Genomic DNA, 71,552 nt, shown 5'->3' with positions numbered 1-71,552 from the left:
CGGCGTCTGCCACGGCAGCTGGAAGAGGTTCTTCCGCCGGCGCGGCGGCCGGGACCGGCCACGGGCTGACCTCCAACTTCTACGGCCTTCTGCCCGTCCTTGCCTCACGAGTTTTGGCATGGGCGGGGGCCTCCTGGCAGCGGCATCCACCCTGAGGTCAGCGTTGCCGCTGTTCGGCCCCCCGGAGCAGAAGTCGTCGTCGTCGCCACTGCTGGAGCAGGTGACGGCGCGCCGTTCGTCGGCCTTCCGTTGCTCCGCAGGCCTTCCCCCTCGGAGTGGGGTTGTTCGTACCTGCGGAGGGGGAACCGGAGTTCCGTTTGTAATGGCATCTCGTATGCCAGTGGGTTCGTTCATTGTGGTTGTCGAGGCCTGAACGTGTATGTAATTTTGGCACGGAGCCGTGTTTTTTCCTCATTTTCGAGCACTAAGTCTCGCCTGTTGATTATCTGAACCGCTTTACCAAGCATGAGTTGCCCCATGTCAAGGTGACGGGTGAGGTATCCGTATCCCGGAGGCGTAGGAATCCCTCGGCCCGTTCGGCCTTGTTGTCTGGGGCTCCTCTAGCTTAGTTGAAGAGACCCCTCGGCCGCCCTTCGGTGGACCGAGGCCAGGGGTAGCGATATCAGTATGAACAGAGGCGGAGTTGGCTCGAGAATGGGAACCTGGTTGGCCGGAGCCTAGCCGTGTTGTCCGTCAGCGGAGCCGACGCCAAAGTCGATCAGTCGAGGCCTCGGGTTGGGCTGGCGCCCTTGGAAGCCGGTTGACCGAGGCCCCAGGGGTAACCGGTTGAGCCGCCTGCTCGGGCCGGATTCCCGGAGGAGTCCCTGGACCGCGGCGCCGCCCGAGGCTGGGTCGGGCTTTGCTGAAGACGTCGTCGATGCCGAGGGTGCTACGGCTCCCTTCAGCGTGAAGACCCGAGCCTGCAGGATCAGATCATCTTGTAGCGTGTGCTTTCTGCGGCCGCCGAGGCCAGAAGAACACACCCTCGCCGCGCTTGCGAAGCTGCGTCTTTTTTCCTCCTGTTTCGAGCATCTGGACTCTGTCGGTAACAGGGATGTTTGTGTGAGCGAGAGTTGCTTTTCGCGGAAGGGACGAGTGAGGTATCCGTATCCCAGAGGCGTGGGAATCCCTCGGCTCGGTCGGCCTTGCCGCTTACGCGTACTTTCACCCGTCCATGAGGCCCTGTCCCCGACTTAGTCGAGAAAGCTTGAAGGACTGCTTCGGCAGGAGAGCTTCCGAACGTGATGACTCGTTCGGTCCACGGAGTCGCTTTATCCGAGCGCAAGTTACTTATCGCAGAAGGTGATGAGTGAGGTATCCGTATCCCGGAGGCGTAGGAGTCCCTCGGCTCGGTCAGCCTTGGCTGCTTACGTGTACCTCGTCGTTTCCAGGATCCGCTTTCCGAAGTAGCCAAGAAGCACAAAAGAAATCCTGCTAAAAAGAGATCCTTTTTCGAGGAAAAATTCGACGCAGAGGGGGTCTCCCCCCTTTTAGCCCCCGAGGGAGGGTCGGGCTTTGCCGAGGCTAGGCCGACCCTTCCTTGACGACTAAACTTTGCGTAGGTGCGAGGTATATGAACAACTTGAAAACATCTTAAGGGTAGAAGCGACGTAGCTGTTTGATGTTCCAAGCGTTGCCGTAGATCTCGCCTTGATTGTTGGCCAGCTTGTATGTTCCGGGCTTCAGAACTTTGGCGATGACGAATGGCCCTTCCCAGGGGGGCGTGAGCTTATGCCTCCCTCGGGCGTCTTGTCGCAGCCGAAGCACCAGGTCGCCCACCTGGAGTTCTCGGGACCGGACCCCTCGGGCGTGGTAGCGTCGCAGGGACTGTTGGTACCGTGCCGAGTGTAGCAAGGCCCTGTCCTGAGCCTCCTCCAGCTGGTCCAGCGATTCCTCTCGGCTAGCCTGGTTGCTTTGTTCGGTGTAGGCCCTCGCCCTCGGGGAGCCGTATTCCAGGTCAGTGGGCAAGATAGCTTCAGCCTCGTAGACCAGGAAAAACGGCGTGAAGCCCGTGGCACGACTCGGCGTCGTCCTTAGGCTCCAGACCACCGAGGGGAGTTCCTTCGTCCATCGCTTGCCGAACTTGTTGAGGCCGTTGTAGATCCGAGGCTTGAGCCCTTGTAGAATCATGCCGTTGGCACGCTCTACTTGCCCATTCGACATGGGATGAGCCACGGCGGCCCAGTCCACCCGGATATGGTGATCTTCGCAAAAATCCAAGAATTTTTTGCCGGTGAACTGGGTGCCGTTGTCGGTGATGATGGAGTTCGGGACCCCGAAGCGATGGATGATGTTGGTGAAGAATGCCACCGCCTGCTCGGACCTGATGCTGTTCAGAGGTCGGACCTCGATCCACTTGGAGAATTTGTCGATGGCGACCAGCAGGTGCGTGTAGCCCCCGGGCGCCTTCTGCAAGGGACCGACGAGGTCCAGACCCCATACAGCGAAGGGCCAGGTGATGGGTATTGTCTGCAGAGCCTGAGCGGGCAGGTGTGTCCGCTTCGCATAGAATTGGCACCCTTCGCAGGTGCGGACAATTCTAGCGGCGTCAGCCACCGCCGTTGGCCAGTAGAAGCCTTGCCGGAAAGCATTTCCGACAAGGGCTCGGGGCGCTGCGTGGTGGCCGCAAGCCCCCGAGTGTACTTCTTGCAGCAGTTCCCGACCTTCGGCGATGGAGATGCATCGCTGGAGGATGCCCGAGGGGCTGCGATGGTAGAGCTCCTCTTCGTCACCCAGCAAGACGAATGACTTGGCGCGTCGCGCTACCCGCCGAGCCTCGACTTGGTCGAGGGGTAGCTCTCCTCGACGGAGATATTGCAGGTACGGGGCCTGCCAATCTTGGTCTGGCGTGGCCCCGCTCTGCCCTTCCTCGACGTTCAGTGCCCCGCCCTCGGGGGCCGAGGGTACCTCGGGCTGGGCCGAGGGTGCCTCGGGCTGAGCCGAGGGTACCTCGGGCTCGGGCGCGTCGTCGAGCTTGACGGAGGGTTGATGCAGATCCCGGGAGAAGACGTCCGGGGGGACTGTCGTTCGCCCCGAGGCTATCTTAGCCAGCTCGTCTGCGGTTTCGTTGTAGCGCCGAGCGATGTGGTTGAGCTCGAGCCCGAAGAACTTGTCTTCCAGGCGCCGAACCTCGTCGCAGTAGGCCTCCATCTTCGGGTCGCGGCAGTGGGAGTTCTTCATGACTTGGTCGATGACGAGCTGCGAATCACCGCGAGCGTCGAGGCGTCTGACCCCTAGCTCGATGGCGATCCGCAATCCGTTGACCAGAGCTTCGTACTCGGCCACATTGTTGGACGTCGGGAAGTGGAGGCGCAGCACGTAGCGCAAGTGCTTTCCGAGGGGCGAGATGAAGAGCAGGCCCGCGCCGGCCCCCGTCTTCATCAGCGACCCGTCGAAAAACATGGTCCAGAGCTCCGGTTGGATCGGAGTCGTTGGCAGTTGGGTGTCGACCCATTCGGCCACGAAATCCGCCAACACTTGGGACTTGATGGCCTTCCGAGGGGCGAACGAGATCGTTTCGCCCATGATCTCCACCGCCCACTTCGCGATCCTGGCCGAGGCCTCTCGGCACTGGATGATCTCCCCCAGGGGGAAGGATGACACCACAGTTACCGGATGGGACTCGAAGTAGTGTCGCAGCTTCCGCCTTGTCAGGATCACAGCATACAGCAGCTTTTGAACTTGTGGGTAGCGGATCTTAGTCTCGGACAGCACTTCGCTGATGAAGTAGACCGGCCTCTGAACGGGCAATGTATGCCCTTCCTCCTGCCTTTCGACCACAATCGCGGCGCTGACCACCTGAGTGGTCGCGGCGACGTAGACCAAGAGGGCTTCTCCGTCCGCCGGCGGCACCAAGACAGGCGCCTTTGTAAGAAGCGCCTTCAGGTTGCCGAGGGCTTCCTCGGCCTCAGAGGTCCAAGCGAAACATTCGGCCTTCCTTAAGAGGCGGTACAGAGGCACACCTCTTTCGCCGAGGCGTGAGATGAAGCGGCTCAGGGCCGCGAGGCATCCCATGACCCTCTGTACCCCTTTTAAGTCCTTGATGGGTCCCATGCTGGTGATGGCCACAATCTTCTCCGGGTTGGCTTCGATGCCTCGCTCGGAGACGATGAATCCTAGGAGCATGCCTCGGGGCACCCCGAAGACACACTTCTCAGGATTAAGCTTGACTCCTTTCGCCTTGAGACACCGGAATGTCACTTCAAGGTCGAAGAGGAGGTCGGAAGCCTTCCGTGTCTTGACTACGATGTCATCGACGTAGGCCTCGACTGTGCGACCGATGTGTTCGCCGAACACATGGTTCATGCACCGCTGGTACGTCGCGCCTGCATTCCTCAAGCCGAACGGCATGGTGACATAGCAGTACATGCCGAACGGCGTGATGAAAGAAGTCGCGAACTGGTCGGACTCTTTCATCCGGATCTAGTGATACCCCGAGTAGGCATCGAGGAAGGACATGGTTTCGCACCCAGCAGTGGAATCCACGATTTGGTCGATGCGAGGCAGAGGGTAGGGAACCTTCGGACATGCTTTGTTGAGACCAGTGTAGTCTACACACATCCGCCATTTCCCCCCTTTCTTCCTCACAAGCACAGGGTTGGCAAGCCATTCGGGATGGAATACCTCTTTGATGAACCCTCCTGCCATTAGCTTGTGGATCTCTTCGCCAATCGCTCTGCGCTTCTCCTCGTCGAATCGGCGCAGAGGCTGCCTGACGGGTCGGGCTCCGGCCCGAATATCCAGCGAGTGCTCGGCGACATCCCTCGGTATGCCGGGCATGTCCGAGGGACTCCACGCAAAGACGTCGGCGTTTGCGCGGAGAAAGTCGACGAGCACTGCTTCCTATTTGGGGTCGAGCCCAGAACCGATCCGGATCTGCTTGGTGGTGTCGCCACTGGGGTCGAGGGGGACGGCCTTGACCGTCTCCGCTGGCTCGAAGTTGCCGGCATGGCGCTTCACGTCTGGAACCTCCTTGGAGAGGTTCTCCAGGTCGGCGATGAGGGCCTCGGACTCGGCGAGGGCCTCGGCGTACTCCACGCACTCCACGTCGCATTCGAACGCGTGTTTGTACGTGGGGCCGACGGTGATGACCCCGTTGGGGCCCGGCATCTTGAGCTTCAGGTAGGTGTAGTTGGGGACGGCCATGAACTTCGCGTAGCACGGCCTCCCTAGCACGGCGTGGTAGGTTCCTCGGAACCCGACCACTTCGAACGTCAGGGTCTCCCTTCGGAAGTTGGAGGGTGTCCCGAAGCAGACTGGGAGGTCGAGTCGCCCGAGGGGCTAGACGCGCTTCCCAGGGATGATCCCGTGGAAGGGCGCAGCGCCTGCTCGGACGGAGGACGGATCGACGCGCAGGAGCTTGAGGGTCTCGGCGTAGATGATGTTGAGGCAGCTGCCCCCGTCCATCAGGACCTTGGTGAGCCTGACATCGCCGATAACGGGGTCGACGACGAGCGGGTATTTCCCCGGGCTCGGCACATGGTCGGGGTGGTCGGCCCGGTCGAAAGTGATGGGCTTGTCGGACCAGTCTAGGTAGACTGGCGCCGCCACCTTCACCGAGCAGACCTCCCGGCGCTCTTGCTTGCGGTACCGAGCCGAGGTATTCGCCGCGTGCCCTCCATAGATCATGAAGCAGTCGCGGACCTCGGGGAACCCCCCTGCTGGGTGATCTTCGTTCTTGTCGTCGTCGTGGGCCCTGCCACCCTCGGCGGGTGGCCCGGCCCCGTGGAAATGACGCCGAAGCATAACGCACTCCTCGAGGGTGTGCTTGACGGGCCCCTGATGGTAGGGGCACGACTCCTTGAGCATCTTGTCGAAGAGGTTTGCACCTCCGGGGGGCTTCCGAGGGTTCTTATACTCGGCGGCGGCGACAAGGTCCGCGTCGGCGGCGTCGCGTTTCGATTGCGACTTCTTCTTGCCTTTCTTCTTGGCGCCGCGCGGAGCTGACGCTTCGGGAGCTTCTTCCGATGGGCGGCCCTGGGGCTGCTTGTCCTTTCGGAAGATAGCCTCGACCGCCTCCTGGCCAGAGGCGAACTTGGTGGCGATGTCCATCAGCTCGCTCGCCCTGGTGGGGGTTTTGCGACCCAGCTTGCTCACCAGGTCGCGGCAAGTGGTGCCGGCGAGGAACACGCCGATGACATCCGAGTCGGTGATGTTGGGCAGCTTGGTGCGCTGCTTCGAGAATCGCCGGATGTAGTCCCGGAGCGACTCCCCCGGCTGTTGCCGGCAGCTTCGAAGGTCCCAGGAATTCCCGGGGCGCACGTATGTGCCCTGGAAATTGCCAGCGAAGGCTTGGACCAAGTCGTCCCAGTTGGAAATCTGCCCCGAAGGCAGGTGCTCCAACCAGGCGCGAGCAGTGTCGGAGAGGAACAGGGGGAGGTTGCGGATGATGAGGTTGTCGTCGTCCGTTCCACCCAGTTGGCAGGCAAGGAGGTAGTCCGCGAGCCACAGTTCCGGTCTCGTTTCCCCCGAGTACTTTGTGATAGTAGTCGGGGGTCGGAACCGGGTCGGGAATGGCGCCCGTCGGATGGCCCGACTGAAGGCCTGCGGACCGGGTGGTTCGGGCGAGGGACTCCGATCCTCCCCGCTGTCGTAGCGCCCCCCACGCCTGGGGTGGTAGCCTCGGCGCACCCTTTCGTCGAGGTGAGCCCGACGGTCGCGTCGATGGTGCTCGTTGCCGAGGTGGCCCGGGGCCGCAGGCGCGGTGTTGCGCGTGCGCCCGGTGTAGACCGAGGCTTCCCGCATGAATCGGGAAGTCGCGGCATGAGGTTCCGAGGGATATCCTTGCCTCCGGGATGCAGTGCTCTCGGCCCGCCTGGCCGCAGCGCCTTCCAGGAGATTCTTGAGTTCTCCCTGGATTCGCCGACCCTCGGTGGTTGACGGCTCCGGCATCGCGCGGATGAGCATTGCTGCGGTTGCCAGGTTCTGACCGACCCCGCTGGATGCGGGCGGCGGCCTGATCCTGACATCGTTGGCGACGCGGTGCTGGAGACCTTGGGGCAGATGACGTATTTCTCCGGCCAGGGGTTGGCCCACCCATGCCTGTCCGACGTCCCGACGGATTGGCTCAAGCGCTCCTGTTCCCTCGTTGAGCCTGGCCTGCGCCTCGCGGACTTGCTCGAGTTGTGGGTCGTAACCCCCCGCCGGAGCGGGGACCACAGCTAGCTCCCGTGGGATGTCGGCGCGAGGCACCGGCCTAGGGAGATCACCATCCTCCGGCATGCCAAGATGGTTGCCTTCGGTGGGATCCCCTAGCTCGATGTGGAAACATTCGCGGCTTGGGCCGCAGCTCTCGTCGCCAAGGCTGCGGCTTCCGTCGGAACAGTCGGATAGGCAGTAGTCACATGCGGTCATGAAGTCCCGCACGGCACTGGGGTTGCCAAGTCCGGAGAAATCCCAACCGATGCCGGGATCGTCATCTTCCTCGGACCCAGAGGGCCCGTAGGTCGAGACGTCCGTCAGTCGGTCCCAAGGCGACCGCATACGGAACCTCAGTGGGGTTGCACTCGCCTCAATGAGAGCGCCCGCCAAAACGAGGTCGTTTGGCGGGTTGAGGCCGAGTCGAAATGACGCAAGATGGGAGTTAGTCGTTACCTTTTGGTCGACGAGGAGCGACGTAGTCACATCGGGGACTGGTTGCGCCGCCATCTCTGGTTCGAGGGCGACGTCCTGCAGGCTTTCCGCGAGCGCGCCGGCGTCGTCTTCTTGCTCGGGGTCAGCGTGCCGCGGGGGGACGGCGCTTGCCTCCGTCTCGAACGCGAGGTCGACGTCCGGCGTGCCTTCCGTCGGGGCGTCGGGGGCATCGATTCGCTCGACGGCCGACGAAGCGCGGCCTCCCGTCTGGCCTTGACGGCCCCGCCTCCTCCTTCGTTGGCGGGGGAGAGAACGGAGCGAGCCCGAATGTTGCTCTTCCACCACGCGGGGTAGACGTCGTCGATTCCGCCGCCGGCGGGCGGGTTGTCGGCCGCCATTGTCGTAGTCGCGCGGCGGTGGAAGAAGTGTCATGTCGTAGCTGCCGTCGAAGGACATGAACTCAAGAGTCCCGAAACGAAGCACCGTCCCGGGCCGGAGAGGTTGCTGGAGACTGCCCATCTGGAGCTTGACGGGGAGCTGTTCGTCAGCACGCAGCAGGCCCCTACCTGGCGCGCCAACTGTCGGCGTTTCGAGACAGGGGGGTCCCTAAGCCGACGAGTGAGTGTGCTGCGTGCCCCAGCCCAGATGGGTCGAGCGCGTGGGCGAGCGCGAAGGGGGGAGAGGCGAGGTGGCCGGAGTCGAGCGTGAGAGAGGTGGAAGTCCCGCGGCCTTCGTGTTCGTCCCGCGCCCAGGTCAGGTGCGCTTGCAGTAGGGGGGTTACAAGCGTCCACGCGGGTGAGGGAAGCGAGCGGCCCCAAGAGAGCGCCTGTCCCGTCCTCGGTCCCGCGCGGCCAACCTTTTCTGAGAAGGCCCTGGTCCTCCCTTTTATAGTCGTAAGGAGAGGATCCAGGTGTACAATGGGGATGTAGCAGAGTGCTACGTGTCTAGCGGAGGGAGAGCTAGCGCCCTAGGTACATGCCAATGTGGCAGCCGGAGAGATCTGGGCACCCTGCTGGCGTGATGTCGTGGCTGTCGGAGGTGCGGCGGAGCCTGATAGAGGGACAGCTGTTGGAGCGGTCGAGTCCCTGCTGACGTTGTCCTGCTTCCGTAAGAGAGCTGGGGGCCGCCGTCGTCATAGAGCTTGTGGAGCGCCATCATTGCCCCTCTGGCGGAGCTGGCCGGATGAGACGCCGGTCTTGTTCTCCGTGACCCGAGTCGATTCGGGGTGGGATGATGATGGCGCCTCCTGTTGACGTGGCGGTCTGTGCCCTAGGCAGGGCGACGTGTGGGTTCCTCCGAAGCCGAGGTTGAGTCTGCCTTCTGTTGCCGTGGCCGAGCCCGAGCCAAGGGGTCGGGCGAGGCGGAAGTCGTTCGGCCGAGGCCAGGGCGGAGTCCGAGCCCTGGGGTCGGGCGAGGCGGAGTTTCGTCGTCTTCCGGGTCTTAGCCCGAGTCCGAGCCCTGGGGTCGGGCGGAGCGGAGTTCGCCGTTTTCCGGGTCTTAGCCCGAGTCCGAGCCCTGGGGTCGGGCGGAGCGGAGTTCGTCGTCTTCCGGGTCTTAGCCCGAGTCCGAGCCCTGGGGTCGCGCGGAGCGGAGTTCGCCGTCTTCCGGGTCTTAGCCCGAGTCCGAGCCCTGGGGTCGGGCGGAGCGGAGTTCGCCGTGGCGCCTTTGGCAAGGCCTGACTGCCTGTCAGACTCACTCTGTCGAGTGGCACTGCAGTCGGAGTGGCGCAGGCGGCGCTGTCCTTCTGTCAGACTGGCCAGTGGAGCGGTGGAGTGACGGCGGTCACTTCGGCTCTGCCGGGGGCGCGTGTCAGGATAGAGGTGTCAGGCCACCTTTGCGTTAAATGCCCCTGCAATTTGGTCAGTCGGTGTGGTGATTTAGTCAAGGTTGCTTCTGAGCGAAGCCAAGGCCTTGGGCGAGCCGGTGATGTGTCCGCCATAAAAAGGGGGCCTCGGGCGAGACGGAAGTCTCTCGAGGTCGGCTGCCTTTGGCCGAGGCTAGGCTCGGGTGAAGCGTGATCGAGTCACTCGTGTGGACTGATCCCTGACTTAATCGTACCCATCAGGCCTTTGCAGCTTTATGCTGATGGGGGTTACCAGCTGAGAATTAGGCGTCTTGAGGGTACCCCTAATTATGGTCCCCGACAGAGGTATTCCATCCTGAATGGTTAGCCAACCCTGTGCTTGTGAAAAAGAAAGGTGAGAAGTGGAGGATGTGTGTAGACTACACCGGTCTAAACAAAACATGTCCGAAGGTTCCCTACCCTCTGCCTCGCATCGATCAAATCGTGGATTCCACTGCTGGGTGCGAAACCCTGTCATTCCTCGACGCCTACTTAGGGTATCACCAAATCAAGATGAAAGAGTTCCACCAGCTCACGACTTCTTTTATCACACCTTTTGGCATGTACTGCTATACTACTATGCCATTTGGTTTGAGGAATACAGGTGCAACATACCAAAGGTGCATGAACCACGTGTTCGGAGAGCACATCGGCCGAACGGTCGAGGCTTACGTCGATGACATCGTAGTCAAGACGAGGAAAGCCTCCGACCTCCTCTCTGACCTTGAAACGACATTCAAGTGTCTGAGAGCGAAGGGCGTGAAACTCAATCCCGAGAAGTGTGTCTTCGGAGTCCCCCGAGGCATGCTCCTGGGGTTCATCGTCTCCGAGCGGGGCATCGAGGCCAACCCGGAGAAAATCGCAGCCATCACCAACATGGGGCCTATCAAAGACTTGAAAGGAGTACAAAGGGTCATGGGATGCCTTGCGGCTCTGAGCCGCTTCATCTCGCGCCTCGGCGAAAGAGGCCTACCCTTGTATCGTCCCTTAAGGAAGACCGAGCGCTTCTCTTGGACCCCCGAGGCCGAGGAAGCCCTTGGAAACTCAAAGGCACTCCTTACAAGTGCGCCCATCTTGGTGCCCCCCGCTGCAGGAGAAGCCCTTCTGATATACGTAGCCGCGACCACTCAGGTGGTCAGCGCCGCGATCATAGTCGAGAGATGAGAAGAAGGGCACGCACTGCTCGTCCAGAGGCCGGTCTACTTCATCAGTGAAGTGCTGTCTGAGACTAAGATCCGCTACCCGCAAATTCAGAAGCTGCTATACGCAGTAATCCTGACGCGGCGAAAGTTACGACACTACTTTGAGTCTCATCCGGTGACTGTGGTGTCATCCTTCCCCTGGGGGAGATCATCCAGTGCCGAGAGGCCTCAGGTAGGATAGCAAAGTGGGCGGTGGAGATCATGGGCGAGACAATCTCGTTCGCTCCTCGGAAGGCCATCAAGTCCCAAGTCTTGGCGGACTTCGTGGCTGAATGGGTCGACACCCTGCTACCAACAGCTCCGATCCAACCGGAACTCTGGACCATGTACTTCGATGGGTCGCTGATGAAAACAGGAGCCAGCGCGGGCCTACTCTTCATCTCACCCCTCGGGAAGCACCTTCGCTACGTGCTGCGCCTCCATTTCCCGGCGTCAAACAACATGGTTGAGTACGAGGCTCTGGTTAACGGGTTGTGCATCGCCATCGAGCTAGGGGTTCGGTGCCTCGACGCTCGTGGCGACTCGTAGCTTGTCATTGATCAAGTCATGAAGAACTCCCACTGCAGCGACCGGAAGATGGAGGCCTATTGTGACGAAGTTCAGCGCCTGGAAGACAAGTTCTACGGGCTCGAGCTCAACCACATCGCTCGACGGTACAACGAGACTACGGATGAGCTAGCTAAAATAGCCTCGGGGCGGACAACGGTTCCCCCGAACGTCTTCTCCAGAGACATACATCAACCCTCTGTCAAGACCGACGACACGCCCGAGCCCGAGAAGGCCTCGGACCAGCTCGAGGCACCCTCGGCCGCTGAGGGTGAGGCACTGCGCGTCGAGGGAGAGCGGAATGGGGTCACGCCTAATCGAAACTGGCAGACCCCGTACCTGCAATATCTCCACCGAGGAGAGCTCCCCCTCGACAAAGCCGAAGCTCGGCGACTGGCGCGGCGCGCCAAGTCGTTCGTCTTACTGGGTGATGAAAAGGAGCTCTACCACCGCAGCCCCTCAGGCGTTCTCCAATGATGCATATCCATCGCCAAAGGACATGAGCTATTTCAGGAGATACACTCGGGGGCTTGCGGTCACCACGCGGCACCTTGAGCCCTCGTTGGGAACGCCTTCCGACAAGGCTTCTACTGGTCGACTGCGGTGTCCAACGCCACAAGAATTGTACGCTCCTGCCGAGGGTGTCAATTCTACACAAGACAGACGCACCTGCCCGCTCAGGCCCTGCAGACAATACCCATCACCTGGTTGTTTGCTGTGTGGGGTCAGGACCTCGTCGATCCCTTGCAGAAGGCACCCGGGGGCTTCTCGCACTTGCTGGTCGCCATCGACAAATTCTCCAAGTGGATCGAGGTCCGGCCCCTAACCAGCATCAGGTCCGAGCAGGCGGTGGCGTTCCTCACCAACATCATCCATCGCTTTGGGGTCCCGAACTCCATCATCACCGACAATGGCACCCAGTTCACTGGGAAGAAGTTCCTGGACTTCTGCGAGGACCACCACATCCGTGTGGACTGGGCCGTCGTGGCTCACCCCATGACGAATGGGCAGGTGGAGCGTGCCAATGGCATGATTCTGCAGGGACTTAAACCGAGGATCTACAACGACCTCAACAAGTTCGGCAAGCGGTGGATGAAGGAACTAACCTCGGTGGTCTGGAGTCTGAGGACGACGCTAAGCCAGGCCACGGGTTTCTCGCCGTTCTTTCTAGTCTATGGGGCCGAGGCTATCTTGCCCACAGACTTAGAATACGGTTCCCCGAGGACAAGGGCGTACGATGACCAAAGCAACCAGACCAGCCGAGAAGACTCACTGGACCAGCTGGAAGAGGCTCGGGACATGGCCTTACTACACTCGGCGCGGTATCAGCAGTCTTTGCGACGCTACCACACCCGAGGGGTTTGGCCCCGAGACTTCCAGGTGGGAGACTTGGTACTTCGGCTGCGGTAGGACGCCCGAGAGCGCCACAAGCTACCACGCCCGAAGGGTCGTTCATCATCGCCAAGATTTTGAAGCCCGGAACATACAAGCTGGCCAACGATCAAGGCGAGGTCTACGGCAACGCTTGGAACCTCCGACAGCTACGTCGCTTTTACCCTTAAGATGTTTTCAAGTCGTTCGTATGCCTCGTTTTCTTTACATACACAAATAAAGTCTAACCATCAAGGAAGGGTCAGCCTTGCCTCGACAAAGCCCAACCCTCCCTCGAGGGCTAGAAGGAGGGAACCCCCTCTGCGTCAAAATTTTCCTCGGAAAAGTTTTCTACCAAAACGACTTTCGTGCTTTCCGACTATATCGATAACAGAATCCCGCAAAACGAATAAGAGAGCACGTAAGCGGCAAGGCCGACCGAGCCGAGGGACTCCTACGCCCCCGGGATACGGATACCTCACTCGTCACCCTCCGTGAAAAGTAACTCTTACTCGGATAAGCGATTCTGCTATTGACGAACAAGTCCGGATACTCGAAACGAGAGGAAAAGAAACACAACTTTATAACACGACAACAAAGTGTTTAGGCCTCGGCGGCCGCGAAAGACACATGCATGCTCCAAACAGACTGCTCCGGCAGAATCAGGCATCGCCCGGGGGAGGAGCAGCACCATCGGCTTCGTCTCCACCCTCGGCACCGTCTCCACCCTCGGCGAGATCTGGCCCGGCCCCGGGCGGCGACGCGAGCGGAAGGATCTCCACCTCGAAGGAGGACACCAGCACCGCGCTTGGACCCGCGACGGCCACGTCAAGCCTCTAAACCTCGGCTAAGGCAACCTCGTCTTCGTCGGGTAGACAGTAACCCTCGCTGACCCGCTCCAGATCCACGTCGTAGTGGGAAGCGAGCACGGCGAAGGCCCGCCTAACGCCGTGATGCAGCGCCTCGCGGAGTCTGCTACGCACATGGCCATCCAAGGCCCGCAGGCGACTCTGGGGGGAGCTACCCGAGGGGACGTCATCAAGGCCAAAGACCTGGCACAAGGCCGAGATAGCTTCGGACATGGCCACGCGATCGGCCTCCTTCTACTCAGCCGCCTGGGCAAGTGCCTTGACGGACTCGTTGAGAGCTGTCTCGAACTCTGCAAACAGCCAAACAGAATTCTTCAGACACGAGTTGAAGAATGAAGCTGAATCGAAGTCACAAAGCGGCTGAAACATACCTTCATCCCGGGCACGCTGCTCCGAGGCTGCGGCTTGGCGGACTGGGCGGACCCGACGGCCACGGCCAGGTCCTCCGCAAGGGCTCCGGCCCGAGTAGACACCTCGGCTAGCTGGCCCCCAAGGGCCTCAGCCCGGCCTACAGCCTCGGCAGCCTGGTTCCGAGATTGGTCCCGCTCGCAGATGACCTGGCCAAGCTCCAGCTGCCGCTGTTGCGCCTCCGTCCGTGCCGACGCCGCCTCTGCCCGCGCCGCCGCTGCCTCCACCTCCAGCTCATCATAGAGCAACCGAAGGTCCGCCGCCTCGGTACTCCGTTGGGTGAGGCGTTCGGTAGCCTCGGTAAGCGTGGCCCTCAAGAACCGCAGCGAACCCCAGACGTCGGTCTCGCGGCGGATGAACAACGACTTGGCGGTGCTCAGATCCATCAGATCCTGAGGAAGGGAAGCAGGGTGTCACAAAGAATGCCCTGATCACGCGAAAGGTATGCCTGAAATCGTTACCTGGAGGACCCTAGGAACGTCCCTGGAAAGGATTTCCATGGTCGACCGAAGCGACCCCATCGCTGCCTCGGCATTCTCACGGAGCTCATCCCGAGACTGCTCCTCCCGCTCATCGTCAAGGACGAAGAGGGGTTTCGAGGCACCGCGGGTCTAGAACCGGAGCGCCTGTCCATGCCACTCATTGGGATCGCGCCGCGCGGGGATGAGGTCGTCGCTCCCCAAGACGGGCCGCGGTTCTGCGCACCCCTCCTCCAAGGCGTCGGGACCCCCTGCAGTCGACGCATCGGGTACCCCCTCGGCTAAGGAGGCGGGCTTCCGATCACCGACCTCGGCAACAGCGGCCGCCCCCTCCTTATGGCCGAGGCTGGGAAGGTCGGACACGACCTCGAGCAGCGGCACCTCAGCCATCCCAGCATCAGCGGCGCCGGGTGGCTCCACGGGCAAAACAGCAACGGTCTCGACAGGAGCTGGTGCCGGCGCCGGCAACACGTCAGGTGGGCTCAGGGCCGCGGCCACGCCAGCAGCCTCCCCCGGCACGATGGCCGCCCCGACGGAGGGGTCAGCCTAGGGAGCTTGCCCCATGGCAACTCGTGCCGCCTGGGCCCCCCGCTTGAGGGCGTCTTGTGCGGAGGCTAGCCAACTGGCGTGGCGCGGTGCGGCACTGGCTGCAGAAGCCAGCACCGTCTTAAGGGCCTTCCGGGGAGCCAGACCGGCCGAACCTTGCCTCTGTTTGCTGAGAGGAAAAGATAAAGCAGGATCAGGACACACGAAGAAGGAGCCAAAACAAAGGTATCCTTAGATACTTACCTGCTCCGGACCAAGGCCAATCGTGCCTGCGGGGAGGCCCCTCGGGCCTCGGTCCCCACAGGCGCTGCCGAGGTTTGCTCCGCTGCCTGCTTCGACGCCGTTCCCGCCTCGGGCGCTCGGGGCGCCGAAGTGACGGCCCGCCCAGGCGCAGTCACGACGGCCCGAGGATCAACCTCCTGTACAGACGACACGGGCGACTGCTCTTAGGGGACAGGCGGGTCGGCCTAACCCCCCGGAGTCACCTCAACTACCTCGGCCAAGGGGTCAAGTACCCCCTCGGCCTGCCCCCGCTCCTCGGACCGGGATCTTGACGTCCCGGCCCTAGATACCGATGGCGCCAACCCACTTGGAGGCTGGCTCAACGACCCCTAGCCCAGCCTCAGATCCGGGCTAAGGCCAAGACGGGCCGCCATGTCGTCGTCCTCATCGTCATCATCATCGTCATCGTCGTCAGGCGTCTCTGGCAACGGCTCTTTCGGGAGCCCGTCCCTCTCCTGCCTTCGACAGCGCTTCTCCAAGACGTCCCGAGCTCGCATCCGCTCGCGGGCCCGGGCCTTTTCTGCGTCCTTCTTCTCCTTTTTCTTCTCCGCGGCGACCCTCTGCGCGGCTCGGTCCACCATGTCTTCTGGGACCTGTGGCAGGGAGGGCTTGTGGGACCCCAACCCCTGGAGACGAACGGAAATCTCGACAGTGAGAATCAAATGCAACTCAGCGCAAAATAGGAGAAGGAGCGGACACTCACCAGGGACACGTACCCACGCTCGGGACGCATCACGGGCTGGGTAAGGGCACCGGCATCTAGCCTCCCTACCGTGCCCGCTATCCGCCTGCGGAGGTCGTCAGCGGAAAGGGGAGCCGAGGACATCTGCGAGCCCTCCAAATCAACCCCCGACTTCATCTCCAAGAGCGGCAACCGCCGCTCTGCCAAGGGGAGCACTCTCCGGCGATGGATGGCGGCGACCACCCCCGCAGCGGTGAGCCCCCCATCTCGTAACCTCTGCAAGGCCTCCAGAAGAGGCTGGAGATTCTCTTGTTTCTCGCGTGTGGCCCCCAACGCCAGTTGCTGCCGGCGGCGGTCACCACTCGTTGAGAAAACAACGGGAGCCTTCCGTCGTCGTTCTGGAGGTAAAACCGCCGGCGCTGCCACCCCTTGTTCGAAGACACAACGATGGCGGGGATGTACTGCTGCGCGCGCCCCTGCCTCAACTGGAGGGTGCAGCCACCGGCCCGCACCGCCATGCGGACCTTCTTTTCCCCCGTCGTCAAGGCAAAAAGCTCCATGGAGAAGAGATGGGTCCACAGATCCCAGTGGGGGTCAATCCCCAAAAAACCCTCGCAAACCGCCGCAAAGATGGCCGCTTGCGCAATGGAGTTGGGTTAAAGTTGTGCAGCTCCACCCCGTAGTAATGCAGGAGCGCCCACATGAAACGACTCGCTGGCACTCCGAACCCCCGCTCGTGGAAGGAGACGAAACTGACCACATACCCCGGCGGCGGGGCCGGGTCGGCCTCGCTCGCGGGGGCCATCCACTCTGGCTGCGGGTCACCGGAGAGGGGACAGAGCAAACCATCGGCGACGAGGGCCTCCAGATCATCCACCGTGACGGTGGAGAAAGGCCACGGATTGCGCGGCGGAACGACGGTCACCTTGTCCGCCATCGCCGAACGAAGAGGGTGGAGGCGGAGCAAAAAAGGTGCGCGATTTCCTTTTCTCCGGCTATTCTCTTAGGTTGCGGAAACCAAAGCAGAAGGCAAGCAGCAGAGTAAAGAACCACCGCCGGCCCCTCTTCTGGGTATATAAAGGCTCGGGCGAGATCCGTTCAACACTTCGCCCGAACCCGCCGTAAAATTCAAACTTGAAGGCGGAACGCCCGTTCCTCGAACGACTCGCGCACGCACAACGGCCGCCCCGCGAACCACCCGTCCCGTCGCATTAACTCCACGGCAGGGCAAGCGACACCTTTGGCAGGTGAAGCGGGCGTCGTTTCACCTCCGCCATGATGACCGCGTCAAAAAAGGTGTGCCACACCGTTTAAATTCATATCCTTTTCATCTTCCCCTTTCTCTCTCTCTTGCTACAGGGACCGGGAAAGGGGATATTTCGAAAGGGATCCTTCTTCGCGAAGGAAGCGGGCCCCGAGCCCTCCTACTGATCAGGGGTTCGAAGGCTGGCCCCTCAGAAGGGTTCGACAGTCGCCCCAGAGCACTCGGGCTTCAGGCTCATTACTGATCAAGGGTTCGAAGGCTGGCCCCTCGGAAGGGTTCGACAGCCGCCTCAGAGCACTCGGGCTCCGCGCCCACTACTGATCAGGGGTTCGAAGGCTGGCCCCTCGGAAGGGTTCGACAGTCGCCCTAGAGCACGCAGAGCGAGGGATGACTCTGGGTACGTCCGATACATGGCCGAGGCTCGGGCTACGCTCCTGAGGTACCCTAGGACATTTCCGAGACCAGCAGGAGCGATTTTGTAATGGAATCCCATCAGAGGGAGGCATCGAGCCCTCGGACCCTATCGAACAGGACTGGGTCCGGCAAATCACCTGCAGGTACTTTTGGAGCGCGCCTCCGGGCCACTAGCCGACCGTTATCGAACGGGGCACGGGCGTCCACTCGGATCACCAGTTAGCAACTCACTGGAGACACCATGTTCGGCGCCCTCCGAGGGCAACATGGCGCTTCCCCTCCTTCCTCCTTGCGGAAAGGCGACGAAGGGGCGTATGATAAAAGCCGAGACAGTCCTTGATCGTCCTCTCGCTCCGTGCAGAGGCTCGGGGGCTGCTCTCGCAAACCCGGTTACGGCCAAACCGTTGACAGCGTCAACAAACCAGCCTAAGAACTCGGAACCTGACCATGCACCCAGGCTACCATCAGATCGCATGAGGGAACAACCAGACCGGTCGAGGCATCGCGAAAGGCATTAAGACCTCAGAGGAGTCAAACCACTCCTCCGAGGCCTCGGGGGCTACACCCGACGGGTGCGCTCGCGCGCACCCACCGGAACAAAGTGTAACCGAGAAAGGTCGGTCCCCTCGCAAAAAAGTGCGGCAAAGCCTCCAAGCGAGTACCAACACTCCCTTTGAGGCTCGGGGGCTACTGTCGGGTACCATAATTAGGGGTACCCCCAACACTCCTAAACTCGGCTGGTAATCACCATCAGCACAAGCTGCAGAGACTGATGGGCGCAATTCAGGTCAAGCCTTCGTCTACTCAAGGGACGCGATCTCGCCTCGCCCGAGCCCAGCCTCGGGCGGGAACTATAGTCCCAGTCGAATTCACGCCTCGCTCGAGGGCCTCCTCAAGCAACGGGTGCACCCACGACTCGCCCGAAGCCCAGCTCGGGCAGGCTTCGTTGTGAAGCAACCTTGGCCAAATCGCCTCACCAACCGACCGTATCGCAGGCGCATTCAATGCGAGGATCGCCTGACACCTTATCCTGACACGCGTGCCTCAGTCGGCAAGATCGAAGTGACCGCAGTCACTTCGCCCTTCCACTGACCGACCTGACAGGAAAACAGCGCCGCTCGCCCCTCTCCGACTAATGTGCCACCCGCCAGGGTGAGGCTGACAGCAGCTGAGTCCAGCCTCAGGCGCAACAGGAAGCTCCGCCTCGCCCAACCTTGGGCCTCGGCCTCAGGAGGAGGTCTCCGCCTCGCCCGACCCCAGGGCTCGGCCCCCGCCTCAGCCTCGGAAGGTGGTCTCCGCCTCGCCCAACCCCAGGGCCCGGCCTCAACCTCGACCTCGGAAGGTGGTCTCCGCCTCGCCCGACCCCAGGGCTCGGCCTCAACCTCGACCTCGGGAGGATACGCGTCCTCGCCCGACCCCGGCCTCGGCCTCAGGAGGAGTCTCCGCCTCGCCCGACCTTGGGCTCTGACCGACCATGCCACAGGGGGTACATCATTACCCTATCCCTAGCTAGCTCAGGCTACGGGGGAACAAGACCGGCGTCCCATCCAGGCTCGCCCCGGTAACAAGTAATGATGGTTCCCTGCGTGCGTCCATGACGACGGCGGTTCTCAGTCCCCTATGGAAGCAAGGAGACGTCAGCAGGGTCCCGGCAGCCCCGACAGCTGTGCTTCTACAGGGCTCAAGCGCTCCTCCAACGGCCACGACACCGCGTACACAGGGCTCTAGCACCTCTCCGACTGCCATGATGGCATGTACACAGGGCTCTGGCATCTCTCTGTCGGACACGTTAGCGCATAGCTACACCCCCGTTGTACACCTGGACCCTCTCCTTGCATCTATAAAAGGAAGGTCCAGGGCCCTCATGCGAGAGGGTGGTCGCGAGGGAGGACGGGCCGACGAACCGGCTCACTCTCTCTCTCCCTCGCGAACACTTGTAACCCCTACTGCAAGCGCATCCCCCCTTTGGCGCAGGATAACACGAGTCGCGGTTTTTCCCCCCTTTGTGTTCCATCTCGCGCCAACCCATCTGGGCTGGGGCACGCAGCGACAATTTTACTCGTCGGTCCAGGGACCCCCCGGGGTCGAAACGCCGACAATTTGGTTGGGTTATGACTTGTGGAAAAGCTGATCTGGGCTGTGAGCTGCGGAAAAAATTGTTGTCCGCTGTAAGTTGTTAAAAAGCTAAAAACCGTTTAGTGGAAACCACTAAAAACCGTTAAAAGTTCTTCGATATATGTTTTCATAGTTCCATCTGAAAGCCACTAAAAGCAGGTCCAGGGGTGCTTTCAGTTTTGCACTGCGAGAAAGTTAGCTTTTAGAAAAAGATGCTTTCTAGATCCAATCCTTTGGTTTGGCTTCTGGCTTTTAGGGGGCAAAAGTCAAAGCCAAAAGCCAAACCAAACACACCCTATGTCTTCCCCCACGTGTTTGTGTGTTCATGGTCCCAAAACGGGGTGGGGCATTGCAGGTTTTATTCTACACCCTCGGATGTTATCGGGGCCCAAAAGTGTAGAGAAACAACCATCAAAATTGATAAAAAAAATGGCCCACCACTTTAGCTCATGACTTCGCCCAACTTATTTTTCTTTTCGGTCCATTAAAGCACGGGTCACGGGTCCTCCAATGGGTTTACCTTATTTTTTGTCGGGTCTCGGTTCCCATCGACTTCGGGGATAGATTTTAACCCAATACGGGGTTCGAGGGTGGGGCGAGTTATAACTTCAAGTTTTGGGTCTAGGTCCACGGAAGCTGCACCCTCCACCTCGACCACGTTGTCATTCCTAATCATGTGGCCTCCTTGCCTCCTAAAACAGCCCTCTAACTCATCTCGGTTACAACATGAGGAATTGAGGATATATTTACGGCCCTCTAGATACAGAGTTTTACTTTACTTTATCCTAGCACCTAATACAATATGAGTCCAACCTAACCAAAATTGTGGTATATTCGATGTGTATATGACGCTCTTGATGATCTAATTGATGAAAGCTCGACGTGCCCAGAATTCCTAGTTGTAGATTACTCCCTCTGGTTTGGTAGTTATACATGGCACAATCTTTAGATATAATTTAATTATATATTTGTTATGTATTGTATTTTTACGATTCCAAGATTATGTTTATTGGATGATATATTTCATTATAAATATAACAATATCAAGTTTATATTATAATAGTTAAAAATTATTAGCTAAATTTTTAGTCAAAGATTATAAAGTTTAAGTCTTAATTTGTGCACAAACATTATGAACTAAACTAGATGGAGTACTCCTATATTAAAGTGCTAATTACATTTATGGATAATCATCTATATTTATAAGTCGTTGGACAGGGAGACCGCTTTTAACTTAGAGAAAGTATATTAAGAGGTTATATGGAGGCTAAATGCTGAGATAGAGGAGAGAATAAGCGGGTTGTAAACTTACAGCCAACTTAGACATAAGAATCAAAAAAAATTATGAGCGTCAAGTGAGATCATACATTAATAGTGAAGAGATAACTGCTATATGGTTAAGCTAAGACGTAGGTGTTGGTCACTTGTTTTTTATTCCTTTAGAAGTCCAAAAACAAGGCAACACACTTAAATCAAGCTTCATCTTCATCTTTTACTCTATCTATCTATCTTAGAGGAAAGATAGAATAAAGTATGAAGATATTAAGAATCAGCAGAGAACAAACGAAGGGCATCAAAGATAGATGCTACATGATATAAAGATGAAGCACATAATTTAACATTATTGAATGTTACTTCCTTCCTTCTTTTATTATTTAACAAAATATTACAAGGATACCTTCGGTTCTTTGGAGTTACAATGCGAAGGTAAGAGATATACAACTTTGTAAGCAGAGCGAAATGACTTTTCCTAGCCCATAAAGTGTGCCTAATGCATGCCACTATTCCTCCATTTATAGGTGTAAAGTTAGGGGTGGTAATGGATCGTGATCCAAATAGTTCTTCACAAAATGTCAAGGCCCTAAATAAATTATAGTTCAAAAATGACTAGAAATAAAGCCCGATCCTAACCCGCTTCGATCCTTAAATCTTATAGTGCAAAAATTATAGCCCATTGTCAGCCCTATGTAAAGTACAACTTTGGCAAATTACATTTATGCCCTTAAGCCTATATATTTGTACTAGGGAGCAAGCTAATAGTAATGCTGTCTTTTCCTCTTGTATCCTTGGTGAAGATGTCATGAGGGCTTTGCTTTATTCCAGTCAGCTTCCCTTCCTCACGCATGATATCGATCCAAAGCTTCTGGCTTCGTCTTCTAGATCACGATATATGTATGTCTCATTCAACCGAAGGCATCCTTCATAGTTTCACCTTGTTAATCCTGAAACATGCTTACCAATAATTGACGAGATTACATTTTAAGAGCCTTTAGCTAATGAGGACCCCCAATACTAGGCTATAAAGATTCTTACAGCCACCGGCTAGCTATATTATTAAAACCTTGCTCTTAGAGTTGTAGTCGATCTTAGTAGATTAGAAAACAAGTGCACGCTGATTAGCGAACCTTAAATTTAGGTGTCTAGGAGAAGGTTAATGTTGGTGTGTGTTATAACCTCAATGATGTAAAAAAATCAGGTGCAAATTAAGCACTAATTAGGGCATTACAATCCTGACCACTTGTACGGTACTTCAAGCATAACACGCAACTAAGACATAGTGTGATATAGTGTGTATGTCTAAAGCATGTGTTTTGCTGTATTTATCGCACCAATAAAAATTTTCAATAAATTTAATGCACCAATTAGCTATATCTTTTATCTCAAGCATAGAGCCAAGTAATATGTCTTCATCAACTGACGTGTTTTGAGTTTTTTTTTTTTTTTACTTTCAGCTTAGGACACGTACAACCTATAGCCCTTGAAACGGTTTTCAAAAGAAGATGCTTGGCTTCAGAAATCCTATTACCTGCAGTTCGTAAAAGGGACTTCACCAATCGGCATATGGAATCTTATGTCTAATCAGATAAAGGGATACCGATCGTCCAAAGAACACTATGAACACAGATATATATACATTGCTATGAAGAGATAGATCTAACAGGTCTCTCCCTGCTTTGTCTTTTGCTGCCGACAATATCTCCTTTGCTCTTTGATCCGTCGATTTGATTCCGTCTCTCCAGCTGACGGCCGGGGCTCCTGGGACAGTGCTATCATCACTCACACAACGTTGGGTTCCTTGTCATCGTCCTCATCTATTCAGCATTCAGCACCCATCTATGCAGAAATTCTGGTTCCTGATTTTAAATGATTTTAGATAACGTTTGAAGTCGGCCAAGATCACTAGCTCGTATTCACTGAGCAAGGGCATCGTGGATCAGTTTTTCAAATACAAGACACAACTAAAAGATCGTATTGTATGAAATAATTTTGAGTCATTAGATCATAAATACAATTAAGAGAATATATATGAAAAATCGTGTAGTGACGGGTTTATCGTGAAAAATGTATCTCTTGTATTTTTTTTAATTAATCATCTAAAGACCACTTAAGGGAACCATATATTGAATAGGATTGTTAAGGGTATGTACAACCTAGATCCTCTTGCTCAATTTTCCATGTAAAAGAGATGGTTAAGAAACTGCACCATACAACCCTGAGCTTCTAAAACATTAATGCAGTTAAGAGACAGTGTGTATAAAAAGTCGTGAAGAGACGAAGAGCCCGTCTCTTTTTTTGCACTTAACACACTAGAGACTCCTCAAGAAACCCCTCAATTAATGGGTTGTACATGCCCTAAGGGCGTCTATAGTGGAGAGACACTAAAACGGTTCTCCAAGCATAAGAGACAACTAAGAGACTCTATTATACAATGAAGTGTCTATAAATATAGTCTATTAATAAATGCAGAAGTGAATGTGCATGCAGAGCATCGGATCGATGTAACAGACGACGTATTCGTACAAGGGAAGTGAAGACGTATATTATTACTTAGGTTACGAGCTAGAGATGTCTCTTCACGGAGAGACAGCTCCACGATGTTTTTGCAAATATTTCTTTAGACACCTCAAAAGCTTCTATATTAAACACCACTGTATATGTCCTAATGTCTAAAAACCAGCTTGCAGAGCCAACGAAAGTCTGTTTGAGAGCAAGTTTGCTAATATAGCCAATTGTTGGCTATAAAGATCTATGCAGCTTATTTTATAGCTGATAGGTTTTATAGTTAGTCTTTTATAATTAATACAAGGTCCACTTGTCTCTCACAAAATTTCTTGATTTATGTGTACAAGTTGGTTGTTAGTTTATAGTCCAGTTTTGCTATATCTCTCTAGTGTTAGCATTTAGCCTGATTTTTTTTTGTATTTTAGTCATTTTCTTAAAAAAAAATTATTCACATTTAGATTCTTAAATGACTTAATCATATTTTTGAACTCTTTGCTCGCGTTACAGGCTGTGGCGCTGAAGTAACACGGCTCAGCATCACACATCTTGGCGCTGAGGTGTATGCTCCGCTCATGACGAGAAGCTGACACGACGTCTACGTGGTTGAGCTCACGCCATGATCTCCCACGCTCCGCGGCCATCCCCCGCATCCTCGCCGCGCAGCTGCACCACCACCTCGGCGCCCTCGCTGCCGCAGATGGGTGCGGCGCCGTTCGGGGCGGGCTGCAGGCGGAGGCGGTTCTGGAGACGTCATCGACATTATGGGGCTCCTGCTACCTCCACCACACCTTCGTCTCCCCCTCGCTCCATATGCACCTCGCTCAAGATGCAGCACTTCAAGCTACCTAAATAGTACTAGCCTGGCGACGGCCTGGTCTCGTAACGTTTCTTAATTATGATGATAGCTAGTCCTTGCAGGTAGTACTGGTCGTGCGTGATGGGACTGTCCGTGTGCGTGGTTGGTGCATAGAGTTGTTAATGCAAAAGCAGTGAGAGCCATTTTGCTCTTGTGTTTTCGTGCATGCATGTACTACAGTGGCCAGGTCGTTCTAAGAGCTAGTACCAGAAGCACTCATGCATAAGGTGGTGAACGTGAACCAGTTGGCTACCTAGAACTAGACAGGAGCTGGACGCCAATAATTCATGGTGCCAAGCTCGGCCACGTCGGCGTCGTATCAGCCTCTCGTTGCCAGTGGAGCACGCACCTCGGCGCCAAGATTTGTGGCGCCGAGCGTGTTAACTCGGTGCCACAGTCTGTGGCGCCGAGTAAATAGTTCAAAAATGAGATTAAGTCATCTAAGGGTCTAAACGTGAACATTTTTCAAGAAAAGAGCTAAAATACAATAAAGTTTGGTCATTTAGCCTGCTTATAGTTAGTTATTATATATGAGAGATTGAGGAGTTTGCCTAGTATTATGCGCTTTTGTTGGAACTTGCTAACGAATCTAAGACTGGGATTGGGAATGACCTACCAACCAACAAGATATGCGTGTCCCTATATACTAGCTAGGCCTAAAACACACATAGAGGGTCCAGATGGACCATTCCAGCCTCTCTCTCTTTTTTTTTTTTTTGCACTTGCACTCTGTACTACTACTACTTTAACTAGAGCCTTTCCAAGTAAATATTCCAAGAAATGCTAGTAAAGTACCAAAAAGAAACTTTACTGGTAATTTAACAACTTTGCTTGGAAAGCAGAACTAAGAGGTTCATATATTCATCTTGGAATTGCTGTGCTTCAGCAAGGAATTTTAAAATCAGGTGAACTCGGAGCTGAGAAGGGTGTGGACGACAAGGGATAGTGCATGTAGGACGTAAGCCGTTGATAAAAAAAAAACTGTTCCCTTTCGCTTGCATTGGATTCGTATTTTCGGACAAATAAGAAAATGGTACCAAAAAACGGAATAAGAAAAACGAAAACGGTTTAGACCATATCCCGACCATTTTCGTTTACCCCGTATTAATATGGAATTATACCATATTCAAATACGGTACATCTGTTTTATGTTGTTAGTCAGTATGTCCACTTCCATGCTCACTCACATGGTGCGTTCCGTATTTCTATGTGTAAAATTATATCTCGTATTTATGTATGCAAAGTTATAGGATGACAAATACATAGAGGGGAATGACCAGGAGCAGGATGATGAAGTGAACAAATACATTGACCGTGATTCTAATGTTATTGATGACCATATTGAGCTTTGAGCTTTCAGTTTGAGTTATAGTGTTATACGTGGTTGACTTTTGTGAACTACTAGTATGTTTGGGCAATTGTGTGTGTCTGTTTAATGAATTACACATCGATACTAGCTTGTTACATGTTTTTATAGACCAATTATCAATCTATAGGTATGTACTTATGTTACCCATATTAAATATTATTGTCATATATTTGTTGTCCATTGATGAGACTATGTATGATGACGGTGTTTTCGTTTTATAATTCCGATTGTTATTACCGATGCATTTCTGTTTGGATTAGTTCGTTTCGTCATCCACACATCCCATATCCGATCCCGTTTTAGATAATTTCGATCCTGAATCCGTTTTCGAATTAAAGAAATAAAAACGAGAAAGTATTTATCCCGACTGATTCCGTCCGTTCACAACCCTAGTTGTGCATGTGCAGGCACACAGTCCTGCTTGAACGCCCATGCAACTTCATTTATCTTCGTTGATGTCTCCCGATTGAAGCGGAAACAAAACCTTGTTGTCAACTAATAGGTTTTCCCACAAAAATTAGCAGGATATCATTGGGCCTGATCAGTAGCCATTTTCCCCTGGTGCTATATGGCTGTGGCTTCAACTACCTTTCACACATGTCACTATGCTAACAGCAACAGCAGCCAACTGGAGTGTGTAACTTGGTTAGTTCTCTTTATTGAAACACCAGCTGCTTATCTAGGTTTAAATGCTTCGGCTTGACAATTGTGCTCTCATGCATGTATGGCGTCTATTTTTCATGGCAGATCATATGTCCCTCGATGACGAGGCATACATTTTTTTAAATGCAGCAGTTCAAGTACTGTGAAGGTGCTAAAAAAGATAGAACTTTTAAACCCTTGTGTTGATATAGGAGTAACCTTAGCGTATGCATGTGTATATGAGTGTGCTTCAAAAAAAAAGTAACAAGAAAGTAAAGGCACTATATGATGCCAAATGAATTGTTTATATAATAAAAATTTAGTAAGTTTCTCCTGAATTGGCAGAAACATTATTCACCCAAACTCCAGTATCAAAAACTCATTCAATTATTTGTAGTATGACGAACATATTTTATCTTCATTATTCACGCCCAAGCAACAACATAAATGTACATGCATAGAGGTGGTCAGCAGCACATACTGTATGGGCTAGCTATAGAAATGATGTCAGTCCCTCCTCTTCAACTATTTAAGACCTTTGTTCCTCGCGTTTTGGATCCATGAGCCATTCCATAGCTAGCATTCTCCAGAAGGCCAACAGACGGCCTGTTCCTCTCCAGTCTCTTCCGGTTCCGGCCGGTGGTATCGTCTCAGCGTTTCTCTCCTCCGTCCATATTACTCGTCTGTTCTCGTTGACTCGTAAGCTCTTGAGTTGCTCCATTGCTTGTGTTCACCTCTGGGATGTTAAAAATCTGGTTCCTTTCACTGGCATGCATCCTGCAGACTGCAGTATCAAGGCGGCCGTGTGTTCAGGACAAGAACATGCAGATGCATGGCCTGTTGATTTCTCTTGTGCTGCTGTGGTGGTGTTTGTTCATCTGGTTTGGCCTTTTGGGTTTATGGCTTCTGTGGAAGAGAGCTCTCTTCAGTCCACTCTAAAATGGCTGTAGGGTTTCATTAGCTGCCGACTCATCCATTCACCTGCCAAGAACCATGGGCAAGCGGTAGGTCTGGTCTTGGTAGCCGAGTGGGTGGCGCGGGAGCTAAAATCAAACTCTACGCTGTTTACGGTTGGACTGAAGGGTGCTCCCTTCAATTTGCCCAAACACTCCTCGTGCATGAAATCATCTACCTCAGCACCAATAATAATCTTGATTAGATGCCCCGTCGCAATTAATTGCCGTATGCTCATCAGTTCTTTCTAAGCAGAAACAAATTAATTAAGCTTGATTCGTACAATGCCCTTCTCGTCCTCCTTTTTTTTTTGCTAAATTTAGTTTGTTATTGTTTGAAAATAGTTCTACAAGTATTTCTGGTTCATTTTTGTGGTATTACATGCGCAGCGTAGTACTTGCAGGCACAGTGTACGTACTTTCTTTCTTGTCCAGGACAGTACTGAGATCTTCGTCTTCTCCGCTTCTCAAATGATGGGCGCATTGGCTTTACCACATCTCAAATGTGTCATGGATTTGTCTGTAAAACATAATGTATTGTTGCTTAGATCATGTCCAGTACTTCAAAAAAACACTGATTGTATACTGTATACTGCACTGTTTTGAGTTTGAATATGTGTATGCAGCATCGGTAAGCTGCTAGATTATACCACAATAAAAATTGCTCTGGGACTTAAAAAAAGCTAGCTTTACTGGTATAGCTCATATGCTATAGTGTTGTTGATGTGACAGGAGTCTCACAGGGAGCCGTCGCAATTTTTCACATTCTCTAAAGCGAAGGACAACTGAAGAGTGAAGAGGCATTATGTTATTTGTGATTTTGTGTTTAAGATATACTTTATTTCTCTTTGCAATCCATGTTTCAGGATACACCAACACTACTTGACATGAAATTGTTTTTACGTATTTGGATACAATACAATGTATTAGTTCTGTAAACTTCTTTTTAAATATAATTACCTTTTACTTCACCAGCGGAAAATATAAAAAAAAAATACATTGCATGGGCCTCGAGCAGGACTTGGTTAAGACAAAAGGACTAATTTTATCAATCACTAGTCTATTTTAAGCTATGGTAGTACACTTTAGAGTGCAAAACATGATCCTCTTGCGATAGCCTAAAACTATCTCTATATTTTAAACTTCTCTACATCTACAGTACAAATGTACAATATACGGCGTTGCTGGAGTTGCCGGGTCAAAATGGCATTGGGGCTCAATGTTTTCGTCACTGATGTGTCGATATGACATAAAGGACGCCAAACATGTTGGCTATGTTGCTTTGCGTGCACGCGCACATTGCTCAGTATAAGGGGGTGTTTGGTTGTAGGGACTAAAGTTTAGTCCGGGTCACATCAAGCATTTGACTTTCAAATAGGAGTATGAAATATAAACTCAACCAACTGGACTAAATTCGTCTCGTCTTTTAATCTTCGGCTGAGAAATTAGTTTTATAATCCGACTATATTTAATACCCGGAACGGAGGTTCAAACATTCGATATGACAGAGGCTAAATTTTAGTTTGGGTTAACCAAACACCCCCTAAATAGTGTGTAGCTGTTGCTTGCTTGTACCACTTGGCAAACGAGTGATTTTTTACATGTCTCTTGTTGGAGTACCGCAGGACTCTAGGGTTGAACGTGCACGCACAGTGGTACTTGCTTCAGAATAATGTGTACGGCTTGTCGTGCATGCTGCTTCATAGAACAGTGTGGCCTTGATGGGTCATCACGAGCCCATAGTCCTCATGCATGCATGCTCGAGCTCGACTTAACAGCACGCTAGTAGTTAGGTAATTTGCGTCCTTTTGCTGTGATCTCTACTAGTAGCTGATAGTTAGTAGTTTTCTTGGTAAAATTAGCTCACTGACTATTAACTAGCTAAAAGTTATATTCGCTACGTACTAGATTCTAACTAAAAATTTACACAATATGCCGGTATCCGTGGACCGTGGGCATTTTACCTATTGCCATCTATAAATAGAACATGTAGCTCCTGCTTAGATGTAATTTCCACATTATATATATAACAGTTGGACCTACCTTTACAAAGCCATTCATTTGTCCTTGAGATTTGCTTATTGTGATTTGTTTGAGTTTTTTTTAAAAAAAGTTTAAGCACAACTAAATCTGATAACTTGTGACATCTTCAACATTGATGTAGTGATTGCCAATGCAATGCAAATGAGAGGCCAATAAAGTAACAAGACTTCATTTATTTGGAATCCAGACATATAAACCTCAGTGGAACTAGTCGATGGACTAAAGTTTAGTCGAGGGACTAAAGTTGAGTCTCTACCCTGTTTAGTTTTCAGGGACTAAAAATATTATAAAACATTAAATGACTCATATGAAGACCAAAATGCAGTTAATATTCTTCCATCATTAATGCAACTGAAGTAAACGAGGGGTAAAGGTGGAATTAGTATGGTTTAATTCTTTTTAGCCACCTATTGGGGACTAAAAATTAAAACAGTTTAGTCCATGTTTTATTCCCATCGTTTTAGTAATTTAGAGACTAAACGAAACTAAAATAGGGAACTAACTTTTAGTCCCTCAAACCAAACAGGCCCTAAGGGTGGTCGCTGACTGAGAAAATTGGTTTGGAGTATTAAAATACACCTCCGTATATAGTAAGAATTGAAAAGTGATAAGGTCTACAAAGTAATGATATGACCATCTCTACTTATATATAAATGGATATTGCATGTGACACAGCAAAATACTCTGAGGGCCCGTTTGTTTCGTTGGAATTGAATTCCATTTTAATAATTATAATTTAAACAAATTTAATTAAGTTTATATATTTATATATGTAATATATTTGTATATTATCCAAAATCATATGAGAGAGATAGTTATATAGTACATTTATATTATATAGACGCAAGTAGAAGAGTGTGCTATAAGTTGTACATCGGAAAATTAGCATGCAAATCTATAGAATTAATTTCCATCCCTCACCACATGAATTTGAGATAGGCTTATATGATAACTTTGGAAAGTGGTGGAATCTCATATTCTAAAAAAATAGCCTATTCCATTAGTAAGATTCCAATTCCTCGAAATGAAAGAAAACAAACGGGGCCTGAGAGAGAACTTTGGAGCACATAAAAGGCTCTAGTATCTAACTTTATTTCTAGACTAGAAATTCAAATGACTTAAATAGACCGTAGAACTGTTTTCTGAAACAATGACGAAAGTGGCATGGAACCAGCAGCCGTAGCCGCCGCCCACCCGCCCGCCTCCGAGCTGGTGGAGGAGCAGAGAGTTGACAACTGCCGAGGATCGGCTGGAGCACGGCCGGTTCTGTAACACGTGCCGAGCGCGGCCGTCGCCGCGGCGATCCCGACGGCAGCCACGCAGAGAGAGGCATGCAGCAGATGCAGAGGCCGAGAGGCGGGCAGGGCCGGGCGAAAGGAGAGAATCTCGCGCGCTGGCGGAGGCTTCACGAGGCCTTCCGGTGGTCTTTTCCTATGCTCTGCCACCTCCTTGTTTACTCCTCTGCCGTCGCCTCTTGGGTAACCTCCACCCTCTCCCTCTCCCGAGGCGACGAAATTATTAGCAAGTGCTTCAAAACTATATTAAACGTGTGGAGCGTATGCTAATGCGGCTGTCTTTGTCCTGTGATCTTGTCTCAGCCAACTGGTGCCCAGCAATGTGCAAGGGGAAGTGGTCTAAATTCTAAAATACTCTGGGCGGTGACATGGCATGCTTGCAAGCACGAGAACGCATAGGGCTGGGGGCGCGCGGCAGGCCTGGGACACGCTATCATCACATCCATTCGTCGTCCACACAGTCATCCAACACAGCAGATCTCTGCTGCTGGTACCTTTGATCTCGAGGCAGATGGTCAAGCACAATCTGCGTCAAACTGAGAGCTGTTTCCGCAGGTTCAGTGTGAGGAGGAAAAACTGTCGACTGAGAGACGTGGTAGCGACGTTGTGTCGCGCTTTTTATGCCGGAACACATTTTCTGTCACCATTATGCAGCGTAGGTAGTATATACTCTACAGAAAGTACTCCACAGAGCAAGCCCCGCGGGGGACACAGCTATGCGCAAAGCGCAAAACGTGGAAAAGAAAGCTGCAACATTTGCTCCATCTACAAAATCCAGTACCTGTGCTCAAAAGCGACATTCTTCAAATAAACGGACAAGCATGACAGGAGGCGAACTGACAGCCCAAACAAACTATTTTCCATAAGAACCACATCCGACATTAACTAAATATACACATGGAGAAACCATAAACGGAATGTTCAGCGCAACAAATGCATTTACAACGTTTATTCAGCTTCGCGATGGAAAGTCTGGCGGTGCTTTATTCTTATTCCTCGGAGCAAACAGAGTACAAACAGTCGGTGCTCTCGGCGACAATAATGAACCAATAGGTAGTTTGTACATAGGGGATGAATACCTTAAACAATCAATTTGACAAAAACAGGCGGAGTTCCTTATGGCTGCAGTGCAGGCGTGCAGCCGGCAACCATTACATAGAAGCAGCCGTACCATCGGCAGATGAGTCGATTAGGCTGCAGTCTGGCCAAAAAGAAGCTTCCGGATCTGCAAGGGCAGGGGGACTGTGTTAACTTGGTTCTGGCAAGATTTTCATCGTAAAAGTAACAACTAATTGCTGACAAAACTGAAGAATGGTTCTTTGGTTGTGTTTTCTCCTATAAACAAATGATCTTCCTGTTTTACAGTAACTAAATGTCAAAAAGGCCATGCTAAGATATTTTCATGCAGGCAGATGAAAAATGGAGTGCTGTTTTTGCAGCCATAATGCAGTTTTTGCCACTCAGAATGCTTGCACAAACGAGAAGATGTATATAGTTGTAAATTTATTGGTTTTTCTTTCAAAAAAAAAAAGGCAGCTGGACATGATGTGAACTCAAAAGCGTTTGGTGCGACATGGTATATTGAGAAAATGAGATGGCCAAAGGTACCTCTGGCAATTTCTTGCGGAAAACAACTTCTAGTCTTGCGTCAAGTGTACTCTCAAACACAATCTTTCCATCTCGAGAAGCCAATACAATACCTCCAGAGCTGAACAAACAGATACTTTTAGAATAGAACATTGGAACTATGGCCAAGATTGAGTTGAAAAGCTAGCCACATGCTATTGGAAATAGACTCTGTGTTCAAAATTATAGCTGCAATACAGATCTCATGAAGATACATAGACGAGACTTTTTAATGCAGTAAAGAGATCTATTATTATCATGTCACTGGGAAGTGGGAATAGGAAAAATTACACTTTTCCATGCTCCATCACTACACAAAGATAGATCTCTTAATGCATGACATGTCAGCATACTTGCAATACCATGGTATTGCCCATATAGTTTCCTTTGCTAAAGAAATAAACATTTCTGTTGGAACTAGGAGATATCACAGTACGCCTAGCAACAATACCAGATTTAGTAATATGTCAATTCAAATGGTATATAAAGAACTATTTGCTAATTCTACCATGAACTGATATGGAAAATACTATTGTAGCATGCCAACCAGTAGCAGAGAGGCATAGAAAATAATAGTCCAATCTCCAAACAAATAGCCAGTGGCATAGAAAATATTACCAAAACTGGCCATGAGCATCATGATGGCTTGGGGCAGGTGGCAGGTATACATCATGATCAACAAATATCTCTGGTTCATGGACATCTGCTTTTGATGCATACTCATGCTTTGCTGAATGCAGCACTGATTCCACATGATGGTGATCATCCTTGCGGCAACGGAGCAATACTGCTGGCTCTTTCAAACGGAGCAAACCCTGGATTTGATCAAACAAAGTGACTAACTGATGTGCGCAGAAAGTTCTGAAATGGCACATAGCATATTTGGCCCTACTGAACATTTGACATCAAAAAAAAAAGGGCGTACCCAGTGCCGTAGGCTTCCCGCACTGTGCGGGGTCTGGGGAAGGGTATCTTTAAGCGCCAAGCCTTACCCGCATAATATGCAGAGGCTGGGGCTCGAACCCGGGACCTTCCGGTTACAGACGGTAGGCTCTACCGCTGCACCAGACCCGCCCTTCTTAACATGCTATAGTTTGCCTTCATAAATTTCATTTGTTTAGGCCCTGTTTGGTTTCCTTAGTCACTAGACTAAATTTTAGTGACTAAAGTTTAGTCGCTAAAGTATCCCGTTTGGTTCCAGTGACTAAACCGGACTAAAGGGCATTAATTGCTGTGAATAATGACTATTTTACCCCTATTAATTAATAGATGTTTGCTATAAGAAGAAAGTGGAGAGGACAAATAAGGTAAAAATACTACTTTAGTCTCTTTTAGTCACCCTCTTAGTGACAAAAGAACTAAAATTTAGTCACCCCACTTTAGTCACCATGTTTGCTTCTTTAGAGACTAAAAGTGACTAAACATTAGTCACTAAACTTTAGTCACCCCAAACCAAACGGGGCCTTAGTAACTTGAGACATTGACTTGTAGAAACTTTTAAGAAAAAGAACATTGAAATTTGTGTATGCTGTATTTGGCCAAACCTGAATGATTAGGTCTTTCAAAAGGTTCTTGTATTCATGGTGGTTGTGGCTGACAAGGAGAAGTTCCTTCATGGCATCGTCTTTCATTTTGTTAACTAGATCATCCTGAGCTTGAAGAACTTTGATGCGAGAAGCATTCAACTGCATAGAGTACTCACTGTTAACAAGCAAACAGAAACTTGTCAGATAACAGGTTTGAAAATTCATGAACATTGATACAAAATGACATGTCTCAAAGCTAAAGCAAACCATGATGGCATATTTTGGATGTCAAAAGTTGCAGTGGTATACTGGCATATATTTCATTATAGTGGCATGGATCTGATTAAACCTAAAGACTACAGCTAAACTAAAATGCCATTATAAATCAATATTCAGTTACTTTTGTGTTGTATTTACTAAGGCCAAAGACATTCAGTTTCCTGTAACCTATTGTGTATGTTTTACAGTGTCAAGATCTGTCTTAGTGTCTTTCATCCTCAGCATATTCATAACATCTACTAGCTATTAAAATTCCAAAATAAAACGTTCAGCCAACAAATCTACTTCTTCTGATCACAATCATATGTTTGTCTAGGTTTATCCTAATTCAACTCCTTTTACCATTGACTAATAATATCCAAAATTTTAATTGTAGTTGCAGCAACGATATTTAAAATTCTATATAGATTTCTTACTAAGACAACTTATGGAGAGATTCAGAGAACAAAAGAAAGACCTGCATATGGTCTTCATAGACTTGGAGAAGACTTATGACAAAGTACCTAGGAGTGTAATGTGGTGGGCCTTGGAAAAACACAAAAGTATCAACAAAGTACATTAATCTTATATTCTTACTAAAGATATGTATACTAATGTTGTGACAAGTGTCCGAACAAGTGATGGAGACACCGATGACTTTCCAATTAACATAGGACTACATCAAGGGTCGGCTTTGAGCCCTTATCTTTTCGCTTTGGTGATAGATGAGGTCACAAGGGACATACAAGGAGATATACCATGGTGTATGCTTTTTGCCGATGATGTGGTACTTATTGAGAAAAGTAGGAGTGGTGTTTCGCAAAAGTTGGAATTGTGGAGGCAGACGCTGGAAGCAAAAGGTTTTAGGCTTAGTAGGTCTAAAACAAAGTATATGAAGTGTGATTTCAATGTCATGGGGTATGAGGATGACAATGTTAGTCTTGATGGGCAAGTGGTACCCAAGAAAGACACTTTTCGTTACTTAGGATCAATGCTTCAGAAGGAGGGAGACAACGATGAGGATGTCAGTCATAGAATTAAAGCTAGATGGTTGAAGTGGCGGCAAGCTGCGGGTGTCTTATGCGACCCCCGAGTGCCACACAAACTAAAAGGCAAATTCTACAGGACAGCAATTCGGACGGCTATGTTGTATGGAGCAGAATGTTGGCCCACTAAAAGACGACATGTCCAACAACTAAGTGTGGCAGAGATGCGTATGTTGCGCTGGATATGTGGCCACACAAGGAGAGATCGAGTCCGGAATGATGATATACGAGAGAGAGTAGGAGTGGCGCCAATTGAAGAGAAGCTTATGCAACATCGTTTGAGATGGTTTGGACATATCCAACGAAGACCTGAAGAGGCACCAGTGCATATCGGAATAATTAGGTGTCCCGAGAATGTGAAGAGAGGTAGAGGTCGACCAACCTTGACGTGGACAGAGGTTGTGAAGAGGGACCTGAAGGAGTGGAATATTGATAAAGAGCTCGCCGTGGATAGGAAGGGGTGGAAGTGTGCAATTCACGTGCCAAAACCCTGATTTGTAATTTCGCTTTTCCTCCTTAATCGTTTGACCATTTCTTGTGCCCCTTTAGATCTTGCTGGTTCTTGTGGGTTTTATCTCTTTTTATGTGTTTCCCTGTTTCGTCGTTTTTCGGTTCTCCTTTGCCTTTGTCTCCCTTTTCTTTTCTTTGGGGGTTGAGCTCTGAGGTTTTCATATGGGGTTTCATCTCTAGCCTACCCCAACATGCTTGGGACAAAAAGGCTTTGTTGTTGTTGTTGTATTGGCATTACTAGATTCGTTATGAACAAAAAAATCACAATATATAACGCCTTCCATTTAAAACAATCTATTTCTAAAGACATTCCTTCCAAAGTGTCATATTGGATAACATATTTATGTCCTACACTCCTAATGGGCTTATATTTGTGATTGGAGGAAGTATTAAATATTTTGCATCAAAGCTGTGAATCAGCATAGAAGTCTGGAAGAGCTTCAATCTGACCACAAAATGCACTGTCTCAGAATTCTTATGCAGTCAGTACGTGATGGCTGCCAACATAACTGTAAAGTTGCAGCAGTCTGCAGTTACTTCTATTACATTTTGTTTAAGAATCAAACAAGGTTTGGGATTCGTATCGTAGTATCACACTATAGTATGATGCTACCCAGGCCGAATGATAATGTTCCTTTAAGATCGTACTAAGATTGTAGTATCTTTTTTGGGTAGTAGCATTGACCTGGGATCTTAATACATATCGCAGTATTTTTTTTTTTAGAATCACACCAAATACGATCTCAAGTGACTCTACGGACAGGTCAGAAATCAACCTCTGGATTTGACACCGACTGCAGGGACTGGATGCACCTGGTACAAATCATAAAAGAGAAAAAATCTGTATGGTGGTGGCGCCATTATGCAGAGACGGTCACTGTCATAGTCTCTTCCCCTTCTCTTTAGATTTGAGTGTCTCCATTGTTCCTTTATGTGGCTAACTAAATGCTTCATCTACAAAACAGGATGGGAAGTGCCAGATGTGTCCATGTCTTGGTGATGGGGGTTTGGATGCCAACCGTTGGGCCGCCAGCAGCAAACCGGGGAGCATGAAGCCAGGCACTTGTGCCACATGAAGCTGTAATGATTCGTGCATATCTCTAGGAACTGAGTGCTAGTTGTAGCAACATTGTAGCACTAGCGAAGTTAGTGTTAGTACCCATGTGCTTTATGTTCTACCTGATGCCTTAACCACTCATGATATGGATGGTGTATCTTCCTATGATGAATTGATTATTGAAAGGATGGTCCTGCTCTTCTGATGGCGTAGCTGTAGATACTGATAGTTTATGGTCTTGTGATGCATAATTATTTAGCTGTTCCCCGGTGCAATGTGACTCCAACTATGTGTCATGGTACACAATGTTAGCATGAAGGAATAAATATAACTATCTGAAGTTTTGTGTTCATGTATGAGGACAAACTCATCACTTAATCTTCAGAAGTCAGAACCTAAGTTAAATGGAACTATTAGCTCTAACTGTGCTTTTCTTTTGACAAATATATGTGTTTGTGTGTCATGAACTCATGATATTTTTAACAAATAAATTTCATAGTATCCTGATGGTACAATACAATCCTATGATTTGATACTTGACAGATCCAGTGTTGGCGGCTCCCACATGAGTGTGATCTAGGGAAGGAATAACCGAAGCAAGCCTTACCCCTGCAATTTTGCAGAGAGGCTGTGTAACCTTGGAAGCAATATAATGCTGTTCTGGTGTGCAACCTAGCTGAATGACGTATTTGTGATGTTAATGTAGTATGTTACATGTCGTGAACATTCTCGACATGAAATGCATTTCATGGCAAGAACATCATATTTGATAGCAACTAACAGACTACTATTTATCCTTGAGGTGAACGAATTCGGAGAATTGAAGTCTTACATTTTCTTGCGTACTTCAACCTGCTTCTCTTTGCGTTCATACTCTTGCCTGATCTTCTTTTTCTCAGCTTCAACAAGCTGCAACTTCTCAATGTTGAATTCCTGCAAGTTTTTAAACAAGTAAAAGTTGAGGACGCATAGAAAAAAGGGCATTGACAAGTACACACATAAAAAGAGATATGAAACTGTCTGATCAAATCACATTTGAATCTAGCTATTAAGCTAGATACAGACATGATTCTGTATGCTATTCATTTATGAATATGATGTTTTTATCAATCACTAAATCAGATAAAATAAAAGGGAGGCAATAAATAAACATCCTGCATAAAAAGAGAACAGAAATACTAAAACTGTCAATTGAATCAAATGTTTAGTCAGAAGTCAAACCACATTACATCCATCAGAGGCTAGATAAAAACATGAATCTATGTGCACTATCCAAACATGAATCAAGTGTTTCGGTTGTATACTGACTTATTTTGATCAATTTCAGACACTGCCTGCACAACAATAACCGTATACATTCACATGAAACATTTTAGAGGTATATTTAAATAAAGTAGACCTGATCATGCACCACATGAAACATTTTAGAGGTATGTTTAAATAAAGTAGACATGATCGTGCACCACCTAACCTGACGAACATGATCCCACCTGCACAAAAGAAACCGACCCAACCCAACCCAATCAATATGGCGGGCAAGCGCAGACCATCATTATTAAGCCAAAGAAAATGTTAGGTCAGGCTGAGAGACCTGATTTTCAACGGGCCGACCGGACAGCCAGAATAGGAAAACTTAATTGAAAAATACCACTGGCTTACCATCCCACATGTGGCCCAGCAGTAGCCCAACAACAGAAACCCATCGTTATCACATATATGCCACCCACACCGTGCCCAACCCTATGGCCCACGTTAGCCTCTTATAAGCTTTCTGCTCCCTTGCCTCTCCACAGGCTGCCTCCGACTCCTGTCTCTTACTCTTGTAGTCGCGTTCAATCTATCCTCAAGCCACTAGCCGTGAAGCACCTCCAGCGCTAGACAAGCTTGAACTGACAAAAGATGGCAGGAGCTCTGTGTCTGCCACCAGGAGAAAATCTACATCAACTGCTCCAGATCCTGTTGTCCCTGGGCACACAGGGCCGACAAGAGGCAGAGGCACGTCACCATGGAGCACAAGACGTGCCGGATCCAGCCGTCTGCCACAGGGCGCCACTATGCCCTCGCCAAGTCTTCTTCAGTTCATTGGGCCATGCAGCAGGTGGGCTCGGGTCATAGCAAAAGTGGACCTTTTTTGGCCTGGTCCGGCCTGAGGATGTGGGCACAGAGGATGCTACTGTTCTAATGATAAACCTAAATCTCTGACACAATTTACTGGCAGTATAGTTAATAATTAACTCACATTCGACTTCCATCCAAATGCATAAACATGAATAATCAGGCAAAAGTTGGGTGTGGAAATAGCAACGAAAAGAGGTGTATATATTGTGCAAAGACTTCAATACATGACTATTTTCATGAAATCAAACATTAAGGCAGCACATGTATATCCAGGCCCCAGGGAACACACTACTATTTCCTCAACCCAAATATAGCACACAAAGTGAATGTTTTCTTGTATTGTTTAGTTTTTTATGATCTTCATTCTTCAAGACTAAACTGTGCATGCTACTTTTTTCATGCCGATCTACAATAACAAATGTACTTTTATGGAAGCATTTTTTAAAAGATAGGTCTAGCAATGTGTTTTTCACACAAGTAAATAGGTAATCTTTATAGTTTATACATATTATTAGTCAAGATTTTGAATGTTTGGCAGGTGTATTCTACCAATGGAGGTTGAACATAATGGTCCATCATATTCTACTACACTGTAGCAGAATCAGTATATTAATCATACACGCATGTGATCTCATACATTGAATTTAATTGGTACACTGTGTTCATAAGTTGGCAGCAAAGACAAAAAGGAAAATACATGAATATGCATGATTGTAGAAGCCCTCCAACAAGTAAATTTGTCGTCCAGTGTCTAGCACACTAGCAATTCATCAAGCAACCAACCAAAATTGGTATCGATCAGATCGCATCTTCCAGTACAGTTACTTCAATGTCTACACTACAACGAGAAAATAGAAGACACCTTAAAAAGTGATACATGGTTAATGGCTTAGGTAATTAGGTACCGGACATACAGAAGTTGTGATTAGTTGTTTGAACTTTTGATATCAGGGGTTACACTCTTATTTTCAGAAAGCTATTTGAACTTTTGAAGCATAACTCCTAGAACCAAGCCAGAAGACAAATTGGGCATCCAAGCATGAGACGTTCCCTTTGAAGGGAATGACATAGAATTAATCAAGAGGAGAAATGGAGTGATTCAGCTTAAGATCATTTAGCTTCTAGATGAAGGATGAGAATCACGTCTTAGGAGTTCCCAATTCAGCTTAAGCTCCAATTTTGTTTCCAGAACATTCAGGAAGCATGTGAACCATTTGTGAGCTCCGAAAACATACCTCGTCTGACTACAGTTATACAGGAGCCCTAGAATTATGCCAGTCGGTAGAGAATGGCGTGAATACCAACTCAAAAGCGTGGAGGGTTGGAGGCACAAAACCTCCGCGATCTAGAACTCTCTACAATGTTCACCACCCACCATGAGCGTAACAAGCCCAAAGCCCTAGAGCCGCTAACCCAACTCCAAACTCTCCTCGATCTGCCTCGGAACTGGGGGCCTTTGTCGCTTGGGACTACGGATCTCGTACACAATAAGCGAAGCACCAAGCGTTAAAACAATCGAGCAGCTAAAGCCGGCTCTCCCAGATGCTTCGGGATCATGGAGCGCGTCAGCCAGATCGGGCAGCTGAGAGTACAGAGACAAGCATCTAGAAGCTTCTGGAAGCTTCTAGGAGGGTGAGGAAGCGGCAGGCAGGGTAAACTGACCTCCTCGGCGGAGACGGAGATCTCGTTGGCCTTCTCGTCGGCCTCCTGGCGGATGAACCGCACCATCTGCTGGATCTGCTTGGATACATCGGCGTCATTCATCTTGACGGCGGCGGATCCGACAGGCCCTCCGGCTGCTCTGCTCGCTCCGGCACCGCCGCGCTGGGGGTATGGAAGTTGCTGAGGAGGCAATCGGGAGTCCACGGGATCGAGACTGGTCGAGGTGGAGGTCGTGGGGCTAGTCTAGGCGTCTAGCCGCGCGGGGGCAACGTGATCGGGTTGGTTGCCGCTGCCTGTCTGTATGTGATACCATTATTTCGTGAACCCGGTCCATGGTTCCGTGATCTTTATCATTGCTTCCGGTCATTGTCTGACCAGTTTTTTACATCAGAGTATCTCCAACAATATCTCAAGCTAATGTCTTAAATTAAAATATAGAGTTTTACACTGAAAAAATAACTACAACAGTGCCTCATTTCATAAAATTTGATCAAAAAACTATAAGATACATTCTCAAGTGCCTCAAATACACTATAGTGGGCTGTCATATAATCTATATTTGAGGCTTTACTGTTAGAGCGGTGTGTTTTGTTGATGCCCTAAATTATATAAATTATACTCATTTTTAAATTATAGAGTTTTTTTATAGGTCGTTGTTGTAGATGCTCTTAGGGTATCTCCAAGAAATCACCTAAACCAACCCAAAAACGTTTTAAGGAAAAAACACATTTTGAGCCCTCCAACCATTCCCTCTTCTCCCCATATTTATATTTATAGATGGCCAAATGGGTCGTGTTTAACGGACCGGCCCAAAGCACAACTCATTTAATAGTTCCAGACCGGGCCCGGCACGCCATTGCATCGGCCCGCAGTGCCAGTCCGGTCCGACACGATTATATTTTTTATTTTATAAAACATAGTATATATATTTAGATTTTATAATTGCTATTTTTACAACAAATGCACTAGATGTAAGTTTTACATGTTAGTCTCCTTCATGTAGCGTTTTCAGCCTTGTAGAGAGGTCGTGGGTTTAAAACCTCACTTGTGTATAGTTTTTTTTACTATTTTTCCTGATTTAACAACACAACATGAACAAGTTAACGGATCGGCCCAGCATAGCTACTAGGCCGGTATGCCGTGATTGGACCGTAGCTGCGACACGCGGGCCGATCGGGCATGGCCTGATTATCCGTCGGGCCGGCCCGTGCCGTGCGGAACCGGGCCGACCGTTTGTGCAACAACTATACCCATTTTTTTTGCTTCCCTCATCCATTTCCTGCCCTCCCGCAAATTTGAGCGTCACAGATCCTCCCCAATCGCCCCTACTCGCCTTCGCTTTTTACACGGCCTGCCGCGCCGCCGGCTCCTCCGCAAAGTAGTCCTCGACGTTGCCTCCTCTAGCCCCGCGGTCGTCTTGCAACCCCTGGGGTCCTGGCCGTGCAAATGAGCACGCTGACCTGGCCATGGTCGATCCACATGGGGACAAATGAGCACGCTGACCGGCCGGCGAGGCACAGGAAGAAATAAATACGTGTTCTTATTGCTTGTACTGTTAGCTTTCTACCGCATGTAGTTTACATGTTCGACGAAATGCCAACTAAAGACAGGATACTAGTTGTTTCAAAAGTATTTGGGATTATGTATTAGCCGTCTGCTGTGGGTTTAGCTTTTTTTAAGAAATATTTTTTAGCAACAACCCCAATAAAACGTTTTGGAGAACATTTTTTTTAGAGTTGCTTCTAGTCTCGTCCCTAAAAAAAGAGCCACACGCGGATCCACCTGTTTTGTTGGGGCCCGATAAAATCCATAAACTCTTTAGCAAAATATTATATTGTCGCGACTCAAGTATATCTACACCACATAATAAAGCTAGCCTAGATTATGTTTTAAACTTGAGCTAGCTCAGCCCTTGTGGGATGGAACAATCATTATTAAAGGATTATTATGCCCTCCCACACAATCAGAAACATGTGCTTTCAGTAACCACTGTACATCCGATCAATACAGTCACTCAGTTCCAACACGTTGTACTCGTTGAATGGGGATATTGTTTTTTTTTGGTATGTAATAAAATGACACGCGTTGAAAGGTGTTTTTTTCGCGCTCTCGCAGCGTGCCCTTTTCGCATCTGAACAATTTCTACCTTACGATATTGCCTGGCGCATTCATGCCAGGCGCGCCCAAGTCCCTCTCCCTAGGGTCGCGTCACGCGCGTTCCCGGTCCGTCGTGGCCACCTCGCCAGTCGCCACCTCGGAACCGATAAGAATGCAACAACAGCTAGCACGGTGGAGCTCGAGCGCAAAAGCTGTCAAAGAGGCTGAAAGGGTTGCAAGCACGCACAACACATTACTACACACAGGGGCTCGGATGCGCGCGCGTTGACAGCAACTAGCATATATGGCTAGAGCTAGATCCATCCGTTCTCTTCAGCTAGGCGCCTAGGCCGCTTCTCATCACTCCTCTAGTCCTCTTGCTTTGCCGGCGGCGACGGCGGAGGAGGCGGGTGCCAGCGCGCTAGAGCTATAGCTACTCGCGACGTACCACGCGAAGTACGTCCGGCGCGGCGATGTGGTGGATGATGATGAGCGGCGAGGAGCTGGTGGTGACGCTGGCGCCGGTGGCCGTGTACTGGGTGTACGCGGGGATCTACGAGGCGCTGCTGGCGCGTACCGCGGTGCTGGACAGGTACAGGCTGCACTCGAGGCGGGACGAGGAGACCAAGAACGTCGCCTCCAGGAAGGACGTCGTCAAAGGGGTGCTCCTGCAGCAGGGCATCCAGGTCTCCATTTCCGTTGCCATCCTCAAGGTCTACAACTCTCCGCTTCTCATCAGTGTCCATATTATGCATCGCTGCCTAGTACTGTAGGAGTAGTGTTAATATAACCAAGCAGAAAAGAACTTGCTGTCCTCGCCCTGCTGTGTTGTCATGCATGCTGTTGGACGACCACTCTAAATTGTTTTTCATAGCGTAGATATGTAGGTAGATAGATAGACAGACAGATGGGATGTGGCTTTTCTATCCCACCTTCAATTCCACTACTCCATAAAACATTACACTCTACAGTACAGTGAAACAATATTTTACGTGATCACACGGTCCGCCGGAGACGGTCGGAAGCCGATTAAACTCCCGTGGAGGAAAGGAGTGTGCGATCGTGCGACTGCCTGAAAGCTCCAGCTTGATCTGCCGTCGTGCAGGCAACCAGGATTGGCCAAAAACCAGGGTCAAGTGTGTGTTTCCACGACATTCAAGGCAACCTGTGACAAACAATGCACAGTTTGAAACGGCTGCCAAGCTACCATCAGGCTCGATCGAGCTCATACTACACACCCGGTGTTGTTTTGTGGATCACAAATTAATCCGTTCAGAAGGAAGCGTTTTGGATTATTGGTCATCCAAAGAATTTAGGTGTTGTTTCCTTGGCTTTAATCTGAAATGTTTTGTCTGACTTTAATCCATAAAAACGAACGGCATGAATAAATTTGAATAGGCCGGATGACCAAACGGCTCCTCCAGTGTAGCCTGAAGCCTCTGCCACTCCACTCCATGTATGGGTGACGACCGGCTCGCCTGCTTGTGAATGGCTTAAGCAGTTAAGCCTGACAAGCATTGAAGACCAGTCAGCACTCTGCACCGCGGCTCAGTGCTGGCCGTGTCCACGCAGCGCACCGCACCAGCCCGTGGCCATGCGCAGGGCAGCCGCCTGCTGTACAGTGCACACGCGTACGTGCACTCCATATGCATGCATTTGCTGCGCGCGCGTCTTGTTTCATCTATCACGGGGCCGCCGGGCGGGCGTCCTTTGTTGGGAATCTATGCATTTCTGACCGTCATTTATTATGCCGGATGCCTTCGGTTCACACACCTAATAATCTTTTAGTACGTCCGTCATTGTTTGTGCAGATGAAGGGACACGGTGCCGCTGCTGCTGATGCCACCGCCACCAACGACGATCTCGCGGCGGCGGTGGCTGTGGCGGAACCGTTCCTGCTGGTGGCGGCGGCGCGGTTCGGCGTGGCGATGCTGGTGCTGGACGCGTGGCAGTACTTCACGCACAGGCTCATGCACTCCGTCCCGTACATGTACCGGCAGTTCCACTCGTGCCACCACCGCGTGGCGGCGCCCTACGCGTACGCGGCGCAGTACGGGCACCCTGTGGACGGCGTGCTCACGGAGACGATGTCGGGCGTTGCGGCGTACCTGGCCTCGGGCATGCCCCCGCGTGTGGCCACGGCCTTCTTCGTCTTCGCCACCGTCAAGGGCGTGGACGACCACTGCGGCGTGGCCGCGCCGTGGAACCCGTTCCACGTCGTGTTCCGGAACAACACCGTCTACCACGACGTGCACCACCAGCGCGGCGGCGGCCGGCACAACTTCTCCCAGCCCTTCTTCGTCATCTGGGACCGTCTGCTCGGCACGCACGCGTCGTACGTCCTGAGACATAGGAACGACGGCGGGCTCGAGGTCAAGGCCTTCGAGGATCGTCGGATGCGTTAAGTATCTTGTTGCTCGTTTACGTAGTGCCGCTAGGACCTAGGAGTAAAAAACGGAGGGATATGTACGGATAGTACGTTTTTATGTATTCTCTAATATATTTTAACCGATACAAATATATAAATTGGATATTATTTGGATGGATAAGTGACATATACGAACATTACTTGGCTGAATACATACCGTGAAGACCGGTGAGGTGATCAGAAGAGAGTGAATGAGAGCCACTATTTTTTTCTGCGAGAACACCAAAGTGACTTGGATCCCAACTTAACCTAAAACCTCTAGGGAATCACAAATTACCAGATCACTATGTAATTCAAACCAATGTCGTTTGAATACACCAAAAATTTGGAAGAAGAACAACCCTACTGTATGCAAAAAATTAGAGTCAAAAGCTCAAGACGGCTTGAAGTCCGACAGTGTCGCGCACTAAAACCCTGGCAGAATCGCCTCAAACTTTGCAAAAATTTTGTGCGGGGAGAAAGATGTCTACTGGTGAAGAATCAACCCGGGCAATACAGAAACCAAAGCATAGATCAGAAATCTCGTTTCGGTTGGGGTTTTGATGAAGTTTCCTAGAACGAACTCAAAACGAGATCGAAGAGGATCACGACCACAAATAGCACCATCAGGACGTAAGTAATGATACTAGGAGTATATATCGCCCACCAACAAACCCAAACAACACTGACACCAAAAGAACTCGATGGTTCTTCACAAATTCACAAGAAGAAGGAGGGGAAGAACACAAGAGCCAAAAAACTTCAAATATCCATCAAGATACAAACTGAGAGTGAAGCCAACCAAAACATGTGGGCGGTATCAGCTACCCTTCCTCGGATTAAACATTGCAGATTACAAGACACAATCACGAAGGTTCAAAGCGTAATGGATCTCCTGGCTAAACTAGTGACTACTAGAGAGGAAAACTAAGAGTACTAAAAGCGAGTCTAAAACAAATGGTAGCCAAAGGGATAGTTGTAGCAACAGCCTTAGGCTGGCCTATCGATCTCGACATGATCAATCCTCCCCGACAGGGTCCCTCCCGGGAGGCGAGATCTAGGTTCAACGTGAATCCCTCTACGCCAGCGCAGACGGTCCGCCACATACACACGAACGGTCCGCACCCCACAGAGAAGAGCGTAATTATCTGCTCGATGATGACCTACATGTGGACGGTCTGGTGACTTATCGCGTACCGTTTGGCGCTCGCACCTCGCAGAGAGGTCCCCGAGGTCTTCACTCCCTGTGAGTGGGATCTAGGAATCATTAGTGTTTGACCCCAAAGAGGTGGTGGATCTTTAAGTAGAAATAGATATGAAGTTTCCACATCGTAGAGTCGACCTCAAAGTTTTACACGTGGTGTGGAGGCCCTCGGGTCGTTGGTATTTGGCCGTCAAGAGGTGCCAACAACCAGTAACTAGTCCTCACTGGTTCAAAGAGACCATAAACTTCCTTTGCCCTTCCTTTCACTTCCATTATTATCCACTTTGATGCCAACTAGCTTCTTATTGTCTGCTTTGCTGGCAATTGGTGAGCACAGTAGAATTTGCAATTGCCCTTTCTTTATCATTCAAAAAGCGTGGAAACTTACATTGCAATGGTCCTGCACCAACAAGCCATCTAAAAGTTTGAAAACTTTATCTTCTCTATTCTCGTTAACACCTTTTCTCTTCTATTACTTGCTTTGTAGTCCAATAGGAGTCTGTTGGAGAGAAAACTCCAACGGGGTGGCGGAGTGCACCCGCCTAATCCTGTGAACTAAGAGTACCCTAGGGATTTGCTTGATTAGCTGGAAGAACACGAGAACACAAGGGTTAGAGTGGTTCAGGCCAATGGGACGTAATACCCTACATCCACTGTGAGTTGTGTTGCATGAGAGTCTCTATGTCCGAGGGTCTTCCAAGGAGTCTGTTCAGGGAGTCTGTCTACCAGTACCGTGTGTGTGTGCCCTCCCTTTTATAGCCCAAGGGAGGGACGTACATGGTGACCGAGCCCCGACAAGTGGGCCCAGTAATCTATTACTAGATATGGAGTAGGTGGAGCGACGGTTCGTGGAAAACGAATATTTTCTCTTGGTCTTCGTGTAGATCTCCTGGCTTGCCGCGCCCTTGCTTCGCCTAATCGGAGCTGGGCGCACGTGTAGGTTGCGGCGTACGCTGATGCGCTACCATAAGTAGGGGTGCTCAAGAGTCGTCGTTCTGTCTTCTTCGCATGTTTCCCTTCGCCTTGGTAACGTGCGAGCTAAAATGGAAGTCATAATTATAGTAGCCAAGCGGCACAAGAAGTCAATGGTCTCGCCTCGGTAACGCGCGAGTTACTGTGTGGCCTGCGTACCGCGGACGCATCGCCTACCACTAGGGTAGGTAGGTATATGTCTCATTCGCAGTTAATGCAAAGGTGCTTTACACCTAGAGATTGACGTTAGGCTTTCCTCGATGGCTTATGTCACGCGTCGTAGAACACGTGGCAGCATCGGGCCTCGCCTTGTGCGGGGAGTAGTGATTGGGACTGCCCTTCCTTGTGACAGCTCTGGATCACCCTTGGATGGGAGTCCGGATGGTGTTCGAGGGAGGTCCCACCTCCTCCGGTGTTGGCCAGCATGTGGCAGCATCAGACCCACTTAGGTCAAAGGTCTGGGTGGCCTGCCATGAGGGTTAGGGCCGTCCCCGAGGCTCCAGCCCCTGGGCGCAGGCGTGAAAGGGAAATGTGCCCTTGGGCCATTTCTAAGTATTTTGGTGATTAAGTGTCCAAGACAAGTGCCTAAGTGTTAAATTGTGCCAAGGACTCAAGAAGTGCAAATCAAGATCAAAGGTATGTTTCTAGACTTAGTACATTGTTTTGAAGACTAATGTATTGTGTCTAAGTGCTAGAAACAGGAGAAACAATTTTGGAGAAGTTGGCTGTGTACAGCCAAAAGGCTGCTCGGTCTGGGTGCACCGGACTGTCCGGTGGTGCACCGGACAGTGTCCGGTGCGCCAGGCTGGCGTCTGTCAACTGGCTGCTCTCGGGACTTCATCGGCGGCGTACGGCTAAAATTCACCGGACTGTCCGGTGAGCCAACAGTCGGCCGGGCCAACGGTCGGCCGCGTATTCCGCGCGCGACGCGTGGCAGAGCCAACGGTCAGAAGGGGGCACCGGACTGTCCGGTGTGCACCGGACAGTGTCCGGTGCGCCAACGGCTCTAAATCTCCAACGGTCGGCTTCGCCAAAGAAGGAAAGAAATCCGCACCGGACAGTATCCGGTGGTGCACCGGACTGTCTGGTGCGCCAGACGACAGAAGGCAGGAATTGCCTTCCTGGAATGCTCTCAACGGCTCCTAGCTGCCTTGGGGCTATAAAAGGGACCCCTAGGCGCATGGAGGAGGACACCAAGCATTCTCTAAGCATTCCTAAGCAACAAGACTTCAATTCCGCGCATTCGATTCTTTGTGATAGCAACTAGAGCTCCATTTGAGTAGAGAACTCTTTGGGTTGTGTTGTGAGCTCGAGTTGTGACCTGTGTGCGTATTTATGCTCTGATTTTGTGTCTTGTGTGCGTTGCTCATCCTAGCCTTACTTCCGTGCTTCTTTGTGAACATCATATTGTAAGGGCGAGAGGCTCCAAGTTGTGGAGATTCCTCGCAAGCGGGATATAGTAAACAAAGCAAAACACCGTGGTATTCAAGTGGGTCTTTGGACCGCTTGGGAGGGGTTGATTGCAACCCTCGGCCGTTGGGACGCCACAACGTGGAGTAGGCAAGTATTGAACTTGGCCGAACCACGGGATAAACCACTGTGTCTATCTGTGATTGATCTTCTTGTGGTTATCGTGTCTTGCAAGAACTCCTCTCTAGCCACTTGGCTTTATTGTGCTAACTCCTAATCAAGTTTTGTGGCATTAAGTTTCAAGTTTTACATGATCACCTATTCACCCCCCCTCTAGGTGCTCTCAAGGCGCCGAGGGCCCTCGTCTTTAAGACCCGTGGAAAACCCGGACCCCCCTCCGCTGGGGTTTTAGAGCGCTAATTATAGGCGTCGACCTTCACCCGAGGCCAGTGGCCTTATTGGGCAGACCCAGCCCTTAGGCTAGGACGGACCACCATTAGCATGGTGACTAAGGGTATTCTCGAAGGGTCCGCCTTGACCCAGCAGTACTGGGTACCCCAATTCTGAGGTACCGACAGAGTCATATTGGAATCATAACTGGAGAAGCATTAAGCAAACTAGATGTTCTCAAATAAGTCGCCTGTAGTGTTGCTAAACTTCATTTGCCTGTGTATATCTTTTCACTTCCATTGTTTGCTTTACTGCCAATTATAGATCTATGAAATACTCTCTTTGTCCCAAAATAAAATTCGTTTTAGCAAATTACTAGGTTCATACAACACTTAATATATATGTGTCTAGATTTATTATTATCCATTTGAATATAGATATGAAAATCAAGAGTTAAAATGACTACTATTTTGGGAGGAATGGAGTATAAGATTTGATAACCATCAGTGCATTCTCTAAAACGTCATCCACAACTACTTCATCTCTGAGTAAATTAATTTTTAGAGTTGTAGTAAGTCAAACTTTTTAAGTTCAACTAAATTTACACGGAAGAGTGCCAAGATTTATGAATAGGTACATCATAATTTATAAAATATACGTATTTGGTGTCATAAATATTTATTTATTTTATATAAATTCAATTAAACATAAAATGTTAATTTAAAACAACTTTAACCTCTAGAAAACGAGTTATTCAGGATGTTAGAAGGGAGTACAACTTTGCGAAACTTAATGATATTTTTATAAATATTTTTCTATCTTCTATTGTATTGAGCACCATATGTACCACCTAACGAGGCCGAACGGTCCGGCTCTGTGGCCGGACAGTCCAGGCCGCGGACAGTATGCACCTAGGCGCGGACGGTCAGTGATTAGATCACATCAGACAGTTTAATCCCTATTTCAGTGTGTGTTTATCCATCTAACCCGTGGATTTTGTTGGGGAACACCTAGTAATGGGTCTACACCTCTCCCTATAATATGAAGGGGTACGACCAATTACGCGCACCAACAATTGAACAAAATCAATCTATCTTTTGTTCCTTTACTTTTTCCCTAGGAGTAGTAGTAACATAGCCTTCTCTATCTCTATCTTGACGCCTCTTCGACTCTACATCGTTTGGCGACGTCTTGGTGACTTGTCGACCTCAAGACAACCCTAGGATCTCTCCTCTCTAACGGGGCCCCTCATGGGGGACAAGATCCAGGTGCTATTGGCGATCATCGTCGCCCCTGTGCATGTGTGGACCGTCTGGCTCAACATAGGGAAGTCTTATTTCTGTCGTAGGGTCGTCGACCGTCGCCCTAGGTCATAACTGTTCGTGCCACCACACTGAGCACCATCGCGGGTACATCTCGTTGGTGATTGGCACCATATTGGTGCCAACATATTGTTTTCTACATTGCTAGCGCATGTGCTCTTGAGTATGGGAACCACCACTGTATATAGCAAACATATGTATAGATAAATCACGACTATTATAAAAAAAGTTTACAAGACATGGACAAACTTTGATAGTGACCACCTCCATTAATAGTTAGGGGAGATATAGGAAAAATCCATATCTGAAAATCATTTATAGAGACAGATGTCTCAGAACAATTAAAAGGAAGACGACTGCCATCTCAAATGGATTTTCAAAGATGGGTGCTTTATGATGTCTGTCTCCAAAAATCTCTATTAACAAAGATAGAGGCGACCATTATAAGCAACCATATCCATGAATTGGTTTATCGAGGTGACATTCTAATATGTCTATCTATATAAATAGGTACAACAAAAAAATATTTCATAACATTTTTCATATGAATTCACATGAAGTCAAACTTAATATCACAATTGTAGCCCAATGCTATGTTTGGTACTTGGTAGTGTCCTCATGGAGTGGTCGTGATGGTTTGGTGGAGGCAGACCTTAAGGCTTGTCAAAGAGGTCAGTGAAGGAGTCCATACGTGCCTTGAGGAGCTCCTAAACTGTAGACATGACCGTGCATCGAGGTGGCATCCTACCCACACCTATCCATCATATTGTGCGCCCTTGACACTAGAAGGCCAATGCCATATCATCAAAGTTCCATAAGATGGGTCCCAAAACGTGACCCAGTATAACATCGAAGCTATTCAAGGGTAGCACATAACAGTTGGTGATGAAGTTTGGTTATGGCACCTTGGAACAAATGTTGATGCAAAACACCTACTCCTCATTGACGACCTTCAAGGACATCCTAGGTTGTGGCATCACCTAGAGATCGAGTTTGGGGATGATGGCCTCTTGAACAAATGTGTGGGTTGATGCCATGTCCACTAGGGACACCACAGTATGGCTATCGATCGGGACATGGAGCTCCATAGTGTTGGTGACGTTGATCCCTATCAAGGCATACAAGGAGATCTCGGCTCTTCAAATGTGGCCTCTATTTCCTCCTCATCATTGAGCTCCAACAGAAACACGACCTTGGACACACATCTGTGGTAGCTGGTGTACTTTTTAGGGTAGTGGTAGCATTCCCTGTTTTCCCATTTGGTCGCCAACTCCTTTAGGGATAGCCATTAGAAACATGGCTTAGATGTTTCCAAGGTCGCCTATATGAAAGGAAAAGATACTAGGGTCTTTCTAGCTGATGCCATGGTAGATATTGGTGAGGTTACGCCTGAGGATACAAACATACATCGCTCGTAAGCTCGGGCGGGTGCGTGTCACATTGTAGGTTGGGGAAATTGATCTTTGGGCGATGAAAGTTATGGCCATCATATTGCTCACTGATGGACTGGCCACCGCTGCCAACTCCATAACCATCCAAGCCACCCACCTCCACTAGTGCTATAAGTGCCGCTCTAGGGCAACGACCGCCACCCCTAGGGCCACGACTAGCATCGGCAAACCTACCACTACTCGTGCCTATCTACCGCTATCGGTTAGTTCTGTCACCAGAGTGGCCTTCCGAGCCATGGGCCACACCCATAAGGGTTGTGGAGTTCTCCTATGGTGGTTCCTTGAGGTTGGTGAGTTGTCAATCATGGAAATCCATCCGTGTGTCCATTGTGGTGAGCTATGCCAATGTGGTCTAGTTTGGCCAAGTCAAAGGTTTATAGGATTGGTGTCGACGATGGATATGGTGGTTGATGTGTTGGGTAACTCTGGTACCATATTGATACATTGTTGTCATTGTGGTGTGTGTAGGGTTGGACAAAATACTTGTGGCTCATTGGTTCGGCTTGGCTCGTGACAAACTCGTTAGGGCTCGAATCAGCTCTTTGAATTTTTCAGGAGCTGAGCTAACATTCTAGCTTGATTTGTTAACGAGCCATCTCGGTTTCTTAATGAGTCAGCTCATGAGCTCAAACGAGCTATCACATTTCAACAAAATGAAACTATATGCATACTATTTATGCATGAATTAATGAACATGTTACATGTATGTGTAGTGCTTATGAACTGTGGGTTAAACTGATGATTGATGAATTGTGTTTGTGTGTTAAATTGGTTTGTGCGACTGTGCTTGCGGGTTAAACTAATGAACATGTGTGTGAATTGTGAATTTATGACGAACTAATGAGTGATGAACTGTGTTAAATTGGCATTGAATCGATGTGATATGTGAAACTATGAGGATAATTACTATTTTTATTATTAAATTTGTTTAGAATTAACTAGAAATTGATTATGATATGTATGTATATGCATATTTTTGTTGTGGCTCATGAGCTAAACGAGGCAACTCGATCTAACTCTTTGGCTTGGTTTCTTAATGAGTCAAGCCAAGCTAGCTGATTAGCTTAACAAGCTAGTTAGAACTCGATCGAGCGGAGTCGAGCTGGCTCGATATCCAACCCTAGGTGTGTCTAGATGATAATGTAGCAGGAGATAAGATTGAGGGATAAAACAAAGTGAATAGGGAACTAGGTTGGAAGTGGTGTTGTTGCTGTCACTAAGGCCAAATTAAATGTTGGACAGGGTGATCGAAGCAATCCCACCAAACTTGGGAGGCTTTACTTCTTCGGTGATCTCCTAGCCTCCTACGAACACACAATAGCCCCTTTTATAACATTGGAGCTTTATTTGTTCATCTACTAACTATTATGGATAAGCCTATCGCTAACTAGGGATAAAGATGATTCACTAACTAACTAGAATAAACTAATTGCTAACTAACGAGGAATAAGGATGACTCCTTGTTATAGCTAACCTCCTAGCTCCCTCTTTAGCCACGGTTGCGCCGCTAGTGTAGCACCCAAGGAAAGAGTCAACAATAGGGGGTTAGGTACATGGTCTCTATTTTGTATCATTGTATATATGTAGGCCTAATGCCCTTATATTGAACAATTCAGTATAAAACAGTGTTAAAATCTGAGGTGGTTTACATGGTGGGTTGGGTTAGGGTGGGTTATTGAACATTTCAGGCTAGATTAACATTAAAATCTGGGGTGGTTTGTTTTCTGCATGGCAGATTGGATTGAGGGTGGGTTATTCTTTTTTTTGGAATGTTAGTATGGATTGGTGTAAGACACCATGTAGTTACAGTTTGGATTTAGAGGCTTTTCCTTGCGTGCCAGTATAAAACGTTGCGATTTCATACCAGCCATTAAAAAAAAAGTTGAGCAGTCACAAATGCCACTAATCTTTACTTTTTTCCTACATGCCACTTTTCGTTAGATTTAGCTCTAATGGTACCAAACTGCGGAAAGTCCAAAATATCCTCAAGTCTGAATGTTTCATTATTTTTTAGCATCTTAACCATTTCAAATAAAAAAAATCAAACCTAAAAAGTTGTAGATCTGTTCTAGATCTATACTTTTCAAATAAATGTATATTCATTTGATTACATCCAAAAAGATATATTTTTCCTAAGGCAATAAGGGTTACATGATTAATATGCTGCTGAAATTTTATATTATTTGTAAATGTCTTAACGACTTCAATTGAAAACTCAAAGATAAAAAATTTTCCTTGTCGAGATCTGCAATTTTTATATAAAAGTATCTTTATTTGACACCATATAGAAAATATATGACTAAATTTTGGGAAACTGGTATTTTTTATACCAAGAATCGTTTTCAAAATTTTACTGAAATTTAGGGCTAAATGGAAATGGTTACCGAAAATACAGAAACGAACCCGGTTGAAAAATCGGAAACGAAAATAGTTTGGGTCTCTTTCCACCGTTTCTAGAAATTACCGTTTTTATTCGGTATTTTACCATCGTTAATAAATTCAATATTTTTCAAAACAAATAATAAATCTGAACTAATCTTTATAAATTCATTATAGCTTAGAAAAATATAAAACTAATTTTATTATTTTACTAAAATCAAGATCTATCTAATGGTACATAATTTAGAATTGTTTGAAACTTTTTATGAATCTTATTTATGTTTTCTTACATGTTATTTAAGTTGTTCATTTGACTTTAATTTGAAACGACTTTTACTGTTTGTACAATGTTTTGTCTCTATAGATTGCAACTGCAGCAGTCTAAACAAATGACTTTAATCCAAAGTTGTAGCATCCCAAAAATTCAAATCTTGGAATTTTCTCAAACTCGCTCTAAATTCAAAATGAATTTCAAATTTCGTTTCAAAATGTTTGTTTGCAAGTTGATATCAACAAATAAATTATAGTGGTCTATATTCTCTCTAAAAACTCCTCAAAATATCCTACAAATATTTCCCCAATGATCCCCCTCAAATTGTTTCCAGAGATATTGCCCAGATATTTCCCTAGTGATCCCCTTCAAGTTCTTTCCAGAAATACTACCCAAATATTCCACCGATATATCTCCAGGTATTTTCTTCCTAAGAAATACCTTCAGAATCATTTTCCAAGTCCCTCAAAATATTTTCTTCATAACTTTCCTCATGCTCATACATATACATATGCCTCCGGTGTCATACGGTGAGCTCTACAAGCTAATTACACTCATATAAGACAAATCCATGCTAATCTCCCACTAATCCTCTCATCCTCCTCTCATCCCACCCCCCTAATCACCCCACCATGGCTATAAATAGAGGGGCAAGGGCCTCCTCTCATCCCACCCCAAGCCATTTCATGGCAACTCTCTCCCCCCCTCACACACCCACTCCATGTTCCACACAAGCACACACTAGCACAAGGATCGTTCGGTCGTTCTTCGATCGTTCGTCCCCCTGTTCTTAGTTTGTTCGTTCGTTCGTCCGATCGTTCATGGTTCGTTCGTCCGATCGTTCGATCGTTCGTCCGTTCGTTCGTCCAAATAATCTTTTTCATGCTATTATGCTGCCGAAATTCCGATCGTTCGTTTGTTCGATCATTCGATCGTTCATCGTTCGTTCATAGTTCCTATTCATCGTTCATCGTTCGTTCATAGTCCCTATTCATCGTTCTTCCAGATAATCTTTGTCATGCCGTTATGCTGCCAGAATTCCGATTGTTCGTTCGTCCGATCATTCGATCGTTCGTCCAAATAATCTTTTCCCTGCCGTTATGCTGCCGAAACTCCGATCGTTTGTTCGTTCGATCATTCGATCGTTCAGCGTTCGTTCATAGTTCCTATTCATCGTTCATCGTTCGTTCATAATCCCTATTCATCGTTCTTCCAGATAATCTTTGTCCTGCCGTTGTGCTGCCGAAATTCCGATCGTTCGTTCGTCCGATCATTCGATCGTTCGTCCGTTCGTTCATAATTCCTATTCATCGTTCATCGTTCGTTCATAGTTCCTATTCATCGTTCGTTCATACAACTCTTCACCATCACTATTCACCGTAACTATTCATCGTTACAATTCACCGACACTATTCACCATCGTTACTATTCATTGTTACTATTCATCATCGTTACTACTCATCGACGATATCTATGGTAACATTTTCTTCGTCACTATTCATCGTTACTATTCATCGTTACTATTCATCGATTAACCGATCACCCCAAATTTCAACTACTCATACATCATGCTGTCCAGTCCACCTAATACCAGCCAGACCCATATTCTAGTCATACGAACTCCGGTGACTGTGATTTTCCTCCCAGTGGGAACTTCCCATCTGGTCACCCATCCTAGGTTTCTCCAAGTTGAGCACGCTTAACTTTGAGATTCCTTCGAACCAGGATTCCAAACTCATGTTCTAATAATTCTTGTTTCTAAATTCTTATCAAACTATTCCCTATCCAACCATGTCATCCCTTAAGCATGGTTCATATTCCAGAAAACTTCCAAAAATACTCTTGTCCCATATTCTACCTATAACTCTCCTGTTCATACTAAGTCAAACGATTCATTCGTCACTATTCTCACCAACAGTGAACTTCACTGTGCTACACCACATACACCCAGCTATAAATACACCCAGCTACCCTCTCCCTCTCCACACACACTCAACACCCTCAGCCAAGGAAAACACCCCACCCACTCAGTTACTCCGCTCTGCCGGCTACACGCATAGTGTCGCTTCGCCTCCAGTCCACCCTCCTGGTAAGCACCTCCACTCCACCACTAGTAGTATCTCAACACCACATGCCACATATTCTACTCAAGACTCTACCCATCCATGTATCGCTATTCTGACCACTATACTAAATATTTGTTGGTATACTTGCTTGTTTGTATGTTTGCTTGTTCATGTTGCATAGTTATCGGAGCGTTTGTGCCGTCTCGTGGAGGCCAGATCTGCAAGTCTACGCTAGGCGGTGGAGCAAGAAGCCAGTTCCGCGAGCTCTCCTTCCCCTTCGCCGGATAAGCACGACAAGCTCACTGGATCCCTTTGATGCATAAATTACCTATGATTTTTCAACCACAACCCTCAGCCTGTTATTTTATGCATGATATGATTTTGAGACAAGTTATTATGGCCACCCAAGCCGCTTGCCGCAATCAATCCTTAATATATTTGTTACAAATGATTTGAGAAAAGGTGTGAGTTTTTCAAAAGAAAATGCTTTTCAAAATGTGTATGATGAAGGGTTTTCACCCTTATCACCTTTGAGTAGGGATGATCAGGGACTCCCTGATTTAGGGGAGGGCCTAAGGTGAAGGCTCAGCTGGTTTAGGCGTGAGCAGAAGGATTGTCCCCTCATATAAGGACCGGTTTGTCATCTTTCACTACATGTACTCATGATAAGTACAACCACTCGAGACTGTGTGGGCAGTCACTCAATCTGAACTCGTACGGTCCAACCCCAGGGTTATGAAGGCTGGGGAGCACCAGGAGGATAAGGAGGGGGAATGTTTTGTCCAGTTTGGACATGGTGGTGGCCTGACTCCTTCCGGTATAACCGTTAAGGTTAGGACGTGCAGGGAAAGAAAGAGATTTGGATTCGGATCTCATTGATCATGAGATCGTAGAGCCGGACTAGTGGGTAAAGTGTACCCCTCTGCGCAGAGTTCAAACCTATTCGAATAGTCTGTGTCCACAGGAATGGACGAGTTTGGTGTGGTATGGCAATTAGTGTTTTGTTTTCCAAAAAAAGTGCTTTTGAAAAGTGGTTTTAAAAAGGTCCGGCGGTTGAGCCGTGAGCTATGGTGGACGGGAAGTCCAGTAGCTGTTTTTGAAAATGAAAACCAGTGGGAAACTACTGAGATACCTAGATGGTTTAGTCCAGGGGATTTTGTTCTAATATTGAAAAACTTCCTGCTCCTTTTGGAGAGGATGCGCTTTGCAAAAATACAAAATGTTTTTCAAAACAACCCTGCATAAAATATTGTTGTTTCTGCAAAATATCCTGAGCTCCACATATTCCATGCATTATATCTGATTTCCCCATTCCACGGGTGAAGGTGGGCTGTTGAGTACGTTTGTACTCACCCTTGCTTATTTGTTGTTTTTCAGAAAAAGGAGATCGGGTAAGAGTTACGACTGTTCCCAACCTTGCCTGTGGCTGTTGGACCGTTGATTTGCTTCGCTGCGTATATCGGGCTGCTTCAGCCCCACTCTGATGATATGTCCTGAGTTGTGGACCAACTCTTAAAGTTGTTCGCCACCTTTATAGGTTTGTCTCATTTAAGAAGATCTGGAATCATCTGATGTATAAATGTGTTTACTAGCCTCCTGGGACTAGTAATTGTATCACATTTGAGTCCCAGAGGATTGTGACGCTTCAGGTGGTATCGGAGCTGTTAGGTTGGCCGCAGGACGTAACCCTTAGCCTGATCCAAAAGTTTTTGAGTCAAAACTATTTTCTTAAAAAAATCTTGCTCTCATCCCTTCATTTCAAAAATGTTTTCCCCCTTTCCTTCTCTCAAAAGTCAGATGGAGGTCCGTTGCCAAACCAGCTTTTGCCAGAATGAAGATGGTTTCCCCAGGTTGCTCAGAGCATGCACAGTTCGCCTCAGAATCAGGAGCCAGCCAAAGTATGATGGTCGTGAATTCGTCGAGCATGGTACAGAGAAGTGTGTCGTGACTGTATACATTGGATCTAGTCCGCACCATGTGGAATGGAGCGTCACTGCTGCTGGGCACAGATTCAAAGACACCTGCCAAGTCGTCGCCCGCAAGGCATTGAGGGTCCTATGTCAGATCTATGAAGAAGAAGTGGCCGACACCCCGCTCAGATTCTTTCCGCCCTTTCAGAGAAACCGTCCCGTTTGGATGGCCAGGATGTGTGCATGGGTAGGGCAGCAAGGTCTTAAGGACGACCCCTCAGTCGTGTACCTCACTGCATACCTGCTCACCCTAGATGCTCAGTATGATTTCTTGGCTCGGCACCACCGTTAGATGATTGCCCGAGCAGAAGATGCAGAGAAGCTCAACCGTCAGCTCCATGTGGATCTCACCACAGCTCAAGCCTGTGTAGCTGCCTTGTAAAGTCGTGAAGTCATTGTTGTTGAAGCCCTGAAGCAAGCCAAGGATGAGCACGTCCAGAAGTTGATGGAGGCCTACTTGGTAACCCATAACCAACGTAGAGCCCTGCGGATCCAAGAGCCCGCTTCATCCAACCCAGTTCAACCCATGAGAGCTGAAGATCCCCAGATTCTTGAAGGTCACCCGGTCTCTAACAGAGGATAGAAGAAGGCTTGGGAACTACCGGAAGGAGCCATAGTCTTGGAAGGAATTCCAGTCTTCCCTCAGACTATCAATAAGCAAGAGCACCCTGAGTCCTCCCAAGATCCCCCGCCAGAGTTGTTTGAGCCCCTCACCATGAAGAAGATTTCAACACTGTCCCGTGAGATCAAAGAAGAAGCTGCAAGCACCCCGCCAGCACCGCCGCCCTCTGAGGAGCTACAAGAGTCAGTCCCGCTTGAAGAAGAGTTCAACCCCGTGTTGCCATCTCAGTCGCCGCCAGAAGAAGTCATCAACATCAGCTCCCTCTTGACCCATCCAGGAGATGTCTCAGATTGAAGTTGTGAGCCAGCCTTGCCAGAAGAGAAGCTGCCTGGTCTGAAGTTAGTTATGCCCAGTCCTCTGCATGCATTGGGTAGTGAAGTTTTTCTTCACTTTAGCTAGAGCCCTGCATGTATGAGAGGTAATCGTGTAGACTCTATTTTGCAAAACTCTAATTGTGTGGCCCCCTAGGGCTTGATGTTTTCTCCCCTTTCGTGTGCATATGTGATGCCTTAACATTAGTGCTTATAAGTCGCATTTAGCATAGTTCTCAGTTCAGGAGTCGAGCAATAGTAGTTATGCTTAGCCCCCAAATCTGAGTAGTCTGTGCTTTGGAAAAACTCTATTCTTCCCCTATTCAAAATATTTGATTTGTTTGTGCTTATCATTGCTGAACTTATGTGTTTTCTTTCTTTTTAAGAAAGGTTTTCTCTAAAAACATAAATCACAAATTTGATCTAATCCTCACCTTATGCTTCCATTCTTATCTTAACCCATCTCAAGAGAAAAGCACTTGACCCAAGAAGATACCGAGAAGCTTACCCTTGAAGCCTGGAATAAGCTACAGAAGGAACCTGTCCAGCTGCTCAGTCAAAAGGACCGATCATGAGAATCAAAGCACTGCCCCTGAGTCAAAGTAAACAGGAAAAGAGGACAGAAGGAGTTATTACCATACAGAGAGGCAAAGATTCTTGGAACCAGAGACCACAAACACCAGGGTCATTGACCCCACCACTCACCCATGCCCCTCGCACGTGTGCCCGCCTCCATGCGCACTACCACCGCCCCACACCCCCTTTGCAGCGCACTACCGCCACCCATGCCCCCTTTTGCAGCGCACCCACCGCCATCGTTGCTGGCAACATGCCCCCTCCCCATGTCGCGCCTGCTGCCTCGTGTCACTTGCTCCATCACCACCACTCCACATCTCGAGCAACACCTTGCATGCCAGTCGCCTATAAACCCCCCCACCAGCTCCCTCAACTCCCATCTCGCTCAAAGCAAAGCACACTTCAGATAAATCCCCTCTGCCAAATCGCAAGTAACTCCATTTTCCACTCCCTCGCCCCTAAGATCACAATGCTTGGTGATTCTTGGGTTGAAGACTGTTGCACATGGTTCATAGTCTTTGGTTTCCTCCAGTGTATGATAGTAATACTCTTTGATAGAATCCTCCAGTGGGAAGAGCAAAGAGAAAGAAAGAGGCAGTGAAAAGTGAAAAGTGGGAAGAGAAAAGAAGATAGTGAAGAGAAGATAAGAAGAAGGTTCTCCCAGAATCAACCCTGTGCCAGTCATCTCTCCGCAGCCTGCTCAAGCAGCAACAGCAGCAGAAGGACCCGTAACACCCTTGTTATGTGGTACTTCAAGGAGTTCAAATCCCCAAGATTCAAGAGTTCTACCCTCATTCATTTTAAGTGGGGTAGTGTTCCAGTAAAGTTCCTGCTATGGAGAAAAAGAAGAAGGCCTGTAGCAAGCTTGTGGAGGACCAGATCATCAAAGCATATAAGTTTCTGGATGAAAAGTGGTCACCCAAGTTTTGTTGATGAAGCACCAGAAGACCAATCAAGAAAGGAATCCATGTGGGAGTTCGCAAGAGAAAGATTTGCGTGTTGGCATCAATGCTTCCTCAATAAGCTAGTTGCCAAGCGAAACCTAGAAGCCTGAAGATGATCTTTGAGTAGCCAGAATCAGTGTTTGCAATCAGCAACCGGATGCTCCTCAAAGGCCAGATTTTGTTGAAGTTCCATCTCCTCGAAGAGTCTGCAAAGTGAAGATATGTAGCTGAAGTAAAGCTATACCCATAACCCTTCTAAGTCGAATCTCGAGGACGGGATTCATTTTAAGTGGGGTAGATTTGTAGCATCCCAAAAATTCAAATCTTGGAATTTTCTCAAACTCGCTCTAAATTCAAAATGAATTTCAAATTTCGTTTCAAAATGTTTGTTTGCAAGTTGATATCAACAAATAAATTATAGTGGTCTATATTCTCTCTAAAAACTCCTCAAAATATCCTACAAATATTTCCCCAGTGATCCCCCTCAAATTGTTTCCAGAGATACTGCCCAGATATTTCCCTAGTGATCCCCTTCAAGTTCTTTCCAGAAATACTACCCAAATATTCCACTGATATATCTCCAGGTATTTTCTTCCTAAGAAATACCTTCAGAATCATTTTTCAAGTCCCTCCAAATATTTTCTTCATAACTTTCCTCATGCTCATACGTATACGTATGCCTCTGGTGTCATACGATGAGATCTACAAGCTAATTACACTCATATAAGACAAATCCATGCTAATCTCCCACTAATCCTCTCATCCTCCTCTCATCCCTCCCCCCTAATCACCCCACCATGGCTATAAATAGAGGGGCAAGGGCCTCCTCTCATCCCACCCCAAACCATTTCATGGCAACTCTCTTCCCCCCCACACACCCACTCCATGTTCCACACAAGCACACACTAGCACAAGGATCGTTCGGTCGTTCTTCGATCGTTCGTCCCCCTGTTCTTAGTTTGTTCGTTCGTCCGTTCGTCCGATCGTTCGTCCGTTCGTCCGATCGTTCGTCCGTTCGTTCGTCCAAATAATCTTTTTCATGCTATTATGCTGCCGAAATTCCGATCGTTCGTTTGTTCGATCATTCGATCGTTCATCGTTCGTTCATAGTTCCTATTCATCGTTCATCGTTCGTTCATAGTCCCTATTCATCGTTCTTCCAGATAATCTTTGTCCTACCGTTATGCTGCCGGAATTCCGATTGTTCGTTCGTCCGATGATTCGATCGTTCGTCCAAATAATCTTTTCCCTGCCGTTATGCTGCCGAAATTCTGATCGTTCGTTCGTTCGATCATTCGATCGTTCATCGTTCGTTCATAGTTCCTATTCATCGTTCATCGTTCGTTCATAGTCCCTATTCATCGTTCTTCCAGATAATCTTTGTCCTGCCGTTATGTTGCCGAAATTCCAATCGTTCGTTCGTCCGATCATTCGATCGTTCGTCCGTTCGTTCATAATTCCTATTCATCGTTCATCGTTCCTATTCATCGTTCGTTCATACGACTCTTCACCATCACTATTCACCGTTACTATTCATCGACACTATTCACCATCGTTACTATTCATTGTTTACTATTCATCATCGTTACTACTCATCGACGATATCTATGGTAACGTTTTCTTCGCCACTATTCATCATTACTATTCATCGATTAGCCGATCACCCCAAATTTCAACTACTCATACATCATGCTGTCCAGTCCACCTAAGACCAGCCAGACCCATATTCCAGTCATACGAACTCCGGTGACTGTGATTTTCCTCCCAGTGGGAACTTCCCATCTGGTCACCCATCCTAGGTTTCTCCAAGTTGAGCACGCTTAACTTTGAGATTCCTTCGAACCAGGATTCCAAACTCATATTCTAATAATTCTTGTTTCTAAATTCTTATCAAACTATTCCTTATCCAACCATGTCATCCCTTGAGCATGGTTCATATTCCAGAAAACTTCCAAAAATACTCTTGTCCCATATTTTGCCTATAACTCTCCTATTCATACTAAGTCAGACGATTCATTCGTCACTATTCACACCAACAGTGAACTTCACTGTGCTACACCACATACACCCAGCTATAAATACACCCAGCTACCCTCTCCCTCTCCACACACACTCAACACCCTCAGCCAAGGAAAACACCCCACCCACTCAGTTACTCCGCTCTGCCGGCTACACGCATAGTGTCGCTTCGCCTCCAGTCCACCCTCCTGGTAAGCACCTCCGCTCCACCACTAGTAGTATCTCAACACCACATGCCACATATTCTACTCAATACTCTACCCATCCATGTATCGCTATTCTGACCACTATACTAAATATTTGTTGGTATACTTGCTTGTTTGTATGTTTGCTTGTTCATGTTGCATAGTTATCGGAGCGTTAGTGCCGTCTCGTGGAGGCCAGATCTGCAAGTCTACGCCAGGCGGTGGAGCAAGAAGCCAGTTCCGCGAGCTCTCCTTCCCCCTTCGCCGGATAAGCACGACAAGCTCACTGGATCCCTTTGATGCATAAATTACCTATGATTTTTCAACCACAACCCTCAGCCTGTTATTTTATGCATGATATTGTCGGGGACCATAATTAGGGGTACCCTCAAGACTCCTAATTCTTAGCTGGTAACCCCCATCAGCATAAAGCTGCAAAGGCCTGATGGGTGCGATTAAGTCAGGGATCAGTCCATTCGAGCGACTCGATCACGCCTCGCCCGAGCCTAGCCTCGGACAAGGGCAGCCGACACCGGAGGATTTCCGTCTCGCCCGAGGCCCCCCTCCAACGGCGGACATATTTCCGGCTCGCCCGAGGCCCTGCCTTCGCTAAGAAGCAACCCTGACTAAATCGCCGCACCGACCGACCAAGTTGCAGGAGCATTTAACGCAACGGTGGCCTGACACCTTTATCCTGACGCGCGCCCTCCGGCAGAGCCGAAGTGACCGCCGTCACTTCGCCGCTCCACTGACCGGCCTGACAGAAGGACAGCGCCGCCTGCGCCACTCCGACTGCAGTGCCACTTGATAGAGTGAAACTGACAGGCAATCAGGCCCTGCCAAAGGCACCATAGGAAACTCCGCTCCGCCCGACCCAGGGCTCGGACTCGGGCTAAGTCCCGGAAGACGGCGAACTCCGCTCCGCCCGACCTAGGGCTCAGACTCGGGCTAAGTCTCGGAAGACGGCGAACTCCGCTCCGCCCGACCCAGGGCTCGGACTCGGGATAAGTCCCGGAAGACGGCGAACTCCGCTCCGCCCGACCCAGGGCTCGGACTCGGGCTAAGTCCCGGAAGACGGCGAACTCCGCTTCGCCTGACCCCAGGGCTCGGACTCCGCCCTGGCCTCTGCCGACGACCTCCGCTTCGCCCGACCCAGGGGCTCTGACTCGGCCTCGGCCATGGAAGACAGACTCGACCTCGGCTTCGGAGGAGCCTCCACATCGCCCAACCTAGGGCGCGGGCCAGCCACGTCAACAGGAGGCGCCATCATCACCCTACCCCGAGCTGACTCGGGCCGCAGGGAACAAGACCGGTGTCCCATCTGGTTGGCTCCGCCAGATAGGCAATGATGGCGCCCCGCATACTCTATGACGACGGCGGCTCTCAGCCCCCTTACGGAAGCAAGAGGACGTTAGCAAGGACTCAACCGCTCCGACAGCTGTCCCTCCGCCAGGCTCCATCGCTCCTCCGACGGCCACGACATCACACCAGCTGGGCGCCAAGATCTCTCCGGCTGCCACATCGGCATGTACTTAGGGCGCTAGCTCTCCCCCGCTAGACACGTAGCACTCTGCTACACCCCCCATTGTACACCTGGATCCTCTCCTTACGCCTATAAAAGGAAGGACCAGGGCCCTCTTAGAGAGGGTTGGCCGCGCGGGGACGAGGACGAGACAGACGCTCTCTTGGGGCCGCTCGCTTCCCTCACCCGCGTGGACGCTTGTAACCCCCTACTGCAAGCGCACCCGACCTGGGCGCGGGACGAACACGAAGGCCGCGGGATTCCACCTCTCTCACGCCGGCCTCCGGCCGCCTCGCTTCTTCCCCCCTTCGCGCTCGCCCTCGCGCTCGACCCATCTGGGCTGGGGCACGCGGCGACACTCACTCGTCGGCCCGAGGGACCCCCCGGTCTCGAAACGCCGACAGTTGGCGCGCCAGGTAGGGGCCTGCAGCGTGTTGACGAACAGCTTCCCGTCAAGCTCTAGATGGGCAGTCTCCAGCAACCTCTTCACCACGGGACGGTGCTGAAAGGGAATTAGGCTTACACCTAGTTCCTAAATTATTTTGGTGGTTGAATTGCCCAACACAAACAATTGGACTAACTAGTTTGTTCTAGTGTATAAGTTATACAGGTGCTAAAGGTTCACACTTAGCCAATAAAAAGACCAAGAGTTGGGTTCAACAAAAGAGCAAAGGGCCTACCGAAGGCACCTCTGGTCTGGCGCACCGGACATGTCCGGTGCACCAGAGGACTCCAACGCAAACTCGCCACCTTCGGGAATTTTCAGAGGCACTCGCGCTATAATTCACCGGACTGTCCGGTGTACGCCGGACAGTGTCCGGTGCGCCAAGGAGGAGCGGCCTCAGGAACTCGCCTGCTTCGGGAATCTCCAACGGCTAGTTCGCTATAATTCACCGGACATGTCCGGTGTGCACCGGACTGTCCGGTGCAACTCCGGAGCAACGGCTATTCGGCGCCAACGGCTACCTGCGACGCAATTAATGCGCGCTCTGCGCGCGCAGAAGTCAGGCGCGCCCATACTGGCGCACCGGACAAGGAACAGTATATGTCCGGTGTGCACCGGACATCCAGGCGGGCCCAGAAGTCAGAAGCTCCAACGATCAGAATCCAACGGCAGTGATGACGTGGCGGGGGCACCGGACATGTCCGGTGTGCACCGGACTGTCCGGTGCGCCATCGAACAGACAACCTCCCAACGGTCACTTTTGGTGGTTGGGGCTATAAATACCCCAACCACCCCACCATTCATTGTATCCAAGTTTTCCACTTCCCAACTACTACAAGAGCTCTAGCATTCAATTCTAGACACACCAAAGAGATCAAATCCTCTCCAAATTCCACACAACGCTCTAGTGATTAGAGAGAGAGATTTGCTTGTGTTCTTTCGAGCTCTTGCGCTTGGATTGCTTTCTTCTTTCTTGATTCTTTCATTGCGATCAAACTCACTTGTAATTGAGGCAAGAGACACCAAACTTGTGGTGGTCCTTGTGGGAACTTTGTGTTCCAAGTGATTGAGAAGAGAAAGCTCACTCGGTCCGTGGGATCGTTTGAGAGAGGGAAGGGTTGAAAGAGACCCGGCCTTTGTGGCCTCCTCAACGGGGAGTAGGTTTGCAAGAACCGAACCTCGGTAAAACAAATCCGCGTGTCACACTCTTCATTTGCTTGCGATTTGTTTTCCACCCTCTCACGCGGACTCGTTTCTTTATCACTAACGCTAACCCGGCTTGTAGTTGTGTTTATATTTGTAAATTTCAGTTTCGCCCTATTCACCCCCCCTCTAGGCGACTATCAATTGGTATCAGAGCCCGGTGCTTCATTAGAGCCTAACCGCTCGAAGTGATGTCGGGAGATCACGCCAAGAAGGAGATGGAGACCGGCGAAAAGCCCACTACAAGCCACGGGAGCACTTCATCGGAAGAGTCCCGCACCAAGAGGAGGGAGAAGAAGAAGAGCTCCGCCAACAAAGGGAAGGAGAAGAAATCTTCTTCTCACCACAAAGAGAAGAAGGAAAAATCTTCTTCCCACAAGCCGCATCGGAGTGGGGACAAGCAAAAGAGGATGAGGAAAGTGGTCTACTACGAGACCGACACTTCATCAACATCGACCTCCGGCTCCGATGCGCCCTCCGTAACTTCTAAACGCCAAGAGCGTAAGAAGTTTAGTAAGATCCCCTTACACTATCCTCGTACATCTAGACATACTCCATTACTTTCCGTTCCATTAGGCAAACCGCCAACCTTTGACGGTGAAGATTATGCTAGGTGGAGTGATTTAATGAAATTTCATCTAACCTCACTCCACAAAAGTATATGGAATGTTGTTGAATTTGGAGCACAGGTACCATCCGTAGGGGATGAGGATTATGATGAGGATGAGGTGGCCCAAATCGAGCACTTCAACTCTCAAGCAACAACAATACTCCTCGCCTCTTTAAGTAGAGAGGAGTATAACAAAGTTCAAGGGTTGAAGAGCGCCAAGGAGGTTTGGGATGTGCTCAAAACGGCGCACGAGGGAGATGAGCTCACAAAGATCACCAAGCGGGAAACGATCGAGGGGGAGCTCGGTCGGTTCCGGCTTCGCAAAGGGGAGGAGCCACAACACATGTACAACCGGCTCAAGACCTTGGTGAACCAAGTGCGCAACCTCGGGAGCAAAAAGTGGGATGACCACGAGGTGGTTAAGGTCATTCTAAGATCTCTTATTTTCCTTAACCCCACTCAAGTTCAATTAATTCGTGGCAACCCAAGATATACACTAATGACCCCCAAGGAAGTAATCGGGCATTTTGTAAGTTTTGAATGCATGATTGAAGGCTCGAGGAAGATCAACGAGCTTGACGAACCCACCACGTCCGAAGCTCAACCCGTCGCATTCAAGGCGACGGAAGAAAAGAAGGAGGAGTCTACACCAAGTAGACAACCAATCGACGCCTCCAAGCTCGACAATGAGGAAATGGCGCTCGTCATCAAGAGCTTCCGCCAAATCCTCAAACAAAGGAGAGGGAAAGACTACAAGTCCCGCTCCAAAAAGGTTTGCTACAAGTGTGGTAAGCCCGGTCACTTTATAGCTAAATGTCCATTATCAAGTGATAGTGACAGGGGCGACGACAAGAAGGGGAGAAGAAAGGAGAAGAAGAGGTACTACAAGAAGAAGGGCGGCGATGCCCATGTTTGTCGGGAGTGGGACTCCGACGAAAGCTCTAGCGACTCCTCCGACGACGAGGACGCCGCCAACATCGCCGTCACCAAAGGACTTCTCTTCCCCAACGTCGGCCACAAGTGCCTCATGGCAAAGGACGGCAAAAAGAAGGTTAAATCTAAATCCTCCACTAAATATGAATCCTCTAGTGATGATAATGCTAGTGATGAGGAAGATAACTTGCGCTCTCTTTTTGCCAACCTCAACATGCAACAAAAGGAAAAATTAAATGAATTAATTAGTGCCATCCATGAGAAGGATGATCTCTTGGACTCCCAAGAGGACTTCCTAATCAAGGAAAATAAAAAGCATGTTAAGGTTAAAAATGCTTATGCTCTAGAAATTGAGAAATGTCAAAAATTATCTAGTGAGCTAAGCACTTGCCATGAAACAATAGACAACCTTAGAAATGAAAATGCTAATTTGTTAGCTAAGGTTGATTCTCATGTTTGCAATGTTTCAATTCCCAACCCTAGAGATAATAATGATGATTTGCTTGCTAGGATTGAAGAATTGAACATTTCTCTTGCTAGTCTTAGATTAGAAAATGAAAATTTGATTGCTAAGGCTAAAGATTTTGATGTTTGCAAAGTTACAATCTCCGATCTTAGAGATAAAAATGATATTCTACATGCTAAGATTGTTGAACTTAATTCTTGCAAACCATCTACATCTACCATTGAGCATGTCACTATTTGTACTAGATGTAGAGATATTGATGTTGATGCTATTCATGATCACATGACTTTAATTAAACAACAAAATGATCATATAGCAAAATTAGATGCTAAAATTGCCGAGCATAACTTAGAGAATGAAAAATTTAAATTTGCTAGAAGTATGCTCTATAGTGGGAGACGCCCTGGCATCAAGGATGGCATTGGCTTCCAAAGGGGGGACAATGTCAAACTTAATGCCCCTCCTAAAAAATTGTCCAACTTTGTTAAGGGCAAGGCTCCTATGCCTCAGGATAACGAGGGTTACATTTTATACCCTGCCGGTTATCCCGAGGACAAAATTAGGAAAATTCATTCTAGGAAGTCTCACTCTGGTTCTAACCATGCTTTTATGTAAAGAGTGAGACATCTAGCTCTAGGCAACCAACCCGTGCTAAGTTGCCTAAGAAGAAAACTCCTAGTGCATCAAATGAGCATGACATTTCATTTAAGACTTTTGATGCATCTTATGTGTTGACTAACAAATCCGGCAAAGTAGTTGCCAAATATGTTGGGGGCAAGCACAAGGGGTCAAAGACTTGTGTTTGGGTACCCAAAGTTCTTGTGTCTAATGCCAAAGGACCCAAAACCATTTGGGTACCTAAAGTCAAGAACTAAACTTGTTTTGTAGGTTTATGCATCCGGGGGCTCAAGTTGGATACTCGACAGCGGGTGCACAAACCACATGACAGGGGAGAAGAAGATGTTCTCCTCCTACGAGAAAAACCAAGATCCCCAACAAGCTATCACATTCGGGGATGGAAATCAAGGTTTGGTCAAAGGTCTTGGTAAAATTGCTATATCTCCTGACCATTCTATTTCCAATGTTTTTCTTGTAGATTCTTTAGATTACAATTTGCTTTCCGTTTCACAATTATGTCAAATGGGCTACAACTGTCTATTTACTGATGTAGGTGTCACTGTCTTTAGAAGAAGTGATGATTCAATAGCATTTAAGGGTGTGTTAGAGGGTCAGCTATACTTAGTAGATTTTGATAGAGCTGAACTCAACACATGCTTAATTGCTAAGACTAACATGGGTTGGCTCTGGCACCGCCGACTAGCCCATGTTGGGATGAAGAATCTTCATAAGCTTCTAAAGGGAGAACACATTTTAGGATTAACAAATGTTCATTTTGAGAAAGACAGGATTTGTAGCGCATGTCAGGCAGGAAAGCAAGTTGGCACTCATCATCCGCATAAGAACTTAATGACGACCGACAGGCCACTGGAGCTCCTGCACATGGATCTATTCGGCCCGATCGCTTACATAAGCATCGGCGGGAGTAAGTACTGTCTAGTTATTGTGGATGATTATTCTCGCTTCACTTGGGTATTCTTTTTACAGGAAAAATCTCAAACCCAAGAGATCTTAAAGGGATTCTTGAGACGGGCCCAAAATGAGTTCGGCTTAAGGATCAAGAAAATTAGAAGCGACAACGGGACGGAGTTCAAGAACTCCCAAATTGAAGGCTTCCTTGATGAGGAGGGCATCAAGCATGAGTTCTCTTCTCCCTACACCCCACAACAAAATGGTGTAGTAGAGAGGAAGAATCGAACTCTACTGGACATGGCAAGAACCATGCTTGATGAGTACAAGACTTCGGATCGGTTTTGGGCCGAGGCAGTCAACACCGCCTGCTACGCCATCAACCGGTTGTATCTACACTGAATCCTCAAGAAGACATCATACGAACTCCTAACCGGTAAAAAGCCCAATATTTCATATTTTAAAGTCTTTGGTAGCAAATGTTATATTCTTGTTAAGAAAGGTAGAAAATCTAAATTTGCTCCTAAGACTGTAGAAGGCTTTTTACTAGGATATGATTCAAACACAAGGGCATATAGAGTCTTTAACAAGTCCACTGGACAAGTTGAAGTTTCTTGTGACGTTGTGTTCGATGAGACTAACGGCTCTCAAGTAGAGCAAGTTGATCTTGATGAGATAGGTATTGAAGAGGCTCCGTACGTCGCGCTAAGGAACATGTCCATTGGGGATGTGTGTCCTAAGGAATCCGAAGAGCCTCCAAATGCACAAGATCAACCATCCTTCTCCACGCAAGCATCTCCACCAACTCAAAATGAGGATGAAGCTCAAGTTGATGAAGAAGAAGATCAATCAAATGAGCCACCTCAAGATGACAGCATAGATCAAGGGGGAGATGCAAATGATCAAGACAAGGAGGATGAAGAACAAAGGCCGCCACACCCAAGAGTCCACCAAGCAATCCAACGAGATCACCCCGTCGACACCATCCTCGGCGACATTCATAAGGGGGTAACTACTCGATCTCGTGTTGCACATTTTTGTGAACATTACTCTTTTGTTTCCTCTATTGAGCCACACAGGGTAGAGGAAGCACTACAAGATTCGGATTGGGTGGTGGCAATGCAAGAGGAGCTCAACAACTTCACTAGGAATGAGGTATGGCATTTAGTTCCACGTCCTAATCAAAATGTTGTAGGAACCAAATTGGTCTTCCGCAACAAGCAAGATGAGCATGGTGTGGTGACAAGGAACAAAGCTCAACTTGTGGCCAAGGGATACTCCCAAGTCGAAGGTTTGGATTTCGGTGAAACCTATGCACCCGTAGCTAGGCTTGAGTCAATTCGCATATTATTAGCCTATGCTACTTACCATGGCTTTAAGCTTTATCAAATGGACGTGAAAAGTGCCTTCCTCAATGGACCAATCAAGGAAGAGGTCTATGTTGAGCAACCTCCCGGCTTTGAAGACAGTGAGTATCCTAACCATGTCTATAAGCTCTCTAAGGCGCTTTATGGGCTCAAGCAAGCCCCAAGAGCATGGTATGAATGCCTTAGAGATTTTCTTATTGCTAATGGCTTCAAAGTCGGAAAGGCCGATCCTACACTCTTTACTAAAACTCTTGAAAATGACTTGTTTGTATGCCAAATTTATGTTGATGATATTATATTTGGGTCTACTAACGAGTCTACATGTGAAGAGTTTAGTAGGATCATGACACAGAAATTCGAGATGTCTATGATGGGGGAGTTGAAGTATTTCTTAGGATTTCAAGTAAAGCAACTCCAAGAAGGCACCTTCCTAAGCCAAACGAAGTACACTCAAGATATTCTAAGCAAGTTTGGAATGAAGGATGCCAAACCCATCAAGACACCCATGGGAACTAATGGGCATCTCGACCTCGACACGGGAGGTAA

At 48.9% G+C, this 71,552-nt stretch overlaps 2 protein-coding genes and 1 non-coding gene across 3 annotated transcripts; 2 read left to right on the top strand and 1 right to left on the bottom strand.

Annotated features, from left to right (window-relative positions):
• The first annotated feature begins 27,137 nt into the window (after window positions 1–27,137).
• On the top strand, window positions 27,138–27,353 carry MIR319c (microRNA MIR319c). The gene has a single exon (NR_121073.1). It is a non-coding gene; the product is annotated as a microRNA MIR319c (primary transcript).
• A 4,140-nt stretch (window positions 27,354–31,493) lies between these two features.
• On the bottom strand, window positions 31,494–40,542 carry LOC100273417 (V-type proton ATPase subunit E3). Its single transcript, NM_001147854.1, has 6 exons — window positions 40,338–40,542; window positions 37,390–37,490; window positions 33,705–33,861; window positions 32,779–32,975; window positions 32,143–32,242; window positions 31,494–31,759 (listed from the first exon to the last, which is right to left on the bottom strand). The coding sequence occupies exons 1-6, from the start codon at window positions 40,437–40,439 to the stop codon at window positions 31,724–31,726; spliced, it is 693 nt and encodes a 230-aa protein (NP_001141326.1). The 5' UTR covers window positions 40,440–40,542; the 3' UTR covers window positions 31,494–31,723.
• A 2,093-nt stretch (window positions 40,543–42,635) lies between these two features.
• On the top strand, window positions 42,636–45,004 carry LOC103636134 (sphinganine C4-monooxygenase 1). The gene is made up of 2 exons (XM_008658493.2): window positions 42,636–43,147; window positions 44,246–45,004. Exons 1-2 carry the CDS (start codon window positions 42,908–42,910, stop codon window positions 44,837–44,839), a joined length of 834 nt encoding a protein of 277 aa, XP_008656715.1. The 5' UTR covers window positions 42,636–42,907; the 3' UTR covers window positions 44,840–45,004.
• Window positions 45,005–71,552: the final 26,548 nt, after the last annotated feature.

This window comes from Zea mays, chromosome 8, assembly GCF_902167145.1.
Source record: "Zea mays cultivar B73 chromosome 8, Zm-B73-REFERENCE-NAM-5.0, whole genome shotgun sequence".
In the NCBI taxonomy this organism is placed as follows: Eukaryota; Viridiplantae; Streptophyta; class Magnoliopsida; order Poales; family Poaceae; genus Zea; species Zea mays.
This window is presented reverse-complemented; position numbering and strand designations above follow the sequence as displayed.

Coding starts and splice junctions, on each gene's coding strand:
- LOC100273417 (NM_001147854.1), bottom strand. CDS start 40,439: ATGAATGACGCCGATGTATCCAAGCAGATCCAGCAGATGGTGCGGTTC. Junction 33,862..37,389: donor GTTGAAGTACGCAAGAAAAT/GTAAGACTTCAA, acceptor GCTTGTTAACAG/TGAGTACTCTATGCAGTTGA. Junction 32,243..32,778: donor GATGCTCATGGCCAGTTTTG/GTAATATTTTCT, acceptor CTGTTTGTTCAG/CTCTGGAGGTATTGTATTGG.
- LOC103636134 (XM_008658493.2), top strand. CDS start 42,908: ATGTGGTGGATGATGATGAGCGGCGAGGAGCTGGTGGTGACGCTGGCG. Junction 43,148..44,245: donor TTTCCGTTGCCATCCTCAAG/GTCTACAACTCT, acceptor TTGTTTGTGCAG/ATGAAGGGACACGGTGCCGC.